The sequence below is a fragment of the Hemiscyllium ocellatum genome, chromosome 12, assembly GCF_020745735.1.
Source record: "Hemiscyllium ocellatum isolate sHemOce1 chromosome 12, sHemOce1.pat.X.cur, whole genome shotgun sequence".
Taxonomy (NCBI): Eukaryota; Metazoa; Chordata; class Chondrichthyes; order Orectolobiformes; family Hemiscylliidae; genus Hemiscyllium; species Hemiscyllium ocellatum.
The window spans coordinates 144,913-213,618 of record NC_083412.1 but is presented as its reverse complement, the minus strand read 5'-3'; the positions used below and the strand labels follow the sequence as shown (position 1 = coordinate 213,618).

Genomic DNA, 68,706 nt, shown 5'->3' with positions numbered 1-68,706 from the left:
CAGACAGAGAGAGGCGAGAGAGAGAGAGAGAGAGGCGAGAGAGAGAGAGGCGAGAGAGAGAGAAAGAGGCGAGAGAGAGAGAGAGAGAGGCGAGAGAGAGAGGGAGGGAGGGGGCTCGAGAGAGAGAGAGAGAAGGGGGCGAGAGAGAGAGAGGCAGGGGGCGAGAGATAGAGAGGGGGAGAGAGAGAGGGGGGGACGAGAGAGAGAGGGAGGGATGGGAACCAGAGACAGGATGGGAGGGCAGGCAAGACAGCGAAAGGGAGGTGGACGAGAAAGAGAAAGAGAGAGGGGGTGAGAAAAGGAGAGGGGGCGAGAGAGAGAGACAGAGGTGAGCAAAAGAGTGTGGGGGCGAGAGAGAGAGGGAGGGAGGAGGATGCAACAGAGGGAGGTATTGAGAGACAGAGGGAGGGGACGAGAGAGAGAGGGAGGGGGTGACAGAGATGGAGGGGGGCGAGAGAGAGGAGGGGGACGAGAGAGATGGAGGAAGGGGTGAGAGAGAGAGAGTGAGGAGGAGAAAGAGAGAGGGGAGAGAGAGGTAGGGGTTGAGAGAGAGAGGGGGCGAGAGAGAGTGGGGGCGAGAGAGAGAGGGGACAGGAGAGGGAGGAGGCGAGGAAAGGAGAGAGGGAGGGGGCGAGAGAAACAGAGAGGGGGCAAGAGAGTGAGAGGTAGGGGGCTAGAGCCAGAGAGGGTGGGGGCAAGAGAGAGAGGGTGGGGGCAAGAGAGTGAGGGAGGGGGCCGAGAGAGGGAGGGAGGGGGACGAGAGAGGGAGGGGTGCGTGTGAAAGAGGGATGGGGTGAGAGATAGAGGGAGGGTCGACAGAGAAAGGGGGCGAGAGGGAGAGGGAGGGTGGCGAGAGAAAGAGAGGGGTACGAGAGAGAAAGGGGCGAGAGAGAGACAGGGAGGGTCTCAAGAGAGAGAAAGAAGGGGGCGAGAGAGAGGGGGGGCGAGATAGATGGAGGGGACGAGAGAGATGGGGGGCGAGACAGTGAGAGTGAGGGGGCGAGAGAGAGAGAGAGAGAGGGAGTGGGATGAGAGCGAGAGGGAGGGGGACGAGAGCGAGAGAGGGAGGAGGACGAGAGACAGAATGGGAGGGCAGGCGAGATAGAGAAAGGGAGGTGGACGAGAGGGGGGAGAAAAGGAGAGGGGGCGAGAGAGATAGGGAGGGGGCGAGAGAGAGAGGGGGAGGCGGCGAGAGAGAGGGAGAGAGATAGAGGCGAGAGAGAGAGGGATGGGGGACGAGAGAGGAAAAGAGGGAGGGGGCGAGAGAGAGAGAAAGGGAGGCGTGAGACAGATGTGAGAAAAGAGGGAGGGTGCAGGAGTGAGAGGGCGGGGGCGAGAGAGAGGGGGTGGGGCGAGAGAGAGAAGGGGGACGAGAGAGAGAGGGGGCAACAGAGAGAGGGAGGGGGACGGGAGCACGAGGGAGGGGGACGAGTGAGAGGGAGGAGAGAGAGAGAGGGAGGTGGGGAAGAGAGAGAGAGGGAGGGGTCGAGAGAGAGAGAGAGAGAGGGAGGGGGCGAGAGAGAGGGAGGGGGGCGAGAGGGAGGGAGGAGGTGAGAGAGAGAGGGGCGAGGGAGGATGAGTGGGAGGGGGCGAGAGAGAAATGGAGGGGGCGAGAGAGAGAGGCAGGGTGCGGGCGAGAGAGAGGGGGCAGGCAAGAGAGAGAGGGAGGGTACGAGAGATAGGGAGGGGTCGAGAGAGAGAGGGAGGGGGCTAGAGAGAGATGGAAGGGGTGGGAGAGAGGGAAGGGGCAAGAGAGATGGTGGTGTGAGAGAGAGGGAAGGCAGTGGGCTAGAGAGAGAGAGGGAGGGGGTGATAGTCAGAGGGACGGGGCAAGAGAATGAGGGAGGAGGCGAGAGAGAGAGGGAGGGACGAGAGTTAGAGAGGGAGGGGGCAAGAGAGAGAGGAATGAGGGCAAGAGGGGAAGGGAAGGGCAGGTGATAGGGAGATCAAGGGGGCGAGAGAGAGAGGGAGGGGGCGAGAGAGAGAGAGGGAGGGAGTAAGGGGGCGCGATAGGGAGAGCGAGGGGGCAAGAGAGAGGGATGATGAGAGAGAGAGAGAGGGAGGGCGAGGGGGCGAGAGTGAAGGTGGGGGTGAGAGAGAGAGAGAGGAAGGGGTGCGAGAGAGAGTGGCGGGAGAGGTGAGAGAGAGGGAGGTGGAGAGAGAGAGTGACGGGGCCAGAGAGATAGGGTGGGTGCGAGAGAGAGCGACAGGAGGGGGCATGGGAGATAGGGTGGTGAGAGCGCGGGAGAGGGCGAGAGAGAGAGGGACGCGCTAAGAGAGAGACCGTGAGCAGGGCGAGAGAGAGAGAGGGAGGGGGCAAGAGAGATAGGGAAGGTGCGAGAGAGTGAGAGAGGAAGGGGGCATGAGAGACAGAGTGGTGAGAGCGAGGGAGAGGGGCGGGCGAGAGAGACAGGGAGGGGGTAATAGAGAGAGAGGGAGGGAGAAGAGAGAGAGGGAGGAGGTGAGAGATAGAGGGGCCTTAGAGAGAGAAGGAGGGGGCGAGAGAGAGAGTAGGTGGATGAGAGAGAGAGGGTGGGGATGATAGAGAGGGAGGGGTGAGAGAGAGAGAGACGGAGCGGGTCAAGAGAGTGAGGGAGGGCGCAAGAGAGAGAGGGAGGAGCGGCGAGAGAGGGGGAGGGTGCGAGACAAAGACAGGGAGCAGGGCGAGAGAGACATGGAGGGGTGAGAGAGATGAAAGGGGTGAGAGAGAGTGAAGGGCGCGAGAGAAGTTGGAAGGGGTCGAGAGAGAGTGGGGGAGCGAGAGAGAGGGAGGGGTCGAAAGAGGTAGGGAGGGGGGCAAAAGAGAGGGGGAGGTGGGCAAGAGAGAGAGGGAGGGGACGAGAGAGAGGTGGGGGATGAGAGAGAGTGAGAGGGGTGCGAGAGTGAGTGGGAGGGGGCAAGAGACTGGGAGGGGGGGTGAGAGAGAGAGAGGGGAGAGGGGCGAGAGAGAAAAGGAGGGGAGCGAGAGAGAGAGAGAGAGAGAGAGATGGGAGGGGGCGAAAGAGAGAGAGGGAGGGGTCGAGAAAGAGAGAGAGGGCGGGGGCGAGAGGTAGAGAGGGAGGGGCGAGAGAGAGAGGGAGCGGGCGAGAGAGAGAGAGGCAGGGGGTGAGAGAGAGAGGGAGGGGGCGAGAGAGAGAGGGAGGAGTGCGAGCGTGAGAGGGAGGGGGCGAGGGAGAGAGAGAACAGGGGCGAGAGAGAGAGAGAGTGAGGGGGCAAGAGTGAGAGGGAGGGGGCAATAGACAGAGGGAGGGGGAGATAGAGAGAGAGAGGGAGGAGGGCGAGACTGGGATGGGGCGAAAGAGAGAGGGTGGGGGCGAGAGGGAGAGGGAGTGGGTGAGAGAGTGAGGGAGGGGGTGCAAGACTGAGAAGGAGGGGGCGAGAGAGAGGGAGGGGGCGAGAGAGAGGGAGGGCTCGAGAGAAAGAGGGAGGGTGGCAAGAACGAGAGGGAGGGGCGAGAGAGAGAGGGGGGGGTGAAAGAGAGAGGGAGGGGGTGGGAGAGAGAGAGAGGGAGGGGGCGAGAGAGGGAGGGGGCGAGAAAATGAGGGAGGGGGCGAGAGAGAGAGGGAGCGGGCGAGAGAGAAAGGGGGGAGAGAGAGAGAAAGAGGGGGATAAGAGAAAGCGAGAGTGACTGAGGGGGGTGAGTGAGAGAGGGAGGGGGACGAGAGAGGGAGGAGGCATGAGAGAGAGAGCGAGGGGAATGAAAGTGAGAGGGAGTGGGCAAGAGAGAGAGGGGGCGAGTGAGAGGGAGGGGGAGAGAGAGAGGGGTGAGAGAGAGAGACTGGGGTGATTAGAGAGAGGGGGGGATGAGAGAGGGAGGGGCGTGAGAGAGAGGGAGGGGGATCAGAGTGAGAGGGGGTCGTGAGAGAGAGGGGGAGGGGGACGAGAGGGAGAGGGAGGGGGCTAGAGAGAGAGGTAGAGAGAGAGAGCGAGGGTGAAAGAGAGATAGTGGTGGTGAGAGAGAGGGAGGGGCGGGTGAGAGAGGGCGCGGGCGAGAGAGGGGGAGCGGGTGAGAGAGAGATGGGGGCGCGGGCGAGAGAGAGAGGGGGGTGGCGAGAAGGGTGGCGGGGGTGAGAGAGAGAGAGGGAGGGGAAACGAGAGAGGGAGGGCGGACGAGAGAGGGACGGCGGGCGAGAGAGAGTGGGAAGGGGGCGAGAGAGAGTGGTGGCGTGAGAGAGTGGGAGGGGGCAAGAGAGAATGGGAGGGGGGCGAGAGAGAATGGGAGGGGGACGAGAGAGAGTGGGAAAGGGCGAGAGACAGAAGGATAAGGGCGGGAGAGAGAGAGAGAGAGAGGGAGGGGGCGAGAGAGTGCAGAAGGGGGTGAGAGATAGAGAGGGAGGGGGAGAGAGAGATCTAGTGGGGCGAGAGTGAGAGGGAACGGGAGAGAGAGAGGGAGGGAGGGGTGTGATAGAAAGTAGGAAGCGAGAGAGAGTCGGAGCTGGGGCAAGAGAGAGAGGGAGGGGGGCGAGAGAGAGTGGGATGGGCGCGCGAGAGGGAGAGGGGCCCGGGCGAGAGAGTGAAGAAGGGGGTGAGAGAGAGAAGGAGGGGTCGAGAGGGAGAGGAAGAAGGCTAGAAGGAGGGGTGAGAGAGAAAAAGGGCAGGGACAAGAGAGAGAGAGAGGGAAGGGGCGAGAGTGAGAGGGGGAGGGATGCGAGAGAGAGGGTGATGGGGCGAGAGAGAGGGTGATGGGGCGAGAGAGAGAGTGGGATGGGTGCGAGGGAGAGTGCGGGGGGGCGTGTGGTAGAGAGGGAAGGGAGGTAGAGAGGGGGTGAGAGAGAAGGGAGAGGGTGAGAGCGAGAGAGAAAGGGGAGAGAGAGGGAGGGGTGCAATAGAAAGTGGGGGCGAGAGAGAGTCAGGGGGAGCGCAGAGAGAGAGGGATGGGCCGATAGAGAGCGGGAGGGGTGTCGAGGGAAAGAGGGAGGGGGTGAGAGAGGGGCAGGTCGAGAGAGAGAGCGATGTGGGCGAGAGAGAGAGGAAGGGGGTGAATGCGAGAGAGGGAGAGGGACGGGGCGAGGGAGAGAAATAGGGAGGGGGCGAGAGAGAGGGAGGGCGCCAGGGAGAGAGAGAGAGAGAGAAAGAAAGAGAAGGAGGGGGCATTAAAGAGAGGAAGGGGGGCGTGAGAGAGAGAGGGTGGCGAGAGAGAGGGAGGGGGTCGAGAGAGGGAGGGAGTGTGAGTGAGAGAGGGAGGGGGACGAGAGAGAGAGGGAGGGGGACGAGAGAGAGAGGGAGGGGGACGAGAGAGAGGGGGATGGGGCGAGAGAGAGAGAGCGAGGGGTAAAGAGAGATAGTGGTAGTGAGGGAGAGGGAGGGGGCGGGCGAGAGGGAGTGGAGGGGGACGACAGAGGTGGGAGGGGTGAGAAAGGCTGGGAGGGGGGCAAGAGAGAGAGAATTAGGGGAACGAGGGAGAGTGGGAGGGGTGCGAGAGAGTGGGGGAGGGGGCGAGAAGAGAGGGAGGGGGGTGAAAGAGAGTGGGGGAGAGAGAGAAGGATAGGGGCGGGCGAGAGAGGGAGGGAGGGGGCAAAAGAGAGAGGGGCAGGGTGCGAAAGAGAGAGAGGTAGGGGAGAGAGGGAGAGAGGGGGCTAGAGAGTGCGGAAGGGGTGAGAGGCAGCTGAAGAGAGAGCTAGTGAAGCAAGATAGAGAGGGAGATGGCGAGAGAGAGAGGGAGGGGAGCGATAGAAAGTGGGGGCAAGAGAGAGTCGGAGCTGGGGCGAGAGAAAGGGATTGGGGCGAGAGAGAGTGGGACGGAGGTGAGAGAGAGAGGGAGGGGGCCAGAAGAAGAGGAAGGGGGTGAGAGAGAGAGAGGGCAGGGGTAGACAGAGAGGGAAGGGTGCGGGAAAGAGAGAGGGGGAGGGATGTGAGAGAGAGTTGGAGAGGGCGAGAGAGAGAGTAGGGGGCGAGAGAGAGCGGGAGGTTGGCGGGCAAGGGAGAGCGCGAGAGGGGCCGAGAGAGCGCGCGAGGGGCCGAGAGGTAGAGAGGGAGGGGAGGCAAGAGACAGAGGGGATGAGAGAGAGAGGGGAGAGGGTGAGAGTGAGAGAGAAAGGGGGCAGAGAGAAAGAGGGGTTCAACAGAGAGAGAGTGAGGGGGTGAGAGAGAGAGAGATGGAGTGGGCAAGAGAGAGGGGCAGGGGGCGAGAGGGAGAGGATGGGACGAGAAAGAAACGAAGGGGGTGAGACAAAGAGGGGGCGGGGCAAGAGAGAGAGGGAGGGATGCGGGCGAGAGAGAGAGGAAGAGGCGAGAGTGAGAGGGGAGGCGCGAGAGGGAGAGAGGGAGGGGAGCGAGAGAGAGAGAGGGAGGTGAGCGAGAGAGAGAGAGGGGGAGGAGCGTGAGTGAGTGGTAGGGGGCGACAGCGAGAGGGCAGGGGCAAGAGAGAGAGGGAGGGGTGTGGGCGAGAGAGACGGAGGTTGAGAGAGTGAGAGGGGGAGGGGGCGAGAGAGAGAGAGGGAGGGGAGCGAGAGAGAGAGAGGAAGGGGGCGAGAGAGAGTGGGAGGGCGGCGAGAGATAGAGGGGGGGAGAGAGAATGGGAGGGCCGAGAGAGAGTGGGAGGGGGGCGAGAGAGAGAGGGAGGGGGATGGGCGAGAGAGAGAGAGGGAGGGAGGGGGCAAAAGAGAAAGTGGCAGGGTGCGAGAGAGAGAGAGAGAGATTGGGCGAGAGAGTGCGGGTGGAGAGAGTTGTAGAGAGGGAGGGGGCGAGAGAGAGAGGGAGGGGGCGAGAGAGAGAGGGAGGGGGCGAGAGAGAGAAGGAGGGGGTGAGAGAGAGGGAGGGAGGGGGTGAGAGAGAGGGAGGGAGGGGGTGAGAGAGAGGGAGGGAGGGGGTGAGAGAGAGGGAGAGGGCAGGGCTAGACAGAGAGAGAGGGGTGCGGGAAAGAGAGAGAGGGAGGGGGTGAGAGAGTGCGGGAGGGGAGAGAGGTAGAGAGGGAGGGGGCAAGAGAGAGAGGGAGGGGTCGAGAGAGAGAGGGGTGCGCGAGAGTGGGGGGGCGAGAGAGAGTCGGGGAGGGGGCCGAGAGAGAGAGGGAAGGGGCGAAAGAGTGTTTGAGTGGGCGTGAGAGAGTGGGAGGGGGTGTGTGTGAGAGAGAGAGAGAGAGAGAGGGCAGGGGCAAGAGAGAGAGAGGGGGTGTGGGTGAGAGAGCGGAGGTTGAGAGAGTGAGAGGGGAGGGGGCGAAGAGAGAGACAGTGAGGGGGCGAGAGAGAGAGAGGGAGGGTAGCGAGAGAGAGAGAGGAAGTGGGCGAGAGAGAGTGGGAGGGTGGCGAGAGAGAGAGGGAGGGCGGCGAGAGAGAGAGGGAGGGCGGCGAGAGAGAGGGAGGGGGATGAGAGAGTGTGGGAGGGGTGCGAGAGAGAGTGGGAGGGCCGAGAGAGAGTGGGATGGGAGAGCGAGAGAGAGAGAGGGAGGGGGCGAGAGAGAGAGGGAAGGCGGCGAGAGAGAGAGAGGGAGGAGGCGAGAGAGAGGGTGGCGGGCGAGAGAGAGGGAGGGGGTGAGAGAGAGTGGAAGGGTGGTGAGAGAGTGGCTGTGGGGCAAGAGTGAGGGGGGCGAGAGAGAGGAGGGGGTCAATAGACAGAGGGAGCGGGCGAGAGAGAGAGGGGGATCGGGTGAGTCTGAGATGGAGGGGAGCGAGAAAGGGGTGCGAGAGAGAGGGAGGGCAGGAAGAGACAGAGAGGGTGGGGGCGACAGAGCGAGAAGGAGGGGATGAGAGAGAGAGAGGGATGAGAGGGTGTGTGAGAGAGAGGAGGGCGAGTTCGAGGAGGGCGAGTTCGAGGAGGGCGAGGGCAAGGAGGGCGAGGGCAAGGGAGAGGGCGGCGAGGGCGAGAGAGAGCCAGAACGAGAGCAAGAGACACAGAAAGATGGACAAAGGGGGAGAGCAAGAGAGAGAGCGAGCGCGTGAGAGAGACAGCGAGAGAACGAGGCTTAGAGAGAGAGAGGTGCCAGAGAGATGGAGAGAGGGGGCAAGAGAGAGACAGTGAGAGACAGAGAGAGAGTGAGCGTGAGAGAGAGAGAGAGAGAGAGAGAGAGAGAGAGAGAGAGAGAGATGGTTGAGAGAGAGAGGATTGGCAGAGAGAGTGAGGAGGAGTCAGGATAGAGAGAGAGAGGGCTGCAGAGAAAGTGGGGGAGTGAGAGTGTGAGAGAGAGGCCGCGAGAGAGAGAGAAGAAGCAAGAGTGAAGGGATAGCTAGATGGAGACACAGGACGAGCGAGAGGTAGAGTAATGTAAGAGAGGCAAACGAGTAATAGTGGAGGCGAGAGACAGAGAAAAGGCCCAGAGAGGCAGAGACAGAGGGGTGAGAGAGGAAGAGAGGATGCGAGAGTGATGAGGCTAGAACGAATGAGGGAGCGATGCGTTAGAGAGAGAGAGGTGCCAAAGAAAGAGAGGGGCAAGAGAGAGAGAGGGGCGGGAGAGAGAGGGATAGAGTGGGAGGAGAGAGAGGAGCGAGACGGAGAGAGAGGGAGAGAGAGAGAGAGAGGGTGGGGCGTGATAGAGAAAGGGAGAGAGTGATCGAGAATGAGTGAGAGAGAGAGAACAAGCGAGAGGGAACGAGTGAAAGGAGAGAGTTGCGGTAAAGATGGGCAAATACGGGAGATAGTGAGAGCTCGTGGGAAAGAGAGAGGGAGAGAGGGTGTGGGAGACAGCGTGAGGGAGAGAGTGATTGAGAAAAAGCAAGGGAGGGGTTAGAGAGGAGCAACAGAGAGAGCGAGAAAGAGTCAGAGGAGTGAGAGAGAGAGAGGTGATAGAGAAGGATAGAGAGAGAACGAGAGACGTGTGCGATGGTGACATGGGGAACAAAGATATATAAAGAGAGAGGGGCGAAAGTGGGTGTAAGAGAGAAAGAGAGGGCCGCGCGCAAAAGAGAGAGAGGCAAGAGAGGGCGACAGTGATGGGGGAGAGAGAGGAGAGAAAGGGGGTGTGAGAGAGAGGGGAAAAGGAGAGCGAGAGAGAGAGAGATGGGGAGAGCGAGAGGGTGAGAGAAAGAAGGGGCGAGTGAGAGACAGAGGGATGAGAGACAGAGTGGTGTGAGGGAGTGAAAGAGGGCTGAGAGAGAGAGAGTGCACGAGCAAGAGAGAACGCAAGAGAGAGCTGCAAGAATGAGCAAGAGAGAGAGAGGGCAGATACGAGAGAGCGAGAGAGAGAAAGGAAAGAACGAGATTGGCAGAGTGGGAGCATGGAAACGTGGGAGTGTGGGAACGAGGGAGTGAGGGAGGGAGAAAGAGGGAGAGTGGCAGAGTGGGAGCGAGGGAGTGGCAAGAAAGAGAGAGAGCGATGGGGAGGGGTGATAGAGGGGGTAGAGGGAGGGGGTAGGGGGGAGGGGTGGAGAGAGAGGGGGGGAGAGAGAGGGGGGAGAGAGGGAGAGGGGGAGAGAGGGAGGGGAATAGAGGGGGGATAGAGGGAGGGGGGATAGAGGGAGGGGGGATAGAGGGGGGATAGAGGGGGGATAGAGGGAGGGGGGATAGAGGGAGGGGTAGAGGGACGGGTAGAGGCAGGGGTAGAGAGAGGGCAGGTAGCGGGTGTAGAGGGAGGGGGAAACAGGGAGGGGGTAGATGAAGGGGTGGGAGGGGCAGAGTGAAGAGGGAGGGGGGAGAGGAAGGGTGGAGAGGGAGGTGGTATAGGGAGGGGGTAGAGGGAGGGGCTAGAGGGAGGGGGTAAAGGATAGAGGGCGGGGGTAGAGGCAGTTGGGAGAATGGGTGCAAGGTGGACGAATCAGGGTGAGAAAGGGTGGCGCAGGGGGTGGGGGGTGAGGGGGATGGGGGTTGGGGCGAGGGGGGCGAGGGGGGGCGAGAGGGGGTGAGGGAGGCGATTGGAGGGTGAGTGGGTGCGAGGGGGGCCGAAGGGGAGGGGAGCAGGGGGTCGAGGGGGGCGAGGGGAGCGATTGGAGGGCGAGTTGGGGGCGAGTGGGGTGTGTGGGGATGTGGGGGGTCGGGGAGGCAGAGGGGTGCGAGAGGAGGGGTGAGGCTGGTGATGGGGGCGAGCGGGTTTGAGGGGTGGGGGGTGAGAGGGTAGTGGGGGGGCGAGGTGGGCGAGGGGGTACAAGGTGAACGAGTGGGGATGACGGGGGCGAGTGGAGGGGCGAGGGGGAGGAGAGGGGTGGGGAGAGGGGTGGGGCATTAAGAGGGGTGTGCCGGGGGGGCGCTAGAGGGTGGGGGAGGGGGCGGGAGGGGAGGACAGCGGGGGGAAGTGAGTGGGGGAGAGACAGAAGGAGAGTGCTGACTGTGTCATTTCATCGTCTGTGAAACACATTAAGACCGGCAAAGTCCCTCATTCTGATAACGTTCTGGTCAGGACTCCAGTCACTAATTTGCTGCCAGTTTCTGATAAATAACCAAAAACACAACAGGAGTTTCACTTGCAGAGAATAAGGGAGCCACAGTTACATCAACATCAGAACACGAGGAGGCTATTTAGCTTCGTGAGCCTATTCCACCATTCACCCAAATCATGGTCATCTTCATCATCATGACAAATCCCTGTCTTTGTCCCATAATCCTTCAGCACGTTCATTCAAAATCTACCAATCTCAGATTTAAAATTTGCAAATAATTTCCAATCAATCGCTGTTTGTGGAACTTTATCAAACTATCCATTTCTGTGTATAAAAGTATTCCCCGTTATCACACCTCAATGTTCTGACTCGAACACTTTATCTGTTTAATCTTTCTTCTTAAGTTAAGACTTGGAATCCAAGTATCACTTCAGTAAATCTACACTGCACTTCCACTCAGAGGGATACTCTCCTTCAGCCATGGTGCCCAGCCCTGACAGCTTGGTCTAACTAGGTTCGGATTTGCTGAAGCATGACTTCTAATCCTTTGGTATCTCGTCTTCTGTCGAGATCAATGTCAACATTCCACCGGCCCCTTGGCCACTTTCCTGAACCTGTTTGAGACATTTTCGTGAACTATACAGCTAGGTCAATCCCACGTAGTTTCTTTGGAGTCCACTCTCTCTCTATTTTCACAATCCCAAAATATCCGATTTTGATCCACCCTCTCACTTGGCGACATAAGCTCATTTGTCGTTTTTTTTTCATTTACTGAATCTATCAAGATTGCTTTCTAATGCTGTGCTTCCATCTCCCTACACTTGGAATCGCTGTCATCTGCAGAGTGGCCCCAAATGTTGAATGTGGCTTTCCTTTCATTATGAATAGTGAATAATAAGATCTCCAACATCGATCCGTGCAGGATATCACTAAACATATCCTTCCAATTAGAATACCTCTTGTTATCTGCACAAATGTCTCTTGTTCAAATCAAATTCCTCTGCAAAAATATCTTTTGCATCTTATGACCTTCAATGAACAGAAGAAAGATGTAAATTCAGGGACATCCTTCGCAGTCAAATTTGCCTTGTGTTTATCTGATTGGGGGAGCAAGGAATCCCAATAAATATTAATCGTTGTCTTCACTATATGGGAACTCGATCACAAAGATTAACAATGTCAAGTATTTATTCTCCTTCATGATTTATAAACTCTGGGCACATTGTGACCGAGTGGGACTCGATTTTTTTCAGATACACAGGCCCTGCCCAACTGTTGGCTCACACTTGTTACACCATATGGTCCTCGTCCTCTCCATCTGAATCTCATGGCAAGGTACCTCGAACATGGAGAGGAGCAACTATTCCAAGCACTGAGATCCCACTAATTGGTAACACCACTCACCCTAATCCATAAGAGAAGCCGACTGGTCCCGCACTATGTCCTCATCTGAACCATCCTGCTGGCTGCGTTCCTTCCCCATATGAAAGTGGTGTTCACTCTCTGGTGGCAGAAGAGAACGGAAGGATTTCTCTTCAATCTCATCTTTAGTAATTGGCTCGTCAAACGTATGGGAGTATTCAGTGGCAACAGAAGCAGAGGCTGTAGAGACAATAAATGATTGACATTGTTCTTTGTTATTTTCCATTGCTCACTGAAAGGTTTAGAACTTGAACTTGAAGTTAAGGGCTGAGCTAGAATCCTTGGATTAACTATCTGCTCAAGGAGCAGAGTGGGGTTACAATTATTGATTCAACACAACTTTGATATTGAATCATACATTGTTTAAGTCTCCTTGTGCACAACCACAGATCCAGGGGAAACACAAGGAACTTGGATTGAATAGGTTAAGCTCATGACTGAATAAAGGAATCTTGAATTAAAGCAGTGCAAGACATGTGCCTATTTGACCCACATATCCTTTGGATAGGGAAGGAGTGCTAACGTAGCAAAAGATTTGATTGATTCAAATCATCTAACTGAAGAGACACATTTCTCTGCTTAAGTCATGAGATCATTGGAAGGACAAAACAACATTTCTGGTTAAAGAATTCACCTTTCTCACCAGGTAATGAAGGCACACTGTCTCTGCAGATTGAGTCGTTGGCCACTGTTTGAACCACCTCCTCAGTAGAGCTATTTCCCTTTTGTGTGGCCAGAGGTTCTGCTTTTCTCCAAGAATGGTAAGGGTGAGCTGTCTTGTTTACTGCTGCCGGTGCTGCTCCGATAGAAATGTCACAGAACAACACAGATGCATAGTTTCAGGACACAAAAACAGGTTCTCAGTATCTGTGATTTACACAGGCTTCCTTCTCAACCTAAACCCATCAACATAGTTTTCTTTGATTTCTTGTATTCCAAGCTCCTCCTTGAATTCATCTGTTATTTGCTTCAATTATTCCTGATGAAGTAAGTTCTACATTCAAACCCCTTTTTGGTAAAGACTTTGTCGCCCTCTGCAAATTCCCCGTGAGATTTAATAGTGATTACAATTATATCCACAGATCCAGTGGATTCTGTCATTCACAAGCAGAAACATCTTTTCCATGTCTACCCGATCAAACATAATTGGACCATGTCACTCTTTTACAATGAGACAAGACTGCCCAATCTTACTTCATGAATTCAAAATCAGTTTGAATATAATTCCAGTTAACTATTCTTTATCTTCCCTACTGCCTCTACATTCATATTACAATATGAAGATCGGAACTGCTTGCAGTGCTCCAAGGGTGATCTGTCCATGGTTCTACACATATCGAACACATTTCCATTCTGTCGTCCCAGAAATAAACCCATGATCTACTTTTCTATCTCACTTCACAAACTGGTGCCATTTGCTGCCAGTGACTCATTGCTATCTCCAGATCCCTCTGCCCTATTTAAGGACATATTTCCAAAGAGGAAGTGGTCTCTTTATTCTTTTGACCACAGTGTACTACCTCACACATGGGTGGAGGTTAATCTTCCACAGCTTTGACTGCAATATTCCCTTAACCAAATCTTCCCAACAGTAAGTCTTCCTAAAAACAAAACGCCAACATATTAATGTACTTAATCTCGTCAACTATTTCTTATTTGAAAAGCACTAACCATCAAGCTCAGTTTTGAACAAACATCCTCTGCCACAGTTATCAAAATGCCACAAGCTGAACAACAACCACTATTTACATTCATATTCATTGCAGCCTAAGAATGAGAGGTGGTATCCTTGAGGGTCTATAAAATGGTCAAGGGATTGACCAAGTAGAGGCAGAGAAGATGATTCAATCTACAATGAGTCGTCCTAAGTTTACAATGAAGGGAACGTTGGAGGAATTACTTCTCTCAGAGAATCGTGAACCTGGGGAAACACTGTGGATTCTGGGACATGAAGTAAATTTAAATAAGAGACACACAGACTTTTAATCAGTAATGGGTTGAAGAGTTAAGGAGGGCTGGCAGGAAAGTGGTGTTCAGGCCAAGAGGAGATTCACAATCAAGCTGCCTAAATTTTAAACATGAACACTTCTTCATAGTTCACTCGATCCTAACGAAATATTTTGTGCAAAACAAATCACATGATCCATAGTTATTCAGAGAACAAAACAAGTTTGTTCATTGAAGAACCCAGAGGAAAAGGTGATGAAACAATGTGAGTTTGATATACCTCAAACATCATTTCAAGTGCATTCTCTGCATAAATTCTCCTTTTCCTCCTCGAAGTATTCAACTTCTTGAATAATTGAGAGAATGAAGTCACAGTTGTACAATACATAAATCAGACCCTTCAGTCCAACTTGCCCATGCTGACCAGATATCGTAAATTAATCTAGTCCCATTGCCAGCATTTATTCCATATCCATCTTAGACCATAAGACCATAAGACGTAGGAGTGGAAGTAAGGCCATTCGGCCCATCGAGTCCACTCCGCCATTCAATCATGGCTGATGGGCATTTCAACTTCACTTACCCGCATCCTCCCTGTAGCCCTTAATTCCTCGAGGCAACAAGAATCTATCAATCTTAAACCCTTTCTGCTGATTATCAGTTTATTTTACTTTATCAGCACTTGAAATACTGACTTTTTTCCTCCCAACATTTGTGAAAGAAATCATAACTTCATTCATCCAAGTTAATTTTGTAATCTTTCACAAAGAAACAAGTGAGAACAACATATAGCGGAGTGCAAAACAAAATACTGCAGCTGCACGATATCTGGGAACACTCTACAGGTGAGGCACTGATACTTTGGTGTAACCTGCAGTCTGGCCAAATTGCAGCAAAAAGCTGTTCAATTTTATCTGCAAACTATTGAATAAAATCCTCCTTGCGCAATAATGAGGCAGCATTTTGGGATGTCATTTTTAAAACATATTATTTTCAAAGTTACTCACAATTAAGAGTGATCATTTGGTACTGTCTGCATAACACAGTACGAAAAGGAATTAACAGAAAAAAAAATTATAACCCAAATTCAGAGTCACAAATTCATTGATATTGCATTGGTCCAGCATATTATAAGTAATTGATATTTAAAGATAAATAGATACATTTACTAACTATATTGGAGTACAGTCAAGTTTCTTACTGGACAGAGTCCGCATGGATTTAAGAGAGAGGAATCATACTTAGCAAATCTACTGAAAGAATCTACAGAGTCGAATATTAAAGTAAGAAATAGCAGGACATTTAGAAAAGCTTATCATTAAACATAGTAGTCTGGGTTTTGTGAAAGAGAAACTATATTTGACAAATTTGCGACAGTTCATTGAGAAGATAACTAGCAGGGCAATCCAATGATGTTCTGTATTTGGAATTTAAAAATGCAAATGATAAGGTGCTACATAAAAGTTAATTGCACAATTGAGGGGCTCATGGTATTGGGGTAACGTATTAACATGGATTGAGGATTGCTTAACCACACTGGCTGTTGCTGAGACCCCACTTGCAGTGCTGTATACAATATTAGCTCCCATATTTAATAAAGGATAAACCAACATTGGAGACCATTCAAAAAAGATTCACTTTGCTGCTTCGAGCATGAAAGGGTTGACCTATCAAGAATAGATAAGCAGGGGTGATCTTATGGAAACAAGATCCTGAGGAGCGTGACAGGGTGGATGTTGACTAGATCTTCCAGCACCACTGAAGTCTCAAACCAGGGGTCATTACAGAGGGGAACATTCATTTTAGAAAAAAGTCAAGATTTTTTTCTCTCAGTGAACGGCTAGAATTTTCTCACCCAAACTTTTGTGAAAGTTAAATGTGAGAAGGGAATGGTTGGATTACTCTCCGGAGGGTTTTCTGGCTTGTTGGGCGGAAGGGCCTGTTTCCACACAGTAGGGAATCTATGATTCTATCTCAAATTATTTTAAAAGAGGGGAGATAGATTTTTGAAATATTGAGCAGTTGAGGGCTATGTGGATCAAGCATAAAAGAGGTGTTGAGGCCTGGGTTGGCCCAGCCATGATCTGACAGAATGGTGGGGAACAAGCTGAAAGGGATGAATTGCCTACACCTGCTCCGATTCCTTGAGGCTCCATTTCATGTTTTTTTTTGTCTCCAAAGATGAGCGTGATAGAATGTGCTAAAGATTTTAGATGTTGTGAAAATGGGGTGTTTTTACACTAATTCAGATAGCATTGATTCATCAATCACAGCTATACAATCATGAGTAGGAAGGCAATTCCCTCCATGAATGAAGGAAATCTACTGCAGAGCTCACACAAAGGGAATTCTTACCCTCAGTAAACTCTCTACCCATCCTACCTCTTGCAAAAATGCCATCCCGTTTTCCAATTCCTCCGCCTCCGACGTATCTGCTCCCAGGAGGACCAGTTCCATCAGAGAACACACCAGATGGCCTCCTTCTTTAGAGACCGCAATTTCCCTTCCCCCGTGCTAAAAATGCCCTCCAACACATCTCATCCACATTCCACATTCCGCCCACCACACCCCACCCCTCCAGCCATAACAAGGACAGAACGCCCCTGGGGCTCACCTTCCACCCTATAAACCTTCGCATAAACCAAATCATCCACCTCCAAAAAGACACCACCACCCGGGATATATTTCCCTCCCCACCCCTTCCCACCTTCTGCAAAGACCGTTCCCTCCTTGACTACCTGGTCAGGTCAACGCCCCCTACAACCCACCCTCCCATCCTGGCACTTTCCCCTGCCACAACAGGAACTGTAAAACCTGTGCCCACACCTCCTCCCTCATCTCTAACCAAGGCCCTAAAGGAGCCTTCCACATACATCAAAATTTTACCTGCACATCCACTAATTTCATTTATTGTAGCCGTTGCTCCCGATGTGGTCTCCTCTACACTGGGAAGACTGGGGGCGCCTCCTAGCAGAGCGCTTCAGGGAACATCTCCGGGACACCCCCGCGAAGCAACCACACCGCCCCGTGGTCCAACATTTCAACTCCCCCTCCCACTCTGCCGAGGACATGGAGGTCCTGGGCCTCCTTCACCGCCGCTCCCTCACCACCAGACGCCTGGAGGAAGAACGCCTCATCTTCCGCCTCAGAACACTTCAACCCCAGGGCATCAATGTGGACTTCAACAGTTTCCTCATTTCCCCTTCCCCCACCTCACCCTAGTTCAAACTTCCAGCTCAGCACTGTCCCCATGACTTGTCCGGACTTGCCCTACCTGCCTGTGTTCTTTCCCACCTATCCACTCCACCCTCCCCTCCCTGACCTGTCACCTTCATCCTCTCCCCCACTCACCCACTGGACTCTATGCTACTTTCTCCCCACCCTCCTCTCGCTTATCTCTCCACGCTTCAGGCTCACTGCCTTTATTCCTGATGAAGGGCTTTTTCTCTGCCCTTTGGATGCTGCATGAACTGCTGTGCTCTTCCAGCACCACTGACCCAGAATCTGGGTTCCAGCATCTGCACTCATTGTTGTTACCTCCCATCACATGACCCAACATCTCAGCACAAGCAGGACACACTGCGCATGCTCCAGCCAACAGTGACCCCGGGTGATTGACGTCAGCACCGGACCAATGAAAGGACGGTGGGCGGAGCTGGAGGACCGAGCGGGAGGTTGATCCTCCAACCAATCACAGTCAATGAAGGGCGGAGCTAACGTAAACCATGTGATCACCCTCGCGCCCGACGCAGAGTCGCTGTAATGAATGCTCGGGAAGTTATGGAGAGAAAGGAGACGGTAAGGAAAGAAATAATCAGGGAAACGGGAGAAAAACTATGTTGCTATGAGCGGAGAGGTTTTACAAACAAATTGTGCCTGTCGGAAAACACAAGTTTGAACGTCCCAGTCCCGTGTTTGCGGTAAATGGGGAATTGCCTCAGCGGCTGCAGGCCTGAGTGAGCGCCGCCATCTTTATTCGGGACAACGATTCACTGGACACGTGCGGAGCCGCCATCTTTGTAGGGGGCACGGTGCAGCCAGGCGCATGTGCAGCCTCTCTCTGGTACAGAGTCATTGTGATGACAGCAGCCAATCCTGCTCTGAGTCACCTCTGGGCTCCCCAGGGACCACTTTGTCAATGTCTAGCTTCCTCACTCTCCAACCATGGGGGTATGTTTGGTCTGTTTACTACTGTATTATTACTGTTATAGACCCTTTGTAAATGAGTTTTTCACTGTGGCCCAGCCCCTGACCATGTGCTGCTCTATTATCAGATTACTTTTTTCCTCAATATTTTTGACAGTCAAGAATTCTTTTTTCCAATAAGCAAGTGTATTTTTCTTTCATTTCTGACTATCAAATTCTGAACCATTTTCATTCCCTGTAATTCGTTTTGCACTCCCTGAAACATCAACTGTGTATCCCCTTCCACAGATCCCAGTGATTAATGCCAAAGCCCTGTTGCCTGGGGAGAGTGATGTTTGACTTTCTTGTACAGCTGCAGTTTGTGTGGTGAAGGTGCTCCCACAATGTGGTTGGGTAAGAGACATTACAGATTATTCATTACAGCCACAGTGATGATTTGAAGATAATGTCCAAATCAAGAACAGTTTGTAGTTTTATTATCATGCTTTCACAAAAATATTATTGAGGACTTTAGATATGAGGCCAGAGATGGAGATATTTGGTCAGCTGACCCAAAGCATTGCCAAAAAGTAGGTTTTGAGGGATGTCTTAAAAGTGGAAAGCAGACCTGTGAGGTTTTGTATGCAAATTTCAGCCCATGTTGCTTTAGCAACTGTAGAATCAGCCACACAGATGAAGTAATGAATTAACAAATCATTGGGAGTCTCGAAGAAAATGGGTTGTCGAGGTCTCAAAGGATGTGTGGTGCAGGGAGCTAGAGATGATCACAGCCAGGAATTATATGAAGAGTGAGTTTTCTAAATTGTTGTTGCTTATGAATAGGAGCCTTTTGATGGATCAACGTGTTTGGGGAGAAGTGAGCACATGGGCGACAGTTTTCAAATTTTCTTGAGATTACAGGGAGGTTGAATTTGGGAGGTTGGCTAGGAGTGTGTTTGGATAATTAAATCTGGAGATAACACACAATGGATGAGAGTATACGAGCTGAGACGAGGGTAGAATCAGCTAGAAATAGTGGTGTTGGAGTGGGACTGAGCTGTCCCCTTCACCTCACCTCTGGGATTCAGCTGATTGTCAGGTTGTGAATCAGGGCGGTAACACAATCGGGAGCTGAGTGGCCCTGGTGGAGCCGAAAATGAGTGTCACTCAGCTGGCTGTTGCTGAGCAGCTGCTGCTTGTTCGTCCTGCTAATGACTGCTTCCATCACTTTACTGCTGATCGAGTTGGACTGACGGAGGAAAATTGCCTGGGTTGGATTTGCCCTGTGTTTTTATTTGAACATCCCTGGGCAATGTTCCACATTGTTGGTAGATTCAAGTGCTGGAGCGGTACGTGGCTTGGTGGGGGGCAAGTTCTGGAGCACAAGCTATCAGTATTATTGCCAGAATGTTAGCAGGACCCGTAGCCTTTACACTACTCAACCATTTTGTTGATATTATTCAAACTAAATTGAAATGGCTTAAAGCTCACATCCGTGACATGAGGAACCACTGGAGAAGGCTGAGATGGATCATCCCACTTTGTATCTGGCTGAAAATTTTTGCAAATGCTGTTATCTTATCTTATGCATGGATGTGCGAAACCTCTATCAGTAAGGGTGGGGATATTTGTGCAACGAGTTGTTTAATTGTCCATAACCATTCACAACTGGGTGTGGCAGAACTGCAGAGCCCTGATCCACTCCATTGGTTGTGGGATCACTTGGCTCTGTTGCTTGCTGCTGATGCTGTTTGATATGCAGATAGTCCTGCTTGGTAGCTTCACCAGGTTGGCACTTCATTTTTAGGTATGGCTGGTGCTGCTCATGGCATGCCCTCCTTTCCTGTCCATTGTGATGTGTGAGTGCGGGATGTACAAACCCATGAGATTACAGATTGTGCTGGAGTATAGTTCTGCTGTTGTTATCCCACAGTGCCTCAGAGAGATCCAGTTTGAGTTCCTACATCTGTCCCATTTAGCACGGTGATAGTACCACTCAGCACAAGGGAGGTTTTTCTCAACTTTATGGCGAGTCTTTGTCTCCAAAAGGACTGTGGGATGGTCGCTCTTACCGACACTGTCATGGAGAGAATCATTTGCAGCTGGTAGATTCATAACGATAAGGTGTAGTATCTTTTTCCCTCTTGCTGGTTCCCTCACCACCTGCTGCAAACCCCATTTGAACAGTTATGTCCTTGAGGACTGAGACAGCTCAGTCTGAGCTACTCTATCAGCTACTGAGTTAGACTCACCTTCCCAGAAGTCCTTCGTTCCTACCTCGCACCTCTAATATTCCATGTCTTTTTTTTCACTGGAGAAGGATGTGGAAGCTAGAGAGTTTGGAGAAATGAATAGTGAGAACTTGAAACGTGTCTGTTACAGAGGAGGAGTTTCAGGATATCTTAAATTGCATCAAGGTGGATAAAGCCTTGGGACCTGATCAGGTGTATTCCAGAAATTTGTGGGAAGCTCGGGAAGTGATTGCTGGGCCCCTACCTGACATATTGGTATTATCGTCCGTGACAGGTGAGGTGCTGGAAGACGGGTGCCTTTTTTTTAATAAAAAGGTGGTAACAAAAGGCCAAGGAACACGAGAACAGTGAGCCTGAAGGCAGTGGCAGGCAAGTTGTTGGAAGGGATTCTGAGGGACAGGATTTACATGTATTTGGAAAGACAAGGAATGATTCGATAGTCAGCACGGCTTTGTGCGTGGGAAATTGTCACTCTAACCTGATTGAGGTTTTTTTTGAAGAAGTGCTAGGAAGATTGATGAAGACAGACTGTGGACATTGGCTATATGGGCACTGAACAAGGTTCCACAAAGCAGACTGGTTAGCAAGGTTAGATAACATGGAATGCAGGGAGAACTGTCGATTTGGATACAAAACAGGCTTGAAGGTAGGAGACAGTGGGTGGTGATGAAGGGTTGCTTTGTGGACTGGAAGTCTCTGAGAAGCAGTGTGCTGCAGGAATGGATATTGGGTTCTTAAATAAATAACTTGGATGTGAATATATGAGGTAGGTTTACAGAAAATACAAAATTGTAGGTGTAGTGGACAGTGAAGAAGGTTAGTTTAGAATACAACAGGATCTTGATCAGATGGGCCATTCGAGTGAGGAATGGCAGATGGAGTTTAATTTAGACAAATGTGAGCTGCTGCACTTTGGTGAGGCAAACCAGGACAGGACTTAATGCATTTAGTGGTAAGTTCCTGGGGAGTGTTGCTGAAAAAAGAGGTACATTGTTCCTTGAATGTAGAGTCGCAGGTCGGCAGGTAGTGAAGGTGGTGTTTGGTTTGCTTATATTTATTGGTCAATGCATTGAATACAGAAGCTGGGACGTCATATTATGGCTGGATAGGACATTTGACAATGAGAAACTTTTTCCACGTATGGAGTCAGATATTACGAGGGGGCATAGTTTTAAATTAAGGGGAGGTAGGTATAGGACAGATGTCAGGGGTAGATTCTTTACTCAGCGGGTTGTGAGTTCATGGAATGCCCTGCCAGTAGCAGTGGTGGACTCTCCCTCTTTATGGGCATTTAAACGGGCATTGGATAGGCAAATGGATGATAGTGGGCTCGTGTAGGTTAGGTGGTCTTGGGTCGGCGCAACATCGAGGGCCAAAGGGCTTGTACTGCGCTGTATTTTTCTGTGTTCCTTATTCTATGATAAAGCCATTTCAGGAATTCTGTTTTCAGTTCGAAGTTTCCTGTTCTGAGAAGGATGTTGAGAAACTTGAAATGGTTCAGACAAGATTTACAAAGATTTGCTACAGTTGGAGGATTTGGGCTACATGGAGAGGCTAAATAGGCTGGGGTTAAATTCCCTTGAGAATCAAAGACTGAGAGGTGACGTTTGGGAGATTTATAAAATCACGAGGGGTGTGGATATGGTGAACAGCTGGGGTCTTTTTTTCCCCAGGTTAGGTGAGTCCAAAACAAGACCACGTGGGTTTAAGTTGAGAAGGCAAAGATTTAAAAAGGATCAAAGGGGCAACGTTTTCAGGCTGAGTGTGGTGTGTGAATGGAATGAGCTCCCAGATGGAGTAGTGGAGACTGATACAATTACAACATTTCAAAGGCACCCGATTGGGTACGTGATGAGGAAGGGTTTTGAGGAATTCAGACCAATAGCTGGCAAGTGGGACTCCGTTAGTTTAGGATTCCTAGTTGGCATGGGCGAATTGGTCCATTGTTTCTGAGCTGTACATCTCAGCACAGATAATTCTTGGATCTGAGAAGGTTAAGCAGTGATTTCGACCAGGTGCAAATTTGTTTCTAGGATATTTTAATTTGCAGAGAGAGGGGAATTGTTAACAATGTCACAATATTAGTAACTACTTTGAGTTAAATGGAAAATAATGTGAATATGTGACCTATATTTTACTGAGTACATTCTGAGCATCTGGAACAGTCTGAACAGCGGGTGGACACAGATTCAGCAGGTGTTCTCAAACAGATTTGCAATTTTACTTTTTACGGAAAGATTGGGAAGCTGTGGGTAAATGCGAGGGGAGTTGGGACGGATTTGCAGCATCTCCAGACGGAGAGCGTACAGCCCCAATGGGCTGAATAGCCCCCAGCCCCTGTGCTCTGTGATACTGCCCCATTCACTGTGAATGATGAAGCTCATCCCAGGGCAGAGAGAGCGAGGAGCCCACCACTCACCTCACAATGGGGGATGGCTTGATTGATGGCAGCTCCAGACCAATGGGAGGAGAGTCTGTGCGGTCCTGCAGCCAATGGGAGTGAATGAGGGCTGTGGCCAGCAAGACGACACCTGTCCATGAGCTGTGCAGGTGCAGTGTCACTGGGTGGGGGTGGGAGAGACAGCAGAGACTGGGACAGAGGCTGTTGGACCTGAATTACAAACTCCTGGTAAATTAAAACCAAAAGAACTGCAGATGCTGTAAATCAGAAACAACAACCAGAAGGTTCTGGAGAAGCTCAGCAGGTCTGGCAGCATCTGTGACGAGAAATCAGAGTTAACGTTTCAGATCTGGTGTCCCTTCCTCACAGCTGATGTTACTGTGAGAACAAATGTTGGTTTATATGCAGAAGGTAGGGTTTAGGGGAGGATGTAAGGAGTAAAGGATAGGTAGGGATAGAGCGGGAAGAACGGTTGGATAAAGGAGGAGATAACGATCTGGCTGGGGGAGTGTGACTAGCTGTTAATGGAGACTATTAGTGGCAAACCATAGTTAGTGTGTAATGGCAGGCTGTGAGAACAAGGCCTAGTGTGTGGGATAGGGGGTTAGGACATGGGATTGTTAAGCTATGGTTAACCACTAACTATCTCCGTTGTAAGCTGTTCCCCACATGCATCACTCCACGATTGGAGCTGCAGATGGGTGGCACAGTGGTTAGCACTGTTACATCACAGCGCCAGAGACCCACGTTCAATTCCCACTTCAGGCAACTGTCTGTGTGGAGTTTGCACATTCTCCCCGTGTCTGTGCGGGTTTCATCCGGGTGCTCCGGTTTCCTCCCACAGTCCAAAAGTGTGCAGATTAGGTGAATTGGCCATGCTAAATTGCCCGTAGTGTTAGATGTAGGGGATTGGGTCTGAGTGGGTTGCTCATTAGAGGGTTGGTGTGGGCTTGTTGGGCCAAAGGGCCTGTTTCCACACTGTAAGTAATCTAATCTAAAAAACCTCTTCAATATCTTTCCTAACACCCTCTGTCCTCCTTCAATATGTATCTTAAAGTTGTTCTCTTTAATCAATGTTTCCAGCATTCGTGAAACACTTTAGGAGAATTGTCAGTGTGAAAGGCTCCATAAAATGCAGGTAGTTGTTGTTAATGTCTGACATCAGGAGAAACAGGAATGAACCCTCACTCTTATACCTCTTCTAAGAAGATGGGGATGGGACTGGAAGACCAGGCAGTACCTGTCGGTCCTCCAACCAATCAGAGTGAATGAGGGGCGTGGCTATAAGCAACCACGTGATCAGCTTCACTGACAGCACAGTGTGTGTTGTGGCCAAGGCATTGGAAATGTGTGAAGCCGCAGGGCATGGTTAAGGAAAGACATGGTGACCAGGAAGAGAAGGAAATTTTCATGGAACGGGCTGAGACGTTTTACAGAACTTAGTGCACATCAGAAAACACAAATTTGAAAATCCCAGGACCGTGGTTGTGGCAAACGGGAAAATGCTTCAAATGGTGAATGTTGCGAGTGAGCGCCGCCACCTTTATTGGGGGCAGTGATTCATGGGACATGAGTGTGGCAGAAAACTTTGTGAGGGGCAATCTGCAGGGGGGGACATGCGCAGCTTTGCCTGGAAAGGAGTGATAGGGCAGGATTTACACAGTGACAGAATCAGGGTGTTTTCAATGTCAGAGTGTGATGTTGGAAAAGCACAGCCGGTCAAGCAGCAGCCAATCGATGGGAAGGAAAATGGACAAGGAGGTGGTGCCGAGTTGGAAGGCTGGATCTGGGATAAGGTGGGGGGAGTGGAAATGAGGAAACTGGTGAAATCCACATTGATCCCATGTCGTTGGAGGATCCGAACACAGAAGATGAGGCGTTCTTCCTCCAGGCATCAGATGCCTGGGATTTGACGGTGGAGGTGGCCCAGGACCTGTATGTGCTTGGTGGAGCTGGAAGGGGAGTTAAAGTCTTGGGAAACAGGGTGTTTGGGTTGTTCAGTGTTTTACTGTTACTTTCACAGACCTTTTGTAAGTTAATTTTCCTCTGCTGCCCAACCCCTGACAACGTGCTGCTCTCTAAACGGACTGAATTTTCCACAATCACTTTGCCTGTGAATAATTCCTTTTTACATTTTCCTTCCATTTCTGACCATCAAATTCTGCAACATTTTCATTCCCTGCAATGCATTTAGCACTCACTGAAACATCAACTGTGTTTCTCCTTCCACAGATCCCAGTGATTAATGCCAAAGCCGCATTGCCTGTGGAGAGGGTGATGTTTGACTTCCTTGTACAGCTGCAGTTTGTGTGGTGAAGGTGCTCCCACAATGTGTTTGGGTAAGAGATGATACAGATTATTCACTCAGTGACAGAGAAAAGTTGAAAATGTATGTGCAAATCAACAACAGTTTGTATTTTTATCATTTTTATAATTTCACAGAAATACTATTGATAATTTCTGACATTAGGCAACAGATGGTTATATTAGGTCAGGTGATCAAAAGAATTGCCAGATAGGCAGGTTTTCGGGAATACCTGAAAGAAGAAAAACAGATATGAAAGGGTTAGGATCGGAATTCCAGACCATGTTGCCTTGGCAACAGTAGAAACAGCCAATCCGGTGAAGCAATGAATAAACACATCGTTGGGAGTCTGAAAGAAACTGAGTTGTTGAGGTCTCACAGGTTGTGTGGTGCAGGGAGACAGGGATGTTCACAGCCAGGAATTACATCAAGAGTGAGAATTTAAGTTGCTTGTAAACGGGAACCTTTTGTTGGATCTACAAGTTTTAGAGCAAGTGAGCACTTGGGCAGTAGAGTTTTAGATATTGTTGAGATTATATGTAAGTTGAATGTGGGAGGCTGGCCAGGAGTGCGTTTGGATAATGGAGTCTGGAGATAACACAGGGATGGACAAGTATTTCAGTAAATGAGCTGAGACTAGGGTGGGCTTGGGTGATCTCACGAACGTAGAAATAGCAGTTTTGGAGTCAGGCTCCTCCTCCTCATCATCATCATCATCACTCCTCCTCACCAATTCACAGATATTGTTCCTTGTTCTGTCTGTCTTTTCTGGTTATGTCCTGCTCACCCATTCTGCTACAAACTAATATTTGACTTCAAGGTTGTTGGAAAATCCTTCTCCATCTCCACTCTCCCTTTCCTTTCTGAAGTCCTTGTATTTGGTGTCTCTCAAGGATCTATCCTTGATCCCTCCAGTTTCTCACCTACATATTGCCAGGAGGTGACATCGTCCAAAAGCACTGTTAGGTTTCATATGTACACTGACAATGTCCAGCTCTCCCTCCCCATCATCCCTCCTCATTGCTCCACTGTTTTCAAACTGCTTGCCACACTCCCACTACTCGATTAGCTGCAATTTCCTCCAATGAAACATTGCAATGGTTAAACCCATTGCCTTCAGTTGCTGTTACAAATTCCTTTCCCTTACTGCTGGGCCCCTCTCTCTCACTGGGAACTGAGGCAGAACTACACTCTTCACAATATTGCTCTCCTATTCTGACCCCACGGCGACCTTCTGATCAGGCATCTACACAATCACAAGCACCAGGAATTCCAATCTGTAAAAGGTTGCTTGTCTCCCCCTCGCCCTAGCTCCATTGCTACTGAAACCCCTTACCTGTCTCGGTGTTGCATTAAAGTTGACAAAAGTAAAACAGAACCCTTGATTCCGCGACTGACCCAGAGTCTGGTTCTAGGTTCCCTCATGCTGGGACACATCCTGTCAGTCTTTACCTTGACAACCCCCTGAGGAAGCTGATATGTTTGAAAGAAGGAAAGAAGAAGCAGCAAATCCTGCTCTCCACATCTCACTAACACTTGGAAAATTCTCTCCCATGTGTCAAAGATCGGCCCTGTTCAGTCACATGAAGTCCCAAGATGGAAACTCCTAGAAACCCACGTAGATTTCCCGCTGAGTTGACTGCTAACCTCCACAAGGGGTAATGTGTCCAGTCATCCGGGGCCAGGAGGAGGGGATGGTGTGAGTTTCTAACCTGATCTGACAGTGACGGATGTTATAAACTTATATTACAGGTGAACATTCAGATGGTAACCTCAGCATTTGTAACACCAAACTCTGACAGAATTACTCAATTCATCAGGACCTGGATATTTGCATTTAGTTGTGAGTATTGTGTTCCAGCTCATTCCTATTTGATGCATGAAAGTTCTCCTTTGAATCAAACAATTCTGTCAATAGATCTCCCCCAAGTCTTTCATATATGTCTAGTCAACAGTTTATGATGAGCTGATGAGTGTAAGGTTGATTATTCTAATGTATAATTTCAGTAACCCCTCTGTCACACTGCAGCCCCAATTTCCTCTGCTACAAGGAGAACAACCTCAGTTTCCCCAAACCCCTGATTCCCCAATGTCTGTTTGCTCTCTATAAGGCACACATCAGGATTGAGTTGGAACATTCTCCACTTGGCTACATCAGTGCAGCCCCCAACAATATTAAAGAAAGTGAACATCCTCCAGGACAAGGCACTGTGCCTGAGTGGTGTCCCATCCCCCACCTTCAGCATTCCCTCTCCCCACTCCCGGGGTACAGTGGCATCACTGTATACAAGGTAGTCAGCATTGTCCTCCCAGACCATAGGGCTGCTCTCTCATTAGGGAGAGATGACTGGTGGTGGGGTTAACCTGAAGGTTACCCAGCCCAGGCAAGGGGAGAGGTTAGAAAGGAGAATCCATCTATTGTAGATGGATATTCTTGATATGTACCATTAACACCTACGTCCCTGCAACTAAAATTTCCCATTCCTTGTACCATCCTGGTAAATCTCCTGTGCCCCCTCTCAGGGACCCTGCCATCCTTCCCAATGTGTGGGCGACCTCTGGTTTGCACAGACCCAGCTGCTCTGTGTTCCTGTGGGTGATGTCATCATCGAGCAACAGTTGCACTAAACCTCACTGTCTGTAAGGGTGGGAGACACACAAATCCCGAAAACATTGGAGATGTATTTAGTGTGCACTTGCGATGCCATGATAGCTGGCACTTTTCCACAAGTACTGGAAAATAGATCAGGAAAGTCGGTGGCAGTTTTCTTTCTCACAGATGGATCACCAGAGCCTTTTTCTGTTCTGTATACAGCTGAGATGTTTATTATAGGAATATGACAGGCTCCCATTGGACATCAGGTCAGAAAAGGTGATACTAGAATAGATGACACATTGTTGGTCGAATTTTTGGAAGAAAAATGAGATAGAAAGTTATAAGAGGAAATTCAGAAGCTCAGCTCAGGAATCAGAAAGGGTCATCATCAAGTGAGAAATAAAAATTGGGCATCGTGAAGGCTGGAAAAAAAGAAAGGCACATGTCGCAGAGCTTTGAGAGAGGGGAGGGGATTAGAGATAGGGAGGATAATGAAGCTGGAGGAGATGAAAGTATTCTGAGGATGGAGGATGTTACAGAGAGAGATATTTATGATAGAAATGTTTGGGTTTTGAGGCTGGAGAGGAATTATTGAGATATGGAAGAGTTGTAAGGTTGGATGAGGTGGCATTGACAGGGAGAGTTCCGAGCACACAGGAATTTAGAGGTAGCGAGCGTTAGACACAAAGTTATACAGCACTGACACAGACCCTGTGTTCCAACCAGTCCATGGTGACCATAATTTTGAACTGAACTAATCGCACCTGCCTCCACTTGGTCCAAATCCATCCTAGCATTCCCTATCGATATATGGGTCCTAATGTTTTTTTCCTCTTAGAATCCCATTTCCCTACCCTTTAACTCTACATTTTCCCCTGACTAATTCACTAAACCTAATCATCCCTGAACACTATGGGCAATTTAGCACGGCCAGTTCACCTACCCGGTATATCTGTGGTTTGTGGGAAGAAACGGGAGCACCTGGAGGAACACACGCTGACATGGGGAGGAATATCCAAACTCCACATGAACAGCCACCCAATGCAGGATTTGAACCTGTGTCCCTGGTGTTGTGAGGTAGCCCTGCTAGCCATTAAGCCACTGTGCCACCCTGAAATTGTAATTGTATTCACAGCTACCACGTCCTCTGCAAGTTTATTCCACACGTGAACCACTCTCTATGCAAAAACAAAAAATAAAATCCCAAACGTCGTTTTAAAGCTTTCCTCCTCTCACTTTAAAATGTATGGATTTTATAAATCTCTAATAAGGTCACCCCTCAGCCTCCTACGCTCCAATGAATGAATCCCAGCCTATCCAGACTCTGCTTAAAATTCAAACCATCCATTCCCATTAACCTCCTGGTAAAACTCATCTGAAACCGCTCCAGTTTAATAATATCCTACCCACGACAGCACAACCAGAACTGGGCACAGTATTCCAGAAGAGGCCTCCCCAACATCCTGTACAACCTCAACATCCCATCCCAACTCCTATACTCTGAGGTCTGGGCAATGAAGATAAATGTGCTAAACACCTTTTTAAACACCCTGTCTATATGAGACACATAATTCAAAAACCTGAACACCGAGGTCTCTTTGTTCTATATCACTTCTCATGGCCTGACTTACAATGAGTGTAAATCCTACCTTTTTTTAATCAAGATGTAATAGTTTGCATTTATTCCAATGCAAAACATCCTTCGAGTATAAAGGCAGTAGGAGTATACTGAAGAGGGAAATCAGGAGGGCAAAAAGGGGACAGGACACAGCTTTGGCGAATGGGGTTAAGAATGGGGTTGGAAGGAGAGGGACAAAACGAGTATTTGGCATCATTGTTTACTGTGGAGAAGGACATGGGAGTTATAGAATGTCGGGAAATAGATGGTGACATCTTGAAAAATATCCTTATTACACAGAAGGTGGTACTGGATACCTTGAAACGCATAAAGGTGGATAAATCCCCAGGATCTGATCAGGTGTACCCTAAAATTCTGTAGGAAGCGAGGGAAGTGATTGCTGGGCCCCTTGCTGAGATTTTTGTATTATTGATAGTCACAGCTGAGGAGCCAGGAGACTGGGGGTTAGTTAATGTGGTGCTTTTGTTTAAGGAAGGTGGTATGGACAAGCCCGGGAACTACAGACCCGTGACCCTGAGGTCGGTGCTAGACAAGTTGTTGGAGGGAACCCTGAGGGACAGGATTTACATGTATTTGGAAAAGCAAGGACAGACCAAGATTGATGAAATTGATGTGCTGGAAGTTTTGGAAAACATTAAGATTGATAAGTTGTCAGCAAAGTTTTGGAAATAATTCTGAGGGATAGAATTTATGACAGTTTGTCAAAGCATAATGTGATTATTGAGTTCTTTTGAGGAGGTGTCAAGATAGGTCGTCGACTGCAGAGCAGTGGATGTGTTATAAATGGATTTCAGCAAGGCATTTGTTAGGGTTCCCCATGGTAGACTCATCCATAATATCAGGAACTATGGGACGCAGGGAGATTTGGCTATCCGGATTCAGAATTGGCTGACTGACAGAAGGCAGAGAATGGTTGTAGATGGAAAGTATTCTGTTTGGAGGACAGTGTTGAGTGGGGTTCCGCAGAGCTCTGTTCTTGGGTCTCTGTAGGATTTATACATGACTTGGATGAGGAGGTTGATGGTTGGGTTAGTAAATTTGCTGATGACACAAACATTGGAAGTGTCGTCGATAATACTGCAGGCTGCAGCGTGACATAGACAGGATGCAGAGTTGGGCTGAGAAATGGCAGATGGAGTTCAACCTGGATAAATGGGAACTTGAATGTTGTATATAGAATTAAAGACAGGATTCTTGGCAGTGTGGAGGAACAGAGGGATCTGGGTGTGCAAGTACATAAATCCCTCAAAGTTGCCAACCAAGTGGATACAGTTGTTAACAAAGCAAATGTTTTTTTTGGCTTTCATTAACAGGGGGATAGAGTTTAAGAGCCGTGAGGTTTTTCTACAGCTCTACAAGTCCCAGGTGAGACCACATTTGGAATTTTGTGTCCAGTCTTGGTCTCAATACTATAGAAAATGTACAAAGGCTTTGGAGAGGATGCAAACTAGGTTTACTCGCATGCTTCCTGGACTGGAAGGCTTCCTGTATGAAGAAAGTTTGAATAAGCTCGGACTTTTCTCTCTGGAGAAAGAGGAAGTGAGGAGACCTGATAGAGGTGTACAGAGACTTTTCCCCAGGCAGGATTGACTTGTTTGAGAAGTCATACTATGAAGATATTAGGAGGAAGGTATAAAGGACACTTCCGAGATGGGTTTTTTACAGAGTTGTGAATGTATGGAATGCGTTACCAGTGGTGGTGGTGGAAGCGAAGTCATTGGGGACAAGACATGCACATGGATAGCAATGAGTTGAGGGGTGCGTAGGTTAAGTTACTATGTTTTACATTAGGATTAAATCTCGGTATAACATCGTGGACGTAAGGGCCTGTTCTGTGCTGTACTTGTCTATGTTCTATGATTAGAGATAGTTGGCATGGCTTTGTGTGTGGGAAATCATGTGTCTCTTACTTGATTGAACTGTTTTTGAAGAATTAACACAGAGGATTGATGAGGCAGAGCGGTAGATGTGATCTCTATGGACTTCAGTAAGGCGTTTGGTAAGGTTCCCCATGGGAGACTGGTTAGCAAGGTGAGATCTCACAGAATACCGGGAGAGCTAGCCATTTGGCTACAGAACTGGCTCAAAGTTAGAAGACAGAGGGTGGTGGTGGAAAATTGTTTTTTGGACAGGGGGCCTGTGATCAGTGTAGTGCCACAAGGATCGGTGCTGGGCCCTCTGCTTTTTGTCATTTATATCAATGATTTGGATATGAACATAAGAGGTATAGTTAGTAAGGTGGCAGATGAAATCAAAATTGTAGGCGTAGCGGACAATGGAGTATGTTACCTCGGATTACAATGGGATCTTGAGCAGATGGGCAAATGGGCTGAGGAGTGGCAGGTGGACTTTAATTTAGATAAACGCAAGGTGCTGCATTTTGTAAAAGCAAAGCTTATCAGGACTGATACACATAACGGTCAGGTCCTGGGGAGTGTTGCTGAACAAAGAGACCTTGCAGTGCAGATTCATAATTCCTCGAAAGTAGAGGCGCAGCTAGATAGTGCACTTGAAGAAGTGTTGTGATGATCTGAGTTGAGATGATCACATCAAGCACTACTGATGCTGCCTGACCTGAACACAATGACCAGTATGGATAAGATATGGGCATTGCTGGAAGTTAGAGTCTATACAATGTGGACCTGGGGACGTGCAGCAGATCAGGCAGTATCAGAGGAGCAGGAAAGTTGATGTTTTGGGTCGGGACCCTTTGTCAGTCCTGATGAATGGCCCTGACCCAGAACGTTAGCTCTCCAGCCCCATCATATTCATGCTGGTCATCAACATATATTTATTCTCGTCCCACGTTCTGGCACTCAGCGTGTAATCGATATTGTAGTGCTTGGTGTGATCATCCCAACACTACTTCAAGGCTGCAATGTTTCCTGCATCTGTCACCATTTCCGGTGCTGCCTGACCCGCTGAGGAATTCCAGCACTTTTTGTTTTTATTGTGGATTTCCACCATTTTGCTGAGGCACTTCGAGTCAGAGAGTTATCCAGCACGGAAACAGACCTTGTGGGCGGCACGGTGGCACAGTGGTTAGCACTGCTGCCTCACAGCGCCTGAGACCCGGGTTCAATTCCCGACTCAGGCGACCGACTGTGTGGAGTTTGCACGTTCTCCGCGTGTCTGCGTGGGTTTCCTCCGGGTGCTCCGGTTTCCTCCCACAGTCCAAAGATGTGCGGGTCAGGTGAATTGGCCATGCTAAATTGCCCGTAGTGTTAGGTAAGGGGTAAATGTAGGGGTATGGGTGGGTTTCGCTTCGGCGGGTCGGTGTGGACTTGTTGGGCCGAAGGGCCTGTTTCCACACTGTAAGTCTAATCTAATCAAAACCCTTCAGTCCAACTCGTCCATGTCGGCCAGATATCTTAACCTGATCCAGCTCCATTTGGGAGAGTTGGCCTATATCACACATGAACACTTTGTATTCATGTACCCCTCCAGATGCCTTTTAAATTTAATTTGGCCTGTGTTCATCATTCCTATAGCATCTCATTCCATACACTCACCAACCTCTGAGTGAACCGTTATGCCCTCAGGTCCATTTGAAACCTTTTCCCCTCTCACCTAAAACCCAATGCCCTGTAGTTTTGAACTCCCCGACACCGGGTGGAAACAAAGACCTTGGCTATTCACCCTGTCTGTGCTTCTCCGTAAGGTAACCCGTCAGTCTCTGACGCTCTGGGGAAAAAGCCCCAGCTTATTCAGCCTTTCCCTTTAACTCTACAGTCCTAACAATAACCTTGCAGATATTTTCTGAAACCCTCCTCAAGTTTTGTGAAACAGAGTCATAGAGATGTACAGAATGGAGACAGACCCCCTGTCCTAATTGTCCATGCCAACCAGCTCATTTATACATGTACCAAGCAAGTTGTCCCTGCGGTCCCCTTGAAGTCTTTCCCCTCTCACATTAAACCTATGCCCTCTGCTTTTGGACTCCCCTATCCTGGGAATAAAGAAACTGACTAGTCACCCTGTTGTTGCTCCTCACAACTTTATAAAGTTGTATAAAGCCATCCCACAGCATCTCCTGCTCCAGCGAAAATAGCCTCAGCCCCTCCCTATGGTTCAAATGTTCTAATACTGGGAAACCCTTGTAAATCTTTGCTGAACTTGTACAGGTTTCCCAACATCTTTCCTGTAGCAGGGAGACCAGAATGGAAAGCAGTCTGGGGATTCCAAACGTGCCTGAGCTAATATACTGTCCAACTGAACCATGATCTCCCAACTCCTATCCTCAATGCACTGCCCAATAACAGCTAGCATACCAAACACCACCTTCACGGACCTGTCTAACTTCAACCCCACTTTCAAGAAATTATCAACCCACACTGCACTGTGTATCTGTTTGTGCACACTTCCCAGGAACTTGTCATTATGAGGTTGAGTCCTATTGTGGTACCATTTTTTCCGAAATCAGGGAGAATAGAATTGAATGTAGTATTCTAAAACTGGCCTCACCAATGCCCAGTACAGCCACAAATTTAGCTAACTCCTATACTCAGTGGCCAAATCCCTACAGTGTGGAAGCCGGCCATTCGGCCCATGAGACTATGCCAACCATCTGAACTTGTGTATTTCCTCTATCCATGCCCCTCATGATTTTGCAAACCTCGATAAGATCACCCATCAGCCTCTGACGCCCCAGGGAACACAGCCTACTCAACTTCTCCCGGTAGCTCAAATCCTCCAGTCCTGGCAACATCCTTGAAATTCTTTTCTGACCCCTTTCAAGTTTCACAATATTGTTTTGATTGGAAGGAAACCAGAATTGTATGGATTACTCCAACAGTGGCCTAAGCAATGTCCCGTGCAGCCGCAATATGATCTCCTAACTCCTGTACTCAATGTCGTGGGTGAGTTCGCCGAGCTGGAAGTTTTTGTTGCAAACATTTCGTCCCCTGGCTAGAGCACTGATGATGTCTCCTAACCACAACAACGAGCACCCGAGCTACAAATCTTCTCACAAACTTTGAATCCTGTACTCAATGCTCTGACCAATAAGGGAAATCATATCAAACGCTGCCTTCACTATTCTATCTACCTGCAACTCCACTTTCAAGAACCTATGAATCTGCACTCCGAGGTGTCTTTGTTCAGCAATGCTCCCGAGGACCTTATCATTAAGTGTATAAGTCCCTACTGCAGCACCTCACATTTTTCTAAATTAAACTCCATCTGCCACTCCTCAGACCACTCGCCCATCTGATCAAGTTCCCATTGTACTCTGAGGTAATCTTTTTCACTGTCCACTATACCTCCAATTTTGGTGTGATCTGCAAACTTACTAACCATACCTCCTATGTTAGAATCCCAGTCATTTATATAAATGACGAAAAGCAGTGGATGAAACAGCGATGGTTGTGACACTCCACTGGTCACAGGCCTCAAGTCTGCAAAGCAGCCTTCCACCACTCTGTCTTCTACCTTTGAGTCAGTTCTGTATCCAAGTGACTGGTTTCCTCTGTATTCCATGAGATCTAACCTTGCTAACCAGTCTCCCATGAGGAGCCTTGCGGAACACCTTACTGAAGTCCACGTAGAACATGTCCACCGCTCTGCCCTCATCAATCCTTTGTTACTTCTGCAAAAGACATTCTTCCCTTAGGAAAACGTAACAGTTACAGCACCAGAATAATCAGCCCACCGTGTCTATGCGGATCATGATGGCATTCCAAACTAATTCCATCTGCCTGTACATGATCCATATCCCTGCCACCCCATGCCTGCTTATGTGTCTGCCCAAACGCCTCAAAAACATTGTGATTGTTTCTGCTTTTACCATCTCCCAGGAGAGTACACTCTAGTCAACTACGACCTTCTGCATAAGAAACTTGCCTGACATATCTCCCTTTAAACCTGCACAGATATTGTTGGAAATGCCCAGCAGGTCATGCAGCGTCTGTGAAGGAAAATCAGTTAATGTTTCGGGACCGGTCACCCTTCCTCAGAAACGTTAACTCTAATTTCTCTTCACAGATGCTGCTGGTCCTGCTGAGCTCTTTCAGAAACTTCTGTTTCCCTTTCTGATTTACAGCATCTGCAGTTGTTTTGGTTTTCATTTCCTTTAAACTGCCCCCTCTCCTCTTAAATGTCTGGCTCTAGAATTTGTCACTTCCACCTTGGAAAAAAGATTCACATTATTCACTCTGTGCCTCTCGGGTTACCCCGCAGCTACTGGCTTGCCAAAGACAAAACTCCAAGTTTTTCCAACATCTCCCAATCCAGACAACAAACCTGTTTTCACCCTCTCAAAAGCTTCCAAATCCCCTTGAAGTCTTTCCCCTCTCATGTTAAAACTATGCTCTCTACTCTTAGATTCGCATACCCTGGGGTAAAAAAGAAAACATGACTAGTCCCCCTATCGTTGCTCCTCATTTTATAAAGTTCAACAATGCCACTTCAAGCGTCCAGTGATCCAGGGAAATAGCCTCAGCCTATTCAGCCTCTCCCTGTGGTTCTAATGTTCCAATACTGGCAAGAACCTTGTAAATCTTTTCTGAATTCTTTCAAGTTTCCCAACATCCATCGTACAGCAGGGAGACTGGAATTGAAAGCAGCATGGAAATTCCAAAAGTGGCTGCGCCAATAAACTGTACAAACGAAACATTATCTCCCAACTCCTTTACTCAATGTACTGCCCAATAACAGCTAGCATACTAAACACCACCTTCACCAACCTGTCTACCTTCAACCCACTTTCAAGGAACTATCAATCCACACTGCACGGTCTGTTTATTCGTCAACATTTCCCAGGAACTTGTCAGTGAGGTTGAGTTTATTGTGGTAACATCTTTCTGAAATCAGGGAAACTAGAATTGGATGTAGTATTCTAAAATTGTCCTCACCAATGCCCTATACAGCTGCAACATGACCTTCTAACTTCTATACTCAGTGACAGAATCCCTACAGTGTGAAAACCGGCCATTCGGCCTATGAGACCAAACCAATCAACGGAACAGCATTCCACCCTAACTCTATAACCTCTCATTTCCCACAGCGAATCCACCTTACCTGCAAGTCATTGGACTGTGGGAGGAAACCAGACCACCCAGAGGAAGCCCACTCAGGCACACACTGGGAGAATGTGTGAACACCACACAGACAGTGGAATGGAACCCAGTCCATTTATTGATCAGTGGTCTGAACAATAATGGTAACCATCCCAAATGTCAACAAATGATCTCCCTGAAACTCTACTTTGCAGGAACTATGCAATTGTTCTGAGCCCTTCAGAGGGATTGAGGGGATGGAGAGAAAACAGCAACAGGGTTGAATTTTGATCTGTAAAAGTTCTCTCCATCTTCCCTCTCTCTGCCTCTCTCCCCTGTCTTTGTTCCCCCCATCTCCCCCTCTCTGACTCTTCCCCATCTGTCTGTCTGCCCCCTCCCCGCACCTGTCCCCGTTGCTTCCTTTATCCTCACTGTCTGTTCCCCATCTCTCTCTTCCCCCTTCTCTGTACCACCCCTCTCTATCCCACCAGCCTCTCTGTTTCCCCACCCTCTGCCACCGCATCCCTGCCTTCCCTCATCTCCCTATTCCCTAGGTCTATACTCCCCAACCACAGGGAAAAGACGTTGTCTATTTAACCTACCCATGCCCGGGGTAGTCTCTATAAGGTCACCCCTCAGCCTCCGACACGCCACGTAAACTCCTGGCAACATCCTTGTAATTCTTTTCTGACCATTTCAAGTTTGAGAACATCCTTCTGATCGGAAGACCAGAATTGAATGGAATATTCCAAAAGTTGCCTAATCAATGTCCTGTACAGCCACAATATGACCTCCAAACCCCGATACTAAACACTCTGACCAATAAAGGCAAGCAGACCAACTGCCACCTTCACTATCTTATCTACCTGCGACTTTACTTTCAAGGAACTATGAAGCTGCAGAACAAGGTCTCTTTGTTTAGCAGCACTCCCCAGCAACTTACTATTAACTGTATACGTCCTGCTAAGGTTTGCTTTTCCAAAATGCAGCACCTCACATTTTTCTAAACTGAACTCCTCAGCCCATTTGGCCATGAGATCCAGATGCCTTGTACTCTGAGGTAATCTTTTTTCACTGTCCACGCCAACTCCAATTTTGGTGTCATCTGCAAACTTACTAATAATACCTCTTATGTTCACATCCAAGTCAATGACATAAATGACGAAAAGTAGTGGATCTAGCACTGATCCTCGTGACACTCCACTAGTCACACGTCTCCAGTCTGAAAAGCACTCCTCAACCACCATCCTCCGTCTTCGACCTTTGAGCCAGTTCTGTATCCAGATGGCTAGTTCTCCCTGTATTCCATGAAATCTAACCTTGCTAACCAGTCTCCCATCGGGAACCTTGTCAAACGCCTGTCTGAAGGCCATGTAGATCATGACCACTGCTCTGCCGTGATCAATCATTTTTGTTACTTCTTCAAAAAACTGACTCAGGTTCATGAGATGTGATGTCTCACACACAAAGCTGTTAATAATATACAGGACATAACTCTGTACACTGGGGTCTGCGTCACCCAGTTATGTGTGTTCATATTCTGGATAAAGTTCACGTACACCAGCTTTGTGTTAGTGACTGTATGTTGAGTCTTTTTAATATTCCCAATACAGGTCAGTTCCTTTGGAAAGGCAGTCCTTATATCCCTAACCCCCCATCTGCTCTGTATCCTCCAGCCCCACCATAGACAATAAGTGGGAGGAGCTCATGCAGTTTTCATGTGAGTGAGATTGAGAACATCTTCCCTTCATTCCACTAGCCCACCAAGAAATGGTGTTTGTGTCCTTATCTTTGGACCAGGAGGATCGGGTTCAGAGTTAAGTAACAGCGGCTTTGAAGAGGCTGATTAGAAAACCTGCAAAACTCACCAGGCCATAATGTCTCCCAGCTGTCCCTGCCTGAGCCTCCAAACAGAACCTTCCTGTAGTTTCTCTCCCATTGCTCAGTTTGTCCGGGATCACTCCTGCTGCTGCACCGCTCCTGTCCCTCACTCACCTGTCCATTCCCCGTGACCCTCCTCGTTCATTCATTGTTTACAATCGCATTGTCCCAGTCCTCCAGCCCTGCCCCCTCCATTCTATTGGGCAGTAGCTGCTGTCAATCACCCAGGCTCCTGTGTGATCTGGAGCATGTGCTGTCGGAGGGGAGACCAGTGCACAGGCGCGGTGCTGGCCAATTGGCCACAGGGCGGGTCAGTGCCAGGGAGGGAGGCTGTGGGTGTGTGGGATTAATCTATCATTGGCAGCTCCCTATCTTCCCCCTCTGGGAACAGGATCCGGGGAATAGCCCCTCTCCTGGTATCTTGACGAGTGGTCAATGTATGAATGGGGGAAGATTTTGCAGAAAGTTATCAGAACACATTTTGTGAAAATTCAGGATTGTTATGGAAAGTGACAAGGATGGGCCTGCAATCAGAGTTCTAATTTGGTTCATTTCAGTTCAACCAGATATGATTTTGCCAGTGTGCAGGATGCAGTGTGTGCAGGATGGTTCTCATCAGAGGGTGGAGGTGGGGAATATAAATGAGAGGTTCCAGATTGATTTTTCCCCAATGTGGTTCCGACCAGGAAGGAAACCCGGGGACCTGGCGGGAGGATTCACCAACACCCGGGAGGCTCTGAGTCAGAATCATTGACTTGGTTCTTAGTCTGCAGACAAGAGCTAGGTAACTGAATTCAAGGAGAGGAGAGAGATTGTGAAAACTGGGTGTGGAGGAAAGGAGTGAGGAGATTGGTTTGGTCTTCAGTTAACAAGAGAGAGAAATTGTGAGACTGAGATTTAAAGCTTTGGGGGAAACAAGGAAACTACAATTTAATACTGTCATTATCTTATAAAGTTCCATCCTGTATTAACGTTGGTGACTTGTTTTCTCTGTTGTAGGGTACTGAAAGGGTGGATTTGTGGATGAAAAATTCAAATTGAGCTTCATGTTCAGACCTGACGGTTACTGGATCCGTGCCGATCTGAATATCATTGGCCTTTTCATCTGGAAGGAAAGGTGTGTATTCTGTCCGTGGACAATATTTCAAATGTCAGTGCATCTGGAAAAATTACTGAGACACAGCCAAGTCCATGTTATCAAAGTTTGTAGCTTTGAATGGAGGCTGTTTATCAGGATTATCTCCATGGCAATGGCAGTTTTAAAAAAAGTCTAGTTCAATTCAGCACATTGTTTTAACATCGCACCCCTCCCTCGCACCCCTCCCCCACACCTCCCGTGGCTCGCTTCAGTACCTGATAGGCGCTTCAGTTTCAGTGGGATTGTCTGTCAGGATTCTGATGTGGAGGAGACGGTGTTGGAGTGGGGTGGACAAAGTTATAAATCTCACAACACCAGATTATAGTCCAACAGGTTTTTCTTTTGGAAGCACTAGCTTTCCGAGCACGGCGTAATTTTTAACTTTATCAGGTCTATTTCTATGATGATAGACTTCTTTAGTTAAGTACTTCAATAACCAGTGGGCGGCACGGTGGCACCGTGGTTAGCACTGTTGCTTCACAGCGCCAGAAACCCGTGTTCAATTCCCGCCTCTGGCGACTGTGTGTTAGGTGAAAGGGTAAAGGTAAGACCATGTTTCTTGGTGCGTTACGCTTCGGCGGGTCGGTGTGGACTTAGTGGGCCGAAGGGCCTGTTTCCACACTGTAAGTAATCTAATTACAGAGGCCACATATTCCGCTCTAGCAGTATCAACTGCGATTCTGGCCCTCGGGTTAGCTACTCGTCACTTTTTATCCCCAATCCCATCTAACTTTCTGTTGATCTTTTAAAGTTTTTCTAATCTCCTAGTTTCTCGCTGATCATTGCCAATTTGTATGCCTTCTATTCTAATTTGATAGACACCCTTATTTCTTTAGCCACCCATGGCGGATTACTCCTTTTCCTACAGTCCTTCCTTTTCACTGATATATATTTTTGCTCAGCACTTTGAAAAATTGCTTTGATATTTTCCCACTGGCCGTCAACTACCCCATCGTAAACACTTTGCTTCCAGTTTACATTAGCCAACTCCTGTCTCATCCTATTGTCGTCTCCTTTGTTTAAGCACAGGATCTTGAGACTGGACTTAATCTTCCCGCTTTCCATCTGTATTCTAAATTGATCCATAATTATCACAAGTCCTTTATCAGATTACAAGGTGAGAGGATGTTTCCTGGGTGTTTTGGTTTTCATTATCAGTGACCTTAACTTTGTAATAGAGCACAGGATGGATATTCACAACAGAGTATTCTGGACGGTGTGAATGCACTACACAGTCTAAAATCATAAATCACTGTCTCCCCTGAGTTTAAAATTGCAAAATCATTATCTCCTACATGGTTCCTCACTATCTAAGGTTGGAACACTAATCCACCTGATTATCCTGCATTTTCCGAAAATCTCCTTGGGTGAATGTGGTGATTTTTGGATTCAGCTTTCCAGTTATTAACATGAGAAGATGAGCACTGGGCACAGGAGAGGCAATGTAGCCTTTCACACCAGCTCCACCATTTCATACGGTGATGATTGAGCTCACCTCGGTCTCAGCTGGATATTCCCACCTGCTCTCTCTCACCCTTCAACTCATCACAAATTCAACATCAGTATCTCTTCATTAAATCTGCTCATTGTCCTGGCATCCACCGCATTTTGAATAGGGAATTCCACAGATTCACAGCACATTGAGACAAGTACATTCTTTTTCCTGAGAATAGAATAGAGTCCCTATTGTGCAGAAACAGGGTATTCATCCATCGAGTCCACACCAAACCTATGATGAGCATCCCATTCAGACCCACCCATTCCCTGTGACCCTGCATTTCCCATGTTTAATGGCTTAACTGACACATGCATGGGCACTGTGGGCAATTTAGTTTGGCTAATTCACCTAACCTGCACATATTTGGATTGTTGGAGGAAACTGGAGCACCCAGAGGAAACCCACGCAGACATGGGGAGAACGTGTAACCTCCACACAGTCACCTCAGGCTGGAATCAAACCCGGATCCCTGAAGCTGTGAGGTAGTAGTGCTAGCCACTGAGCCACCTCTGCTTAAAATCTACTAACCCTTATTAACCTCCTCGCCCCGCAATTGGCTGAATCTGTGTTCTTTACATCAGAAATCAGGTTGTGGAAGCAGATGTCTCAGTAAAACCCAATGACAGCCCACATGTTCTGTGTGTCTGAATGGGGATCCTATACCCAACAACTTCCACCCCACACTTTTCATTCACTTTCCAGAGACAGGGCTCCAGTAGCTTCATGAGGACTACAACTCCCACAATCCCTGAGGCGGGGACCACACGTGTGTGGGAAAGCCTGGCACTGTAAATGTACAGAATGTGCGCCGATTTTGGAGCATGTGCTTTGGGGTAACTAGCGGAAAGTACTTCACACTGTGATTGGCTGGAGGACGAACATATCGGTTGGGGGGGGGGGGTCAAAGTGTCAACACACTCATGTGGGGCCAAAGGCCATCCCCAACTCGTCATAACACTGGACATCGACCAATGGGAAACAAAGAAGGATCTGACGCATTCTCCCGAATTGAAGGTTCGTCTTCCGTCCAGGATCTGCTACCACCCTTTCTGTTTCCTTTTCTTTCATTCTGCTGTTACATTATTGACTTGCAGTAACTGAAGGGAAAGGAAATGAACCCAGAAAGGGTGCAGAGTCTAATCAGGGACGGGAAGTGGTGGCATGGATCAGCAACTCCATGAGAATGGGGAGGGTATACATTAGGGGCAGCAGAGTCAGAATGGTGGGAGAGAGTAAGTGGGATGGAGGGTTACAGCTTCGGGGGAAGAAAAGAGGAAAAAGATATTCCAAAGAAACTAAAATTGTCTGTTCTGAATTTCTAATCTGTACATATTCCTTTATACAGGGTGCTAGATGGTGAAGGTTTGCAGACTGAAATCTCAAAATCATGTGCAGATTATGATTACGTTAACGAGCATTTGAAGAACCAAAGATAGAAAATCACTCGGCCAAAATCCTGCAACACTCTCCCACACAGCATTGTCGGTCTATCTGCACCAAATGGGCTGTGAATGGTTCAAGACAGCAGCTCACTACCATCTTCTCAAGGGTAACTAGTGATAGGGAATAAATGCTGGCTGAGCCAGTGATGCCCATATCCTGGAAACGGTTTCTCTCTCCAGTTACTGAACCCCAGTTGATGTTACTGCAGGATGATGAGGGATGCTGAGTGCATCCTCCAGGAGGCAGCACCATCACATTACCCCGGCCTACACCCACACAGTAACACCGCAACGTCACTGGAGTAAAAGGCAGTGAAGCCAAAGGAGGACTTAGATATATTTCTTCGAGGAAAAGTCATGAAAGGGGATTGGAACACAGCAGGAACAGGAGACTGAGCTGGATGGTCAGCTGTTTCCCATTGAATGGTTGAGCAGGATTGAAAGGCTGAATGGTCTCCTCCTGCTGCTATCTCCCAGGTATGTATACAGCCATGGAGCCCGGGTAGGAAGGAGTGGGCAGGGATTCTCCAGGAGATTGCACTTCCACAACAGTTTTCAGTGAGGGATGGGTTGATGGATTTTATTTAACATTTATCTTTAACACAAGGTTTGTAAATTTTGGTTTTAAAATGTTGTCAAAGTTTTTTGCACTGCAAATAAAATTAAAGAAAACAAATTAAACTGTCTGAATATTAGTTTTAAAACTTTCAACCTCTGTAAAACAAAATTCTGTCTATTCACTTTTCAGCTACTCAAGCTCCAGGGAAATATTCCCTCCCTGTATGAACCTTTGGTTTGATTTAACTGCTTTTCAGTTCCCGTTCTGTGAGCTGTGAAGCGTTCTTTTTCCCCATTTCTCTGACCCAGAAATATTATCACAGCAACCTTCCAACCATCAAAATCATCATTACACCATTTTGCTTTTCGTTAACATATAATCACCAGCAGTGCAAAAGTGAGGACCTCAGATGCTGGAAACCCGAGCCTAGATTAGAGTGGTGCTGGAAAAGGGCTTTTGCCAAAACGTTGATTTTCCAGCTCCTGATCTACTGTGCTTATCCAGCACCACTCTAATCTCGACATATCACCAGCAATAAACCATTTGTGTAACCAATTGAATATTTCCAAACAAAGCCATTACGGGCCAAGCAAACCATTACAAGTGAAAGAGTGAGAAAAGGACGAAATCAAAGTAGAGTTTTGCGGGGGGGGGGGGGGGTTGCAGCGGTGGAGATAAAGCATTGTATCCCCTGCAGTGCCCACCTCTATCTAAAGGCATCAAGAGCATTGATGCACACCACATGCTCCTTCTCCAAGGACACCCTGCTGTGTAGGCTTTATCCTCAATCATAGAATAGAATCCCGACAGTGTGGAAGGAGAGCATTGGCCCGTCAAACCCCACCGACCATCTGAAGAACATCCGAACCACTGCACTCTATCCCTGTAACACAGCATTTCCAAATCTGCACAATCCTGGATACTGTGGACAAGGTAGCACGACCGATGTTTGGACTGTGGGAGGAAACCAGAGCACCTGGAAGGGACCCACATTATCATGGGGAGAATGTGGGAACTCCACATTGACCAAGGCTGGTCTCCAACCATGTACCTAGTGCTGTGAAGCAGGAGTGCTATAATCACAACTTAAATCAAAACAGATGATCCCTGCTCATTGTCACATTGCTGTTTGTAGAGACATCTTGCCCAGAGAGACATCCTGAGGTTTAGAAAGTGGCAATGTAAGTTCAGTCAACTCCAGCCCAGTTACTGTGGTTAAAAACAACGTCAATACTCCAACAGTGTCATCATGTTCAAGGTCCACGCCTGACTCTGATGAACAGTAGCATCAAAGTCAGAGTCCTGCAGGTGGATGACCACTTCCCTGTGAGCACTCACTGGACACACACTCCCCCCAACCCCCTCCCCCCCACACACACAGATACATACACACACACACACACACGCAATGCTGATAAATGGAGGGTGGCAAATATACTTGGGCCTGTCAGAATGGAAATGCTCACCTCTGAGTGAACCATTTTGTCAGGAGATGAGATGAATTTATTTCTCATTCTGTGCCTTGAATGTTTAAAATTTGTGAGAAAGTATTGAAAAATCGCGAAAAAGGCCCAGTAGTGGTGGCAATGACGCAGGAACAACATCGTGAAGTATCAGACAAAACCGCTCTGTGCTTCCAAAGATATTATTTGAAAAATCAAACGGCTGTGCAATTTGAGAGATTCACAGTAAAGGATTTGTTATCTTCTCAGTGTTAAGAACTCTGCCACTGATGCAGTGGTGTGGAGAGTCCAGTAGAGGGAGGTATTATATGAATCTAATCATAAACTTCAGAAGCTAGCACTGCTGCCTCACAGCGCCAGGCACCCAGGCTCGAGTCCACCCTCAGGCGACTGTCTGAGTGGAGTTTGTACCTTCTCCCCATGTCTGCGTGAGTTTCCACCGGGTGCTCTGGTTTCCACCCACAGTCCAACGATGTGGATATTAGGAGAATTGGCCATGCTAAATTGCCCATATTGCCCAGGGATGTGTCGGTTAGGTGCGTTAATCAGGTGTAAACGTCGGATAGTCGGAAATGGGTCTGGGTGGGTTACTCTTCGAAAGGTCAATATGGATGCGCTGGGCTAAAGGGCCTGTTTCCACACTGTAGCGATTCGATGAACTCTATGAACAACAGGAACAGACAGAGAGAAGAGGAGGAGGGAAACTTTGATTCCAATTTCAATCTATTTACTTCAAAAACAACATTGCGCAGCGATGCAGATAGTGTTACACAAACTGAGATACTGACACTAACACACATAACACATGCCCACAGAGATACGCACGGAGATATGGACATTTACACACAAACATATGAACATAACCCCACATGCAGGCACACACTTTCTTTAATACAGAAATATATACGTTTTTACTGATAATGATATCAATGCTCAGTCGGGGAAGGCAGGAAAATGGGATTCAGAAATATTTTAGCCACGATCAAATGTCATGGCAGAAAAGATGGGCTGAATGGCCTAATTCTGCTCCAGGGTTCATTGCTCATATAATCTTTCCTGGAATTGTCTTTCCACGATTTCAATGGAGACTGCATGTGGTCAGTATTTCATTTAGGAGAGTTAATGGGAATGTGGACAGGCCTGAGGGGCTGAATGGTCGATATATGTTCCTAACTGTCGACTCCTTATATATCAAAAGAGTGGTGATTGGTTTGAGAGGAACACAGTTTGAGAATAAGGGCATTCCCATTTCTGCCTGAGCCAGGGATGTTCGTTTCTCTTTGGGGCTGTGTGATCTGTGGTGTTCCCATATCGAAGTAGCAGTGAAGACTGGGTTACTGAAAGCACTCAAGGCTCAGTTCCATAGATCTTTTATGAACAAGAGAATCCATGTTTATTGGGAACAGACAGGAAAGGGATGTTTAGTTACAATCACATCAACAATGCACATTCTGAATGATGCAGTAGGCGTGAGGGGTGGAATGGCCAGTTGTTACTCCTAACCCAAGTGTTGTTCACTCAAGCACTCAGTAATGTTCCAAAGATAAAGGAAGATCCCATTCAGCCAGTCAGCATCGTTATAATGAGACAGGAGGAGACCATTCTGCCCTCTAAGGATTCGCATGAATAGATTGAAGTCAATCAATCGCTAAGTGTAGGATGAGGCCATCCAACCTTTCTAGCCTCCTGCCCAGCAACAGGGGAAACCCGGTTAACTATCAGGGAATAAACATTTGGGATACATGGTTATTTTCAGGTTGTAAAATTGTAACTTGGAGGAGTGCCTCAGGGATCAGTGTACCATTTGGCAACATTAGACCCATAACCATCTAAACCCTTCTTCTTCATAGACCATCCATTGCCTCTTAAATGTTATAATTCTACCAGTCTCTACCACTTTTACTGTCATTTCATTCCATCCACGCAATATATTTTGAGTAAAAACGTTACCCTTCAGGTATCTTTTTAACCTGTCCCCTCTCACATTAAATCACTACCCTCAGGTTTGGACTCCTCTAGCCTTGGAAAATAAGCTTGGCTCTTCCTCGCATCCATGCCCCTCATGGCCTCTACAAGATCAGAACAATTCAAGCCTGAGAATGAGAGACGTTCATATTGACACACACAAGCCCGTGAGGAGTGTTTTTCTGGGGCGTAGCTAATGGATGAGAGAATAAAACTAAGACTTCAGTTTTAGAAGACAACATATTCATTTTAATACAGGTATTATGACGACATGAATTTATTGTACAAAAAATATGCAGACTCATATAAACACTTTCAAATTATAAATTACAAATCATTCCAAAATGGACCAGATAACAGGGATGGAGTCATGCAATCAGGGGAATGTTCAACCAGACCTGACATAGTCCAGGTTGGTGTTCGGGTCACATTATTGCATGTTTCCGAATCAGAGCAGGGGAAAATGCAACCTGTCGTAAAAGCAAATGGTCATTGTTCCATCCCTACTTGTACTTCTCTACAGCAAAATATGCGAGCTGAAAACCAATCAGCCATCTTCAGCACTCTTTGAAGGTTCCTGTTGAGGATTCATTGGAATCTCTCCACTGCCTGCTGCAAAGGGATTTCAGCCAAATCCAACTTTTCCAGGAAGAAATCTCAGTGCTAGCAGCTTCTGTGAGGCAGAATAACTTCAGAGACAGAATAACAATGGAACATTTTCAATTTTGCTTTTGTCATGAAACCAACTGTTATTTGGACAAAGCTATTCCCAATAATTATTCTGCAGAGTTTCATTTTTTTTTCTATTTGCCTTCAGAAGTATGGGTGGGTGGGCGCGTGTGCACGCACGCGGGTCTGCATATTTGAGTGCATGTTTCTGTGTCTCAGTTTAACAGAAAAATAAAACAAATGTACATATTGTTAATTTCCAAACTATATCATTTATGTCTCCATCGTAATTCGAGGAACTTTCCTTGGGTTTTAGATTAGTTATTTTTACAAATTTAACAAACCTGTCTAACTAGTTCCTAACATTGAACCTGACCCAGTCTGAGACGGATATCAGTTACCAAATCACACACTTAGTTGCACTGATAATTTGTCGTGACCTCTGGAGGCGTGGGACTAGAAAAAGAAATATTGACTCTCTAACTTCGGTAGGAACAGGGATAAGGACAAATTTTCAAAAGATCATTTGAGTAGGAATTCTCTTCCCCACAGGTTTGTGGTACCTGTGCGTTTGCATTTATTCAAAGGTGGGTTAGTTAAATATTTGACAGGAAAGTGACTCAAGGATAATGAACTGCAGATAGGAACGTGGGGCTGAGACCATAATCTGATAAGCCACAATATTAGTGCCTGGTGGGGCAGGGACCCACTTCTGTTCCTCAGTTCTACTTTGCCCCATTCCATTCAGCCCCTCAATCTGCTACTCAGGATCAGTTGGAGACCACTTGCTCCTACAACCTGATGCGCAGAAACAGAGGAGACCGTTCAGCCTCTGAATACAATTAAACAAGATTTGGTGTGGATTGGAAAACGTTCTTGGGAAAATAGTGGGTGTTACTGTGAAACAGTCCCCTCCTCTCTCTTTACAGAAGTTCCCCCTGCTCCATTTCTTTGTCATGTTGTTACCTAGATTCACTGTAAATAATGCCCCCATGCTATACCCAGATATTGCTCACAAAATCCTCGAGTCTCGCTGACTATGACAATCCTTCATAGGACTTCTAAGAAAATAACAACGATGAACCTTCTAATAATAGAATGCAAGAACATAAGAAGCAGGATAGGTCATTCAGCTCCTACAGCGTGCCTTTCCCTTCAATAGGATCATAACTGGTCTGCTCTAGGCCCTAACTCTTGGAGTGTCTGACGTGTCAAACATCCATCCCTGTCTTCCAACTATCTCAATGATCTAAGTCCCCTTCTCCAGAGTAGAGATGTCCCAACAGTAATTCTGTTCTGTAAGAAGGAAACACGCCGCACACACATACACCAGGACTTATTGATATCAACAAAATATATAAACAACAGGTAAGAGTGACTGGCCTTGAAAACAAAGCAGCATTTGACTGATGATGGCATCAAGGAACCTGAAGAAAATGGAACTTAATGGAGATTACGAGGAATCTCCCCACTGGTTGGAGTGATTCAGCACAAAAAACGTTGACTGTGATTCTTGGACATCCACCACCTCAGTCCCGCGACATCTCTGCGGAAGATCCACAGGACAAGCATCTTCAGTTGCTCCTCAATATCTCTCCTCCCCCCCCCCCCCCCCCCCCCCCCCCCCCCCCCATCATAAGTTCAGAAGTGGGGAAGGTCAATGAAGACCATGCGATGTTCAGAACAATGTGTCCTCGCTCAGCTCATGTCGCAGTCTGTGTTCATGTGCAGCAAGACTCGGGCATCATTCAGGCTTGTGATGTTAGACTGTAAGTCACATTCATGGAACAGTCCTGCTGGACACTGTGCATTACCACAGTAAAGGGAAGAGCTCATTCAGTACCTCAAGCTCACTTCAGAGGAATGTGAGAAGATCATTCAACCCATTAACACTATTGGATAAGGATAGAGATAGCCCATTCATTCCCTCCTGCCTATTACACAGGAAGAGAAGCAGCCCAGTTATACACATCAAGCTGTTAAACAGGAACCAGGAGTTGCCCATTCAGGCCCTTGAGCTTCTCCCATGCTGCCATTCAGCCCATCAATCCACTTGTACAGAAATAGGAGCATGTTATCGACGCCCCAACATGACAAACCAATAAGGCAGAGACCGCACGGACAGCCTGTTCCTTGTCATTCCTCCTGGTTCCATTGCTAATGGTACACAACTGATACATAAACGTGGTTTTTTGAAGGTGAAGAGTGAAGACAAATGTTTCATGTGAAATTTCAAGAAGGCATCTTCCATCTCCGAGCAGGTAGGGTGGTGTTCTCTATGGAGGGCAGAAGCTAGTGGGAATGGCTAACTCTTTCAGAAGTAAGGCAATGCAGCTGCTGACCGGTTTGTGAACAATGTGATATTCAGTGCAAGGTCACACACCAACTGCACATTGAGGCAGTGAGAGTTCATTCAGAGCCTGAAGCTCTCTCTCAACTAACACGGGAGCTCCACAGAGCTACATTAACTACCAAGAAGCACATATCATGGGGAAAATGCAATTTCTCATGCCACCAATGTCTTTCAATGGAAATAATGTGTGTTCATCCATGATCTTCAACTTTCAGTGCAGTGAACTCTTCTTCTCTCACCGTGCTACAAATTAAACATCCATTTCCTTCACACTCTCCTCATGTTACCATCATCCCCGTGATTATTCTAATAAAGCTCCGTTGTACTGTCTCTGTGACAGGGAGATCATTGATTTATAAAGGAAAGAAAGTCTGTCCACAACATTCCAAATACTGCCTCAGTAACACTCCACAACTGCAGGAAGGTGTCTTTACTCCTACACGTGATTCATTTTGTAATGGACGCTGGCATTTCATTTCCTGTCCTGATTATAGGACGCCCTGCATGAATTCTGTTCGTGACTTGTGACCAAGGACATTCCGGTCCTTTTTGACAAAAACACTTCCCAACCTCTCACCTCCTCACAAGTACAACATGAAAAGGACTGTATGTGTTGTTCACATTCAAATCACTTCTTTGTGTTACAAATAACAGTGTTCCAAGCACTAATACAAGTGATACCCAATCAGTAGTGGCCTTCTGTTGATAGGAGGACCCTAGTCTGTGTGTTCACCCCATCATCCAATTCTCAATCCATGTAGGATATCTCCCCCTTACCCAAGAACTGTAAATTTCTTCACTCGCCTGAAAGCAAACGTGTCAACCTTCTTCTGAAAATTCAAATACACCGTTCCCACTAGTTCTCACTCCTCGATGTCACAACCAACATCCTCCATAAACTCCAGTACGTTTTTCAAAGATACTTTTCCTGTCCTGAATCTAGGTTGACTCCGCTCAATTATGTCATGTTCTCCAATGATGTATTTATGAGTAATTACAAAAATGTCTCACAGTTTCCTCACAACTGACATGATCTTATCCCCAGTTGGTTTTCTGTTTTCACCCTCCGTCCTGTTGTAAGTATGTGTGGTCATAATAGTTGCTTTCCAGTCTGCAGGATATTTTATAGAATCTATAGAGCTTTGACCTCCCTCATATAATTAAGGAAAAGGCAGGAGAGAAGAAAGCCATTGATCCATCGTGTCTGCACCAGCTCCAAAAACAGTTATCCAGCAAACTCAATTCTCCAACCCTATCCCTGTAGCCCTCTAAATTCATCACTCATCTGGTCCAGCAGGTTACCAACCTTCAACACAATGAGTTTTTTCCAGTATTTCGACTTTACTAATTCTAAATTTCATAACTTCCTCACTTTTGCCAGTCACTCTGTTCTCTAATATTTCCAAAAAGAGTTTCTGTTGCTTCTTTTGTTTGGACAGAACCAATGTATTCACCTCACTGGACAGAGATGGCCTCTCTCACCTCGTGAATACGTGAGAGGATGGGATTCTGGCATAATGGATATGTCCCCCATTCCTGTCTGGCAAGTTCCAGAATCAAAATGGTTGATGGGCAATTTTGAGTACAGTCCTCTCCCTGGTGTGAGACTGCACAGCTCATTGTTGAAATAAACTGGCTTCATTCTTTGCACGTGGGAAAGGTATACCATTGGGAAATATTTGTTGAAATCCCAGTAAGGACAGTGCAGTGCCCTGCTACTCCCTATGCATGCTCTGCAGACCCAGATACATTGTAAAATCTATCCCCATATCTTGCACAGTGTAGGGGCATCAAGCCCTCTGGTATCCCCGGATAAATGCAGCAGCAGACAACACAAATGCAAGGAAACCATCCACAGAACCTGCACTGACTTTCCAATGACAAGAGCAAGTCATGGCACATCCACTCAGTGCTGAAAATGCCTACCTCTCTTCCGTTTCTATTCCTGGCGGATAAACTGTTATATTTCTGTGCAGTCACTGAAATATGAATAGTTCTGCTCTCCATGGAAATCGTTGACAACGTAACTGCACAATTTTCTGTACCTCAGTCACGATAATATTTATTGATGGTAGAGATGCTGGGGAGGTGATGGTCGAGCGGTGTTTTCTACAGAGTATAAATTCTGAGATTTCCACAAATATTTCCCAATGGTATACCTTTCCCAGGTAATGACCCAAACCTCGACATCAATCCCGCTGCAGCAAATGGTGGAATTTGAATTCAATAAAATATTTGAAATTAACAATCTAATGAAATATTGATGGCTGTTAAAAGTAAGAACATCTGCTCACTAGTGTCAATCAGGGAAGATCAGGGAATTTGTTATTGTCACTTGTTGACCGACATGTGATTCCAGACCGTCAGCAGTGATAGTCTCTCAAATGCCCTTATAAATGACCAAGCCAGACAGTCAGTTATAACACTAAAAGGTCTCAAAGAAGTTAAACCAGTCAGACCTGAGCACTGCCAGCCTACAGCATATCGAAATGCAACGGTTCAGAGAGGCAGTTCCCCTGCTCCTTGTCAAAAACAACTCGGAAAGAGAAATAAATGCTGACCCAGCCAACAACACCCATGTCCCATTAATGAAGAAAAGAAGATGACCACACTTAGATGGGATAGAGCTCACTTTAAACCAGGATTTGGATATATACCTACATGGGCATGATACCCAGGAATATGGGAAAAGGTCAAAAACCAATGAAAAAGATCTCACAATTTATTTCCATACCAGCTGATTATCCAGAGTTTCTTTGTTTATTTTTTCTATGTCTCTATTTCTCCATATATTCAACTTAATCCACCAACGCTATTTCCCAGCTGCTTTCACATATGATGCATGGTCAGTGGACTCAAAATGCTAACTCTGTTTTACTCTTGACAGAGGCTGCCAAACCTGCTCCGTTTCCCCAGCACTCTGTTTCCTTCTGGTTCAGAACCGCAGCATCTTTCTTTGTTTGATTTACACTTTATTTTTGATATTTTATGGAAAATTGTCCCAACGATTTCACACAGACCTCTGCAGAGCATTGCATGCAGACCCACCTCGTACACCATTCCTGCATTTCCCATGGCTAACCCACCCCCTACCCTGTCCCTGCGTCTCCCATAGCTAACAAAACTAGCTTAAAATGACGGGTAATTTAGCATTGTCCATCTACTGAACCTGTGTGCAATGTGGGAAGTAACTGAACCTGACAGGGCAGTATAAGAGTATGAGAGGTACGAGCAGAGTGAACAGTCAACAGCTGTTCCCCTTCGTCAAAGGATTAAAAACAAGGGGGAACATGTTTAAAATGAAAGACAAGACATTATGAGAGGATTTGTGATTTCATGTGGAAGCAGCCATGAATGCTGCGATTTATTTTGAAGCAGCAGCCAGTGGGACTTGTTGGTTTGTTCCATCGAACTGTGCTCAGTAAGTGGTGAGATTACAAAGCAGCAGCATCCTATGAAGTATCAGTACTTACTCAGCCTAGGACAGCCCAGTCATCTCTGAAAACATCCAGGATAATTCACATGCTCAGGGCAAGAATCCTCCAACGACAGCACCAACATTATTCCAGCTGTTTGACGCCATTATTTTAAGGACACGAATAACATAGAGACAGACTTCCCTTCATTATTATATAAACTTGTCATGTAAGTTGTTATTTTCTGAAGAATAATAAATACCTTCTTGTATACTCGCATTGACAGAGAGTCTGGTTTCCTGCAAGCTGTTCATCATGGCATGGCGGCTTGTGTAACACTCCATCCACTATCAGCAATATTTACTCCCAGTTAAACCGACACATGAGATACACTGCTGGTACTCCATCCCAACAGCAACTTGGATGGACCAACACCGACTGGACTGGAACGTCTCAAGGGCAATTAATGCTGGACCAGCTCCATTAAAATCCCAAATGAACCAAAAAGAAAAATCGATTTTCTAATAATTATTAAACAGTGAGGCCATTTGTTGATCTGATGAGTTTGTCGCTGTTATTGAAATTGTGTGATCTATTTCTGTGAAACCATTTCGTGCATATATTGGAAGAACAATAAAGCTCAGGTCACAGGTACAAGGTAACGCAGCATTTAAATGCAAAATGCAAGGGAATAGTAGGCTATAGATCTTCAGGTAACTGGGAATAATGTAGTTTGTTGTTTTCTGGCTGATGTAGTTGCATTGGGCTGAAGGGCCGGTTTGTATGCTGCATGACTCTGTCATTTTAATTGTTGGAAACAGAGAATGTGGTCTCTTTATTTCCATTGTTTGTGAGCATCAGATAGTGAAGAATACAATCTTCAAGGGTACACAGGATTTGAAGCTATATCATTCTCCCTTCACTGTCAAATTGTTAAGAAACCCACTTCTCTCGTTGTAACATTCCTGTTAGTGTTCCTGCACCACAAGAACTCCTGGGGTTTTTCGCCATATTCTGAATAGAAATTAAACACAGGCAACAGAATGCTGGCCTTGCCAATGAAATGCACCTCACAAGAACAACTGAGAGGGATCTGCAGTATTAAAGTTACCCATTCGACCCAATCTGATTTCTAAACCAGTTTCAAGCGAGACTTTCCCTTTGTCCTATGCTCCTGACCTCTCGGCAACATCATGAACCTTTCCTGAGTGTTTTTCCAGTGCTCTTTAAAAGTCATATATGGAAAGCTGTGTCCTATAAACTGAAAGGAAAAGTCTTCATGTTCATGAGAACCGTGTCATATTCTTTTTCAGTGTCTAAAGACAACAGAAATGTAGTAGCGAGCATCAAGAGTAAGGAGTCAAAACATCTCCATCATGTGATAAGATCGTGAATGATCTGATTGTGACCTCAATCAAACATTCCTACTTTGCCCTTATAACGTTAGTGCGTCATTCTTAGCCAAGAATCTGCCTGCCTCTGTCTTAGGAATATTTAATGTCTTCTCCTCCATCGCCATCTGGGAAGAGAATTGCACAAAGACACAACACTTTGAGAGGATGACACCAAATCAACATCTTAACATTTTTCAGTTTTGCAGTCCATCCATTCATGGTAATCTCTCACACAAACTGAAATATTGATTTCGAATTCAACTTGTAAAGACTACTTGGAATATTCTGAGGTTAACCAAGATCACTTGTTGTTTGCCTAAACCCCAGCAGATCCAGGGCCAGTCATTTCAAGATTTCCTCCTGAAATAAACGCTCCTCACAAAAGACAAATGAGTGAATCTTCCCTGGATTGCATTTCATATCATTGTGGCCACCGTTCTCTCGATGTTGTTACCCCACTACATTTTAAATCTGTCGAAAATCGTCCCTACTTTTAAATGTATTCTGTTTCGGAAAGTTTCAACATTTATCTTACCTACCTAAAAAATTGATGTCATGTAAAGTTTTTGCTTTGTAATCCAGGTGCCCGGTTCCTCTATGCCTAAAGCCAATCTCTCCACTGAAATGATAGACTACGTTTCCATTCAACCCACCAATATCTTTTAGCACGGACACATTTTTCCTACTATGTTCTATACACCAATATTTGGCTGTTCACTTGATCCACCTTAATCTCCTCTTTCTATCTTCCTTCTCGAACAGTTTCAACAGTTTGCATTATTCCATAATACAGACAGAATATTTGGGCAAAGAAATACACTGTGGCCATATTGCAAACTAATTGACAATAAAATATTATCACTCCAAGTCTAACCTATAAATTTGAGACAATGCTAAAGTGTTTTGCAGTCGCATCACTCAGTTCCATTACTTAAAACAGAGTCAGATGGTGTGGAATGTAAAATTGCAGGACTACGGGGCTACGGGGAGAATCAAGGGCTACGGGGAGAACGCTGGTAAGTGGAATTGAAATGCCCATCAGCCATGATTGAATGGCGGAGTGGACTCGATGGGCTGAATGGCCTTACTTCCACTCCTAGGTCTTATGGTCTTATGGTCTTATGTCTTAGGACGTAAAGGTGAAAAACCGTAGTTGGAGTTATGAACAGGTCTACAAATCGTAGTCAGGAGCTGGGGCCATGGTAGACCTGGAGATAGAAACGATATGTAGGAAAGGCAAAGTTACAGTGAGTGGGGGAATGTCAATTATGCAGGTGGACTGGGAAAATCAGTGGTAGTGGTTTACAAGGAAATAAATTTGTGGAATGTGTACAAGATGTTTTTTGGAGCAGCTTATGGTGCAGGCAACGAGGGAATGGGCAATACTGGATTTAGAGTTTTGTAGTGAGGCAGACTTGATAAGGAAGCTTAAGGTGAAGGAAACCTTCGGAGGCAGTGATCAGAATATGATTGAACCTATTCTTCAATTTGAGAGGAAGAAAGTAGAATCGGAGTTAATATTATAGCTGAATAAAGGCACTTTCAAAGACTCAAGGAAAGAACTGCGTAGAATTGACTGAGAGAGGAGCCTAGCAGGAAAGAGAGTGGAACAATAATGGCGGGAGTTTCTCGGAGTAACTCAGGAGTCACAGCAGAGATTTATCGCGAGGAAAAAGATGCATTGTACAGCGAGGATGAGGCAACCATGAATGATTGGGATAGTCATGGCCACGGTAAAAGAAAAATAGAAACCAGATAACATATCAAATAGCAGTGGGAAACCAGAAGATTTGGAAACTTTCAAAGAAGAACAGATGACAACAAAATAAGAAATAAGGATGGAGAAGATTAAATATGAGGTTAAGCTAGCCAGTGATACAAAGGACAACTGTAAGAGTTACTTTAGACATATGAAGGGCAAAAGAGAGGCAGAAGTGGATATTGAGGCACTGGAAAATTGCTCTGGAGAGATACTCGTGTGGAACAAATAATAGATGAGAAACTAAAAAAACTATTAAGAGAGTGGGCAAAGAAGTGTTAGATGGAGTACAACTTGGGAAAGTGTGAGGTGATGCACATTAATAGGAAGAAGACAGGCATGGACTACGTTATAAGTGGAGAGAAAAATCAAAAGTCTGAAGTGCAAAGAGAGCTGCGAGTTCCAGTCCAGGATTGTCTCGAGATAAACTTACAGGTTGAGTCAGCAACTAGGAAGGTGTTGTATCTGGCGCACAGTGTGTTTGAAATCTTATATTCGGCAGAAGACCTTAGTTAACTCTTTCAAACAATATTTGTTTATTGAACACATTTAATATTAGAACAATAAAACGTATTATAACGGAATGATAAACGCTACAAATATCTTATGCTTTAATTTAACTTTGGATGATCACAAATCACCCCACTAGAAGTTGACCGGGCTCGACTTGGTGATATCTTCTTGTTCTTCTGATGGTCTTGGAGGTGCCTTCTCTTTCCGTAGTTATTCTCGAGTTATTGCACTGTGTGGGGTTTTGTGGTGATTTTTCCATTGAAGTCTTCACGCCCTTTTGGGAAGGTAAGGATGATCTGTCAATGGAATGATCAGGTTCATTTACCCTGATCAATCAGACTTAACCATGGGTTGGCTCAAGGGCAACAATCCATTGTCCCATTCAGGTCCAACTTCAAGTTGGTATTACATGGTCTGGAGCTGTCAGGTTTGTTTGCAAACCATGTGTGGGTAGCTGCAGCCTGTCTGGATTCTGCAGTTTGTGAATTATCACAGAGACTTTAGTCAAGGCTGGGATCCATTTCCCAGTATGCATTAATCATTGTTCGTTGTAGTAACTCCATGGTTAATTTAATATTGACCATTGTAAGATTATTCTTTCAGATGGCGTGCCCGGTCAGAAAGGCAAATCCAGTCTTGGCATTTATTTTGAGAGGACTTGAATATTAAAGCAAGGGTGAATTTCTGAGGCTCGATAAGACTCTGATCATTGGAGTATTGTGTACCGTTTTGTGCCCATAACTAAGGGAGGATGCACCGTACCTGGACCTTGTTCAGAGTCGCTTCACAAGAATGGTCCTAGGAATGAAAAGCTTAATATATGAGGTCACTGGGTGAGCTGGAGTTTATTAGGATGAAGGGGGATGTAATTGAATCATTCAGAATACTGGTTGCCTGGTCAGAGTAGATGTTGGGAAGATGTTTCCACTGTTAGGACAGAAAGAACTCAAGGACATAGCCTGAGAGTCAAGAGAAGATCTTTTAGAACGCAGATAAGGAGAAATGCCTTCAGCCTGACAGTGGCAAATCTATGGTGGAATGGTAGTTTCCTTCCCTAACGGACATTAGTGAACCAGGTGAGTTTTTCTTGGCAATCGATTCTTATTCACCATCCGCCCAATACTTCCAGATTTGAAGTCACGCTCCGCCATTTGCTGTGGCAGGATTTGAATCCAGATCACCAGAACATTATCTGGGTTCATCACATAAAAATTCAGTGATAACACCATGAGGCCACAGATTTGAACAATCCCCACAATGTGACTAACTTGTGCGGTATGATATGACCTATAATTTGCCTTCATGTTATCTTTGACTTCCTTATCAAGATATGAATGATTTTTCTCCATTATACAATTCCTCTTCAGTCTTTAGTATCTCCCTAAATATTTGCCAAATTTCTTCAGATGTCCTGCCTTTGTTCTTTTCTCCCCCAGTCCACCCAGGCCAAATCCTTCCTTAGGCCAGTATAATTATTATTGCCTAACACTAAAACTCTCATGTATGACTCAGTCTTCACGCTTTCAATCTGAATGTGAAACTCCAGCATGTTGTAGTTGCTCTTTCCAAGGCAAAGCTCATCCACCAATCCTTCCTTGTTACATCATATCAAATCTAAATTAGCCCATTCTCTGGTTAGTTCCATGACATCCTGCTCGCACAAATAGTCTCTCATGCTCTCCGTGAATCTTTATTTGAAGATATCATTATCGAGATGATTAATTGAGTCAATTTGCATGTTCAAACCACCCAGAGTTACTGTGGCTTTGTACATGGACAATTGTGTCTCACTAACTTGAGTGAGTGTGAGGAAGTGACAAGGAAAATTAATTAAGCCAGACTGTGAACGTTGTTTATATGGACATTCAACAAGGTTCCACAAAGCAGACTGGTTAGCAGGGTTAGATAACATGGAATGCAGGGAGAGCAAATCATTACAAAACTACATTGAAGGAAGGAGACAGAGGGTGGTGACGGAGGGTTGCTTTGCGGACTGGAGGCCTGGGAGCAGCAGTGTGCTGCAAGGATGGATATTGGGCGCTTAAATAAATGACTTGGATGTGAATATGAGGTATGGTCAGTAGGTTTACAGAGGACACCAAAATTGGAGGTGTAGTGGACAGTGAAGAAGGTTAGTTCAGAATACAACAGGATCTTGATCAGATGGGTCATTGGAGCAAGGAATGGCAGACGGAGTTCAATTTAGATAAACGTGAGCTGTTGTATTTTGGAAAGGCAAATCAGGGCAGGACTTGTACACTTAAAGTCCTGGGGAACGTTGCTGAACAAAGGGACCTTGGAGTACAGGTTCATAGTTCCTTGAAAGTACAGTCACAGGTAGGCAGGGGAGTGAATGCAGCGTTTGGTACGTTCCGTGTTATTGGTCAATGCATTGAATGCAGCTGTTGTGATGTCATACTGTTGCTGGACAGGGCACTGATTGCAGCTCTTCTGGAATTCTGTTTTCCATTCCAATCTCACTGTTGTTGGAATCAGGCATCTGGTTGGGTACATGAAGAGGGAGGATTTAGAAGAACAAGGGTGAACCGCTGGCAAATGGGACTCCATTAACGCTCTCCGTTATTGGTCAATGAATGCAGAAGCTGGGACGTCGTATTGTGGCTGGACAGGACATTGATTAAGCCACTTCTGGAATTCTGTTTTCAATTTGAATTTCCCTGTTCTGGGAAGGCTGTTGTGAAACTTGAAAAGGTTTGGACAAGATTTACAAAAACGTTGCCAGGATTGGAGGATTTGGGGTACAGAAAGAGGCTATATAGGCTGGGGCTATTTTCTCTCGTGAGTCAAACACTGAGAGGTGACTTCATGGAGATTTATAAAATCACGAGGGGCATGGATAAGGTGAGCAGCCGGGATCCTATTTCCTCAGGTTAGGTGGGTCCAAAACTGGAGCACCTGGGTTTAAGTTGAGAGGGCAAAGATTTAAAAGCGATCTAAGTGGCAACGTTTTCAAGCTGAATGTGCAGTGTGTATGGGAGGAGCTACCAGATGAAGTAGTGGAGGCTGATAAAATCACAACATTTTTAAGGCTTCCAATTGGGTACATGAATAGGAAGGGTTTTGATGGATACAGGCCAATAGATGGTAAATTGTAATCCATTATTTTAGAATTCCTTGTTGGCACAGACGAATTGGACCAGAGTGTATCTTAATTTATTAAGATACACTCCTCTCTTTTGTGGAGACCTAGCTGAAGCACAGATAATTATCCGTGCAGCTGAGAAGGTGGAGCTGAGAAGGTGAAGCAGTGATTTCGACCTGGTGCAGATTTGGTTCCAAGGTTTTGAATTTGCAGACAGAGAAGAATTGTTAACACTGTCACAATTTTTAGTAACTACTTTTAAGTAATTGGCAAATAATACAAAGTGAAAATGTGAACACTATTTTACTCCAGTAAGTTCTGAGCATCTGGAACAGTCTGAACGACACAGATTCAGCAGGTATTCTCAAACAGACTTGGAATTGTACTTTTTAAGGAAAGATTTGGGGGGCTGTGGGCACATGGGAGGGGACTTGGGACAGATATGCAGTTTCTCCAAAGGGAGAGAGTACAGCCCTAATGGGATGAATAGCCCCCAGACCCTGTGCTCTGTGATACTGCCCCATTTTCTGTGAATGGTGAAACTCATCCCAGAGCAGGGAGAGGGAGGAGCCAACCACTCATCTCTCAATCGGCGCTGGCTTGATTGGTGGCAGCTCCAGACCAATAGGAGGAGAGGCTGTGTAGTCCTGCAGCCAATGGGAGTGAATGAGGGGTGTGGCCAGCAAGACAACACCTGTCCATGTGCTGTGCAGGCGCAGTGTCACTGGGTGTGGGTGGGAGAGGCAGCAGCGACTGGGACAGAGTCTGTTGGACCTGAATTACAAACTCCCGGTAAATTAAAATCAAAAGAACTGCGGATGCTGTAAATCAGAAACAACAACCAGGAGGTTCTGGAAAAACTCAGCAGGTCTGGCAGCATCTGTGAAGAGAAATCTGAGTTAAAGTTTAAGATCCGGTGTCCCTTCCACAGAACAGATGTTACTTTGAAAAAAAAAAGTCAGTTTAGATGCAGAAGATAGTGTGGGGGGAGGATATAAGGAGTAAAGGATAGGTGGGGATAGAGTGAGAAGAACAGTTGGATGAAGGAGTGGATAACGATCTGGCTGGGGGAAGGTGACTAGCTGTTAGTGGAGACTGTTAGTGGCTAACCATAGGTAGTGTGTAATGGCAGGCTGTGAGAACAAGGCCTGGTGTGTGGGGTAGTGGGCTACGACATGAGATTGTTAGCCTATGGTTAGCCACTAACTTTCTCCATTGTAAGCGGTTGCCCATCTATATCACTCCACGATTGGAGCTGCCGAGGGCACACACCTTTGGAATATCCTCCCTAACCCCCTCTGTCCGCCTTAAAGATGTATCTAAATATCGTTCTTTAATCAACGTTTCCATTATTCGTGAAGCATTTTAGGAGATTTGTCAACGTGAAAGGCTCCATACAATGCAGATAGTTGTTGTTATTGCCTGACATCAGGAGAAACAGGGATGAGCCCCCTCTCTCTTATACCTGATGAACAGCAGCAAAAGCAGGAAGCACTGAGCATGCTCCAGCCCACAATGGGCCTCCGATTATTGATGTCAGCGCAGGAACAATAAGAGTCGGGGGACGAGGCTGGAGGACCAGGATGTGCCAGTTGGTCCTTCAACCAATCGGAGTGAATGAGGGACGGGACTATACTCAACCACGTGATAAACTTCACTGGTAGCACAGTGTTGTTGTGACCAAGGTATTAGAAATGTGTGAAGGTGCAGGGCAGGGGGAAGGAAAGACATATTGACCAGGAAGAGAAGGAAATTGTCATGGTATGGGATGAGAGGTTTCATAGAACTTAGTGCACATTGTAAAACACAAATTTGAAAATCCCAAATTCTGCACCATTTTCCCTCCCTATAATGCATTTTGCACTCCCTGAAATAGCAACTGTGTTTCTCCCTCCACAGTCACCAGTGATCAATGCCAAAGCCCCATTGCCTGTGGAGAAGGTGATGTTTGAATTCCTTGGACTGCTGCAGTTCGTTTGTTTAAGGTGCTCCCACAATGTGTTTGTGCAAGTGCTGTTATAGATTATTCACTCAGCGACAGTGAAGAGTTGACATTGTGTGTGCAAATCAACAACAGCTTGTTTTTTTATCATGTTTATAATTCCACAGAAATACTATTGAGAACTTCTGACATAAGGCCATAGATTGAGATACTAGGTCAGGTGATCAAAAGCATTGCCAGACAAGCAGATTTTCGGAAGCACTTAAAAGAGGAAAGCAGGTCTGACAGGTTTAGGGTAGGAATTCCAGACAATGTTGCCTTGGCAACAGTAGAAACAGCCAGACAGGTGAAGCAATGAATAAACACAAATGAGTTGTCGAGGTCTAACAGGTTGTCTGGTGCAGGCAGACAGGGATGTTCACAGCCATGAATTACATCAAGGGTGGGAATTTTAAATTGTTGCCTGTAAATAGGAGCCTTTCGATGGATCAACTATTTTTGGTACAAGTGAGCACTTGGGCAGGAGGGTTTAAGATACTCTTGAGATTACATGTAAGTTCAATATGGGAGGCTGGCCAGGAGTGTTTGGACAATTAAGTCTGAAGATAACACAGGGATGGACGAGTATTTCAGTAAATGATCTGAGACGAGGGTGGAGTTGGGTGATGTCACTAATGTAGAAATAGTGTTTTTGGAGTTGGGCTCTTCCTCCTCATCACTCTCCCTCAACAAATTACAGAAAATGTTCCTTGTTCTGTCTGTCTGTCTTTTCTGGTTATGTCCTTCTCTCCCATTCTGCTACAAAGTAATATTTGACCCCACCGTTGTTGGAAAAACCTGCTCCATCTCCACTCTCCATTTCCTTTCTAAATTCCTTGTATGTGGTGTCCCTCAAGGATCTTTCCTTGGTCCCTCCTGTTTCTCACCTACATACTGCCAGGAGATGACATCGTCCAAATGCACCGTATTAGGTTTCACATGTACACGGACATTCCTAGCTCTCCCTCCGCATCATCCCTCTCCATTACTCAGTTATCAAACTGCTCATCACGCTCCCAATACTCGATTAGCTGCAATTCCCTGCAATGGAACATTGCAATTGTAAAACCCATTGCCTTCGGTTGCTATTACAAATTACTTTCCCTTACTTCTGAGCCCCTCCCTCTCCCTGGGAACTGTCTGAGGCAGATCTACACTCTTCACAATATTGCTCTCATATCTGTAACCCCAAGGTGACGTTCTGATCAGACATCTACACAATCACAAACACCAGGAATTCCAATCTCTAAAACATTGCTTCTTCCCCCCCTCAACCCAGCTCCATTGCTACTGAAACCCTTGACCCGTGTTGATGTTGCCTTAAACTTGACGAATCTAAAACAGAACCCTTGATTCCGAGAATCTGATTCCAGACTCCCTCATGATTGGAAACATCCTCTCAGTATTTACCCTGTCAAACTCCTTAAGAATCCTGCATGTTACAATGAAATCACCTCTCATTCTTCCCAAATCCAGTGAGTAGGGTCCCAACATTTTCAGCCTTTTCTTAAAAGATAATCCCTGCAAGCGAGGGATCATCCCAGTTAATCTTCTCTGAAATGCCTCGGATGAAATTATGTATTCCCTTAAATAAAGGGACCAAAACTTCTGTCATTACTCCAGATGTGGTCTCACTCGCACTTTATAAAGTTACTCTCAGGTATATAATCCAAACACTTACACTGAAAACTGATTGCAATAAGAAACAACGTTCCATTCCCCATCCTGATTCCATGTTGTAACTGTGTTTCCTACGCAATTACCCCATGTCCCTTTGTGGTGCAGCTTTCGACAGTTTCCACCTTTTTCATAATACTCTGTTCTTTTATTATCTTCTCCAAAATGAGCAACTTCACATTCTCCCAAGTGATACTCCATTTGCTAACTTGTTGCCCACTCCTCCAATGTATCCCTCTTTGTAAACGGTTTATAATCCGTTTGGAACTTTACCGTTCTGCCTTTCCTAGGAGATTTCCCCACTCATTCTGCTAAACATTTCCTGGGAGCACTGGGCAGTGGGAAGCAGTTGTTATCTTTTCAGAGAGACTGTTTGGAATAACTGGGAGGAGCTTGCTGCCCATTGGTCAGAATGGAGACATCTTGCCCATCAAGCTGCATGAGCCTTTCACTCCCCCCATGTCTAATTGATGAGGCACAGCAGCAGCACGAAAGGAAAGAAAAGGAAGCAAATCCTGCTCCCCACATCTCACTAGCTCTTCAAACATTGTGTCCCATGTGTCAAAGATCTGCCCTGTTCAGCCCCATGGTGGAAACTCACAGAAACCCACATAGATTTCCCCCTGAACTGACTGCTGACCTCCACAAGGGGGAATGTGCCCAGTCATCCTGGGCCAGGAGGAGCGGATGGTGCGAGTTTCTTAAAACTGTCACTGTCAGTTCATTTATAAACGTGTATTACAGGTGGACATTCAGATGGTAATCTCAGTAACTGTAATGCCAAACACTGACAAAATTAGTCAATGCACCAGGACCTGGATATTCGCATTGTGTGAGTATGGTGTTTCAGCTCATTCCCATTTACTGCATAATAGTTTTCCTTTGAATCACCCTACACTCTCAGTAGATCTCCCCCAAGTCTTCAATGTGTCCTGTAATCCTTTTCTGATGAGCTCATGAGTGTAAGGTTGATTATTCTAACTTATAAATTCTGTGAACCCCTCTGTCATAGGGCACCCACAATTTCCTCTGCTACAAGGAGAACAATCTCAGTTTCTCCAAACCCCTGATTCCCCAATGTCTTTTTGCTCTCTATAAGGCACACATCAGGATTGTGTTGTAACATTTTCCACCTGCCTGCATCAGTGCAGCCCCCAACAATATTAAAGAAAGTGAGCATCCTCCAGGACAAGGCACTGTGCCTGAGTGGTTTCCTATCCACCACCTTCAGCATTCCCTCTCCCCACCCCCGAGGTACAGTGGCATCGCTGTGTAAAAGGTAGTCAGCATTGTCCAACAGACCATAGGGCTGCTCTCTCATTAGGGCAAGATGTCTGGTCGTGATTTAACCTGAAGGTTACTACATTCCAGGCAAGGGGAGAGGTTGGGAAGGAGAGTCCATCCATTGTAGATGGATATTCTTGATGTGTATTAGCAACTCACATGTCACATGAAAAAATGAGATAAAACTGTAATCATGCAGCAAAAATCCCCCATTCTTTGAGCCCTCCTGGTAAATCTCCTATGCCCCCTCTCAGGGACCCTGCCATCCTTCCCAATGTGTGGGTGATCTCTGGTTTGCACAGACCCAGCTGCTCTGTGTTCCTGTGGGTGATATCATCATAGAGCAACAGTTGCACTAAACCTTACTGTTTGTAAGGGTGGGAGACACAGAATTCCCAACAATATTTAAGATGTATTTAGTATGCACTTGCGATGTCATGATAGATAACACTTTTCCACAATTATTGAAAAATAAGATGAGGATAGTTAGGTGGTAGTTTTCTTTGTCACAGACCCAATGTACACCACAGCCTTTTTCTGTTCTGTAGACCGCTAAGACGTTTATTATAGGAATATGATAGGTTCCATTGGACTTCAGGTCAGAAAAGGTGATACTAGAGTAGATGACAGATGATTGGTCGATGTTTTTGGGAGGAAAGTGAGATTGGGAGGTTTAAGAGAAAATTCAGAAGCTCAGCACAGGAATCGGAAAGGGCCATCATCAAGTGAGTAATAAACATTAGGAATCTTGAAGGCTGGAAATAAAGAAAGGCACATATAGCAGAGCTTTGAGAGACTGGAGGGGATTAGAGATAGAGAGGATAATGAAGCTGGAGGAGATGAAAGTTGGAAAGGATTGTGAGGATGGAGGATGTGACAGAGTTAGAGATATTTGTGATAGAGGTTTTTGGGTTTTGAAGCTGGAGAGGAATTATCGAGATAAGGAAGAGTTGTAAGACTGGTTGAGGTGGCATTGACAGGGAGAGTTCCGAGCATTGAGGAATTTACAGAGAGAACAAGCGTTAGAGTCATAAAGTTATACAGCACTGATACACACCCTGTGTTCCAACCAGTCCGTGTCAACCATAAATTCGAACTGAACTAATCGCATCTGCCTCCACTTGGTCCAAATCCATCCAAGCATTCCCTATCGACATACGGGTCCAAATGTTTTTTCCTCTTAGAATCTCATTCCCCTACCCTTTTTACTCTACATTTACCCCTTACTAACTCACTAAACCCAATCATCCCTGAATACTATGGGCAATTGAACACGGACAGTTCACCTACTCTATACATCTGTGGATTATGGGAGAAAACGGGAGCAGCTGGAGGAACCCCCGCTGACACGGGGAAGCATATCCAAACTCCACATGGACAGCCACTCAAGGCAGGAATCAAACATTGGCCCTGGCAGCAGTGCTAACCATTGAGCCACTGTGCCACCCTTAAATTGTAATTGTATTCACAGCTACCTCGTCCTCTGCAAGTTTATTCGACATATGATTCACTCTCTGTACAAAAACAAAAAATAAAATCCGGAACATCTTTTTAAAGCCTTCCTTCTCGCACCTTAAAAGGTATATACCCACTCTTGAATTGCGCCCCCTCCTGGAAAGGGCACCTGCTGTCACATTACCTATACTCTTCAGGATTTTATAAACCTCCAATAAGGTCACCACTCAGCCTCCTACACTCCAGTGAAAGAAGTCCCAGCCTACCCATCCCCTCCTTATAACCAAAAGCATCCATTCCCATCAACATCCTGGTAAATCTCTTCTGAACCCGCTCCGACTTAATAACATCTGTCCTATAACAGCACAACCAGAACTGAGCACAGTATTCCAGAAGAGGCCTCACCAACATCCTGTACAGCCTCAACGTAATGTCCCAACTCCTATACTCAAAGGTGAGAGAAATGAAGGCAAGTGTGCTATACACCTTCTGAATAACCCTGTCTAAATATGACATAAATTGCAAAGATCTGAACCCCGAGGTCTCTTTGTTCTATATTACTATTCAAGGCCCGACTTTTAATCAGTCTAAGTCCTGCCCTTTTATCAAGATGCAATATTTGGCATTTATTCCAATCCAGAACATCCTTCTAGTATAAAGGTAATAGGAGTATATTTCACAGGAAAATCAGTAAGGCAAAAAGGGGACAGGACACAGCTTTGGTGAATAGGGTAAGGACAATCCAAAGGGTTTTTATAGATACATTAAGAGCAAATGGGTTACTAGAGAGAGAATAGGGCTCCTCAAGGATCAGCAAGGCAGTCTGTGTGTGGATCTGCAGGTGATGCGGTGGGGAGGGGATACTAAACGAATATTCTGCATCAGCATTTACTGTGGAGAAGGATATGGAAGATATAGAATGTTGGGAAATAGATGTGACACCTTGAAAAATTTCCATATTACAGCGAAGGTGGGACTGGATGTCTTAAAATGCAGAAAAGTGGATAAATGCCCAGGATTTGTTCAGGTGGACCCTAAAATTTTGTAGGAAGCTAGGGAAGTGATTGCTGGGCCCCTGGTTGAGAATTTTGTGTCATCGATAGTCATCGCTGAGGTGCCAGAAGACTCGGGGTTGGTTTATATAATGATACTGTTTAATGAAGGCGGTTTGGACAAGCCCGGGAACTACAGACCCATGAGCCTGATGTTGGTGCTAGACAACTTGTTGGAGGGAACCTTGAGGGATAGGATTTGCATGTATTTGGAAAAGCAAGGATTGATTATGGATAGTCAGCATGGCTTTGTGTGCGGGAAATCATGTCACTTACTTGACTGAGCTGTTTTATGAAGAAGTAACAAAGAGGATTTTTGAGGGCAGAGCGGTAGATGTGATCTATATGGAGTTCAGTAAGGCATTCGACAAGATTCACCATGGGAGACTGGTTAGCAAGGTGAGATCTCACGGAATACCAGGAGAACTAGCCATTTGAATATAGAACTGCCTCAAAGGTAGAAAACAAAGGGTGGTGGAAGAGGGTTGTTTTTCGGACTTGAGACCTGTGACCAGTGGAGTGCCGCAAGGGTCGGTACTGGGTCCACTACTTCTCATCATGTTCACATCCAAATCATTTATATAAATAAGAGGTCTTGTTAGTACGTTGCCAGATGACACCAAAATTGGAGGTGTAGTGGACAGTGAAGAAGGGTACCTCAGGTTTCAACGCGATTTTGATCAGATGGGAAATTGGCTGAGGAGTGGCAGATGGAGTTTAATTTAGATAAATGTGAAGTACTGCATTTTGGAAAAGCAAAGCTTAGCAAAACTGATAGAATTAATGGTCAGGTCCTAGGGAGTGTTGCTGAACAAAGAGACCTTACAATGCAGGTTCATAATTCCTTGAAAGTAGAGGCGCAGGTAGATAGGTTAGAGAAGGTGATTGGTATGATTTCCATTATTGGTCAGAGCAGTGAGTACAGGAGTTGGGAGGTCATGTTGCAGCTGTTCAGGACATTGGTTTGGCCACTCTTGCAATATTGAGTGCAATTCTGTTCTCCACCTATCAGATTGATGTTGTGTAACTTGAAAGGTTCAGAAAAGATTTACAAGGGTGTTGCCCTGGTTGGAGGGTTTGAGCTGAAGGGAGAGGCTGTATAGGTTGGAGCTGTTTTCCCTGGAGTGTGGTAGTCCGAGGGGAGACCTCAGAGGTTTATAAAATCATTAGGGGCATGGATCGGATAGATACACAAGATATTTTCACTGGGGTGGGGGAGTGTAGAACTAGAGGGTATAGGTTTAGCGTGAGAGGGGAAAGATATAAAAGGCACCTGAGGGGCAACTTTTTTACACGACGGTGGTGTGTTTACGGAATGAGCTGCCAGAGGAAGTTGTGAAGGATGATAGAATTGCAACATCTATTAGGCATCTGGATGGATGTATGCTTAGGAAGGGTTCAGAGAGATATCGACCAAGTGCTGGCAAATGGGACGAGATTATGTTCGGATATCTGGTCAGCATGGACGAGTTTGACCGAAGGGTCTGTTTCGGTGCTGTATGTCTGTGACTCAGCCTGCTCTGCCATTCAATAAGATCAGGGCTGATCTTTTCATGGCCTCAGCTCCACTTTCCTGCTCTCTCACCATAACCCTTAATTCCTTTCCTGATCGTAAATCTACATTTTGACCTAAAGACATTCAAGATGAAAGCCTCAACTGTTTCAATCAGCTGGGAATTCCACAGATTCACAAACCTTTAGTTGAAGAAGTTTCTCCTGAACTCAGTCCTAAATCTGATACCCACTTCTTTTGTCGCTATGCACCCTAGTTTGTCCAGTCCACAGTGGAAATAACCTCCCTGCTTCTATCTTATCTACTCCCTTCATAATTTTACATTTTTCCTATACCAACCTCCCATTATTCTAAATTCCAGTGAGGATCGTACCAGTTTTGTCAATCTCTCCTCATAAGGCAACCCTCTCAACTCCAGACTCAAACAAGTGACCCTCCTCTGCCCCCCCTCCAGCGCCAGTACATCCTTCCTGAAGTAAGGGGACGAAAACCTGTACACAGTATTCCAGGTGTGGCCTCACCAGCAACCTGTACAGCTGCAGCATAACCATCCCCCTAGCAATGATGGATAATATTCCCTTCACTGTCTTATTTACCTTCTGCACCTGCCCAAACCAGCTTCCTGTGATTCATGCACAAGGACACCCAGCTCCCTCTGTACAGCAGCC

At 46.8% G+C, this 68,706-nt stretch overlaps 1 protein-coding gene across 1 annotated transcript; it reads left to right on the top strand.

Annotated features, from left to right (window-relative positions):
* Positions 1 to 7,989: 7,989 nt before the first annotated feature.
* Positions 7,990 to 15,854, top strand: LOC132820884 (putative uncharacterized protein DDB_G0271982; the record flags this gene model as incomplete). Its single annotated transcript, XM_060833243.1, has 4 exons — positions 7,990 to 8,073; positions 8,434 to 8,478; positions 8,673 to 8,687; positions 15,792 to 15,854. Coding segments are annotated over 4 exons (207 nt in total), but the record flags the coding sequence as incomplete, so codon positions are not given.
* Positions 15,855 to 68,706: the final 52,852 nt, after the last annotated feature.